This window comes from Cyprinus carpio, chromosome B3 (assembly GCF_018340385.1).
Source record: "Cyprinus carpio isolate SPL01 chromosome B3, ASM1834038v1, whole genome shotgun sequence".
Lineage (NCBI taxonomy): Eukaryota > Metazoa > Chordata > Actinopteri > Cypriniformes > Cyprinidae > Cyprinus > Cyprinus carpio.
Genome location: NC_056599.1, coordinates 9,815,104 through 9,876,051, shown reverse-complemented (window position 1 = coordinate 9,876,051; position 60,948 = coordinate 9,815,104). Strand labels below are relative to the sequence as shown.

General features: G+C 36.9%; 4 protein-coding genes and 1 pseudogene across 4 annotated transcripts; all 5 read left to right on the top strand.

The window, feature by feature from the left end:
* Window positions 1-630: 630 nt before the first annotated feature.
* Window positions 631-5,211, top strand: LOC109056246 (cytochrome P450 2K1-like). Its single transcript, XM_042719573.1, has 9 exons — window positions 631-868; window positions 957-1,119; window positions 1,631-1,780; window positions 1,864-2,024; window positions 2,152-2,331; window positions 2,513-2,654; window positions 2,762-2,946; window positions 3,039-3,180; window positions 4,036-5,211. Exons 1-9 carry the CDS (start codon window positions 659-661, stop codon window positions 4,221-4,223), a joined length of 1,521 nt encoding a protein of 506 aa, XP_042575507.1. The 5' UTR covers window positions 631-658; the 3' UTR covers window positions 4,224-5,211.
* Window positions 5,212-8,619: 3,408 nt separating this feature from the next.
* Window positions 8,620-12,274, top strand: LOC109061403 (cytochrome P450 2K1-like). The gene is made up of 8 exons (XM_042719576.1): window positions 8,620-8,796; window positions 9,291-9,440; window positions 9,524-9,684; window positions 10,056-10,235; window positions 10,444-10,585; window positions 10,693-10,877; window positions 10,973-11,114; window positions 11,500-12,274. Exons 1-8 carry the CDS (start codon window positions 8,781-8,783, stop codon window positions 11,727-11,729), a joined length of 1,206 nt encoding a protein of 401 aa, XP_042575510.1. The 5' UTR covers window positions 8,620-8,780; the 3' UTR covers window positions 11,730-12,274.
* Window positions 12,275-14,214: 1,940 nt separating this feature from the next.
* LOC109056289 (cytochrome P450 2K4-like) lies at window positions 14,215-16,273 on the top strand. The gene is made up of 2 exons (XM_042719577.1): window positions 14,215-14,430; window positions 14,604-16,273. Exons 1-2 carry the CDS (start codon window positions 14,215-14,217, stop codon window positions 14,775-14,777), a joined length of 390 nt encoding a protein of 129 aa, XP_042575511.1. The 3' UTR covers window positions 14,778-16,273.
* A 2,678-nt stretch (window positions 16,274-18,951) lies between these two features.
* LOC109061425 (cytochrome P450 2K1-like) lies at window positions 18,952-23,360 on the top strand. Its single transcript, XM_019078535.2, has 9 exons — window positions 18,952-19,273; window positions 19,740-19,902; window positions 20,152-20,301; window positions 20,390-20,550; window positions 21,152-21,331; window positions 21,504-21,645; window positions 21,785-21,969; window positions 22,602-22,743; window positions 22,877-23,360. Exons 1-9 carry the CDS (start codon window positions 19,076-19,078, stop codon window positions 23,077-23,079), a joined length of 1,524 nt encoding a protein of 507 aa, XP_018934080.1. The 5' UTR covers window positions 18,952-19,075; the 3' UTR covers window positions 23,080-23,360.
* A 28,371-nt stretch (window positions 23,361-51,731) lies between these two features.
* LOC109074132 lies at window positions 51,732-53,499 on the top strand (annotated as a pseudogene).
* Window positions 53,500-60,948: the final 7,449 nt, after the last annotated feature.

Genomic DNA, 60,948 nt, shown 5'->3' with positions numbered 1-60,948 from the left:
CTAATCAGGTCTGTGAAAGCAGGTCTGAAGTCACTCCAGGTTGAAGTGTGACAGAGGTGAGAGATGCACTCATGAACTTTGTGTCTCATGGGCAAGGTGAATAGATATTTCACAGATAATGAAGAGTTAAATGGAATCACTACATGTTAACTGACATTAAGTTATACAAGGCTAAACATAACATTTTAATGTAAATATATATATCCAAATATTTAAAACAGTGTTTCATTAAACATACAGTGTCATATTGTTTAATGTTATTTGTGACTGTTATTTTCCTACTGTTTGGCTTCAAATGGGTCTGGAGAATCGCCTATATGGACCACTGTGATACTTTTATGGGGCATCCTTATTCTTTTCCTATGTGCAAAAAATTATAATTAGTCTAATTAAGTGTAATAATATTGTTCTTAAGATTGTGCTAAATTTGACTTATTAATTCTGTTGCTTTATTGCTTAAATAATGTTCCTGTCTCAGATTAATGGGCTGAAGAAGATTAATGATTCACCAAGGGGAGTCACATACATGCTGATGTAATCACGCCAACCCTTTCCTCTGATCGACTTTTTTAAAATTTGTTTAGGACCACATAAAGTCCCTCCCTTACACAGCTGCTATAAATGTGAGAGTGCATCAGTTGAGAAGCTCAGAGAGAAAATGGCTGTTTTCGAGTCGCTGCTGCAGTTTTTTCCAGCACAGGTACATTACTGGGAGCTTTTGCTGTTGCTTCTGGTTTTGTATTATTTGCTTTCTACTGGATCCAAATCTCAGAAAGAAGGGAAAGAGCCACCGGGACCCAAACCACTGCCGCTGCTGGGGAACCTGCTGACCCTTGACCTCACGAGACCCTTTGACACCTTTTTTGAGGTGAGAACTTGACTTAAACACATTCAATACTAACAGTAGCCTAACATTTTGAGATTAGTTTGTAAATGTCTTTCTTTGTGTTCTCCAGCTGTCTAAAACCTACGGGAACATATTCCAAGTGTTTCTGGGTCCCAAAAAAACTGTGCTCTTAGTTGGATACAAAACCGTCAAAGAAGCTCTTGTGAACCATGCAGAAGAGTTCGGAGACAGAGATATTGGACCTAGTTTCAGGATAATGAATGATGAGCATGGTAAGATTCTTCTTTTTTCTGTCTGAAATGAATGTGCAAACTGTAAATGCTAGAAATTTCACAAAACAAACATATTGCACAAGCTTCCAGTATCCATGGCCTTTCCAGGCCAATGAAATATACTCTAATATGTATGACTACTGAAAAAAATAGGTTTTCAATGAGTTCTTTATGAGGACGAATACACAATTTGGTGGGAAACAGCCACTTTAACAAAAACCTAAAATGCATTTGATTATGGGACTGTTTGCTTAAAAATGCATTCTGTCTTTAATCAGTGAGTATTTATTGGTTTCCCAGCAGTAACTGGTGTGATTATTTTTTACATATTTAAAGTAGCATGTAAATTGATTTGCAAATAGATTATTAATTTATTAACCTGCCATACAATGCTTTTAATCAATCTGACACTGTATACGTCCCAAAGGTCCAAGGTTAATCTTCTCATTGCAAAATCATTCTCTGCTAGATTTGATGCAGATTTATTTTTAGATGTTTTTGTTTTTATCAGGCATCGTGTTTTCCAATGGAGAGAACTGGAAAGAGATGCGACGCTTCGCTCTCAGCAACCTGCGGGACTTTGGGATGGGCAAGAGAGGAAGTGAAGAGAAAATCATAGAGGAAATTCAGTATCTGAAAGGAGAGTTTGATAAGTTTGAAGGTACAAGCTGAGACACACACATGCAATCATGCTCTTAGTTTATAAGATCCACTGAGAGATGGTTTGTTGTTTCTTCCTCACAGGGAAACCCTTCGACACGACACAGCCTGTGAACTACGCTGTGTCAAACATCATCTCATCTATCGTGTACGGCAGCAGATTTGAATACACAGACCCTCAATTCACTCAAATGGTCGACAGAGCAAATGAAAATGTTCGGGTTGGTGGATCAATTCCTATGATGGTGAGTTTAATAAATATGTTAACCAATTTTGTCCACAGATACTACAAAATCTATTATTTATGTTCAAAACACCCATTTTGAAAGTGCATTTCTGGACAACTTTAGTCTGTCTTGTGTCCATTTCTAGCTTTACAACATATTTCCATGGTTGGGTCCGTTCCTGAAAAACAAAAGGATTATTGTAGACAATATTGTCCAAAGTAGACAACAGATGACGAAGTTGATCAATGCGCTTCAGGAGACTCTGAATCCACACGAACGCAGAGGATTTGTTGACTCCTTTCTCATCCAGAAACAGAAAGATGAGGTATGTTATTTTTCAATGATCCCCTTTACTGTAATAATCAAAATATTCAGGGGACAGTTGAAAATGAGCAGTTTGCACAATATCTGAATAGGTCAACCTTATTTTCAGAGTTTTTGAGTTTATTCAATCAAGCACTTGTCATTTTATAATACATATAAATTTTGTGTATTTCATTTGACAGAAATCCAGCAAGAAGGACTCATATTTTCATGAGGAGAATCTTATGATGTCGGTGACAAATCTCTTTGTTGCTGGTACTGACACCACAGGAACAACTCTGCGCTGGGGTCTGATGCTAATGGCCAAATATCCTCATATACAGGGTAAAAACACATTAATGTCAAGAGTTTTCCCTCAGTGCTGAATTTATTTTTCCACACTTTATTTATTTTAGTCCAAAGGAACAAATATGTTTTGTATTTGTGTGCAGATCGAGTTCAGGAGGAGATTGACAGAGTGATCGGTGGACGTCAGCCAGTGGTGGAAGACAGAAAGAAATTACCGTACACAGATGCTGTGATTCATGAAACTCAAAGACTGGCCAACATAGTACCCTTGAGTCTACCGCATGTAACCAGCTGTGATGTTACCTTCAATGGATACTTCATCAAGAAGGTCGGTCAGAAGAATTAATATGTATAAGCCCTAGTGAAGATACCATGTGCATCTTGATCATTAAGGTTTTTGGTCTTTTCTCCATTTTTTAGGGCACCACTGTAGTTCCTCTGCTGACGTCTGTTTTGAAGGATCCAAGCGAATGGGAAAAACCAAACAGCTTTTACCCAGAACACTTCCTTGATGAGAAGGGCCAGTTCGTCAAAAGAGATGCTTTCATACCCTTTTCTGCAGGTACAGAGACACTTCAGCTGAAGGCCGAAACCATGTCTTGAACATTCAGGGGACCAAAGCAGTTTTAGATAGTAATGATCTTTTCCATTTCAGGGAATTAAATGATTAAAGAATTTAAAGGGAATTAAGAGTAATAATAAAGACAAAGTAAGAAAAACTGTAAAAGAACTAGAAATTGTTATGAATAATGCATTTGCACTATTTGCAAATACTGTAGTATTTTTATTTTAATATTCACACACATTCACTCCTAAGGCTGGAATATAACTTGGAAAACAATTATGTCACCTTTATGAACAGCCTTCCATAGTTCTTCATTTGACATCGATACACCAAAAATTGTATTGAGAATAAAGTTAACCTACCTTCGGCCATTTGAACTTGACTAGTGACAGGACTTAGTTTCCAATTTTCGGCAACTGCCTTCAACTTCTCTCCAGATTTTTTTGAAAACCTGTGCAAAAGTCTTGCAGAGTAGCATATGCCTGATCAAAGGCTTAACCGTAGCTAAAAATATCCAGAATGGCTCCCTGTTTGTTTTCTCATCACATACAATTATGAATTACACGAATCAGTGCTGTATTGAACAAAAATAGTAGTTTGCATCACTGGATATACTGTCTGTCGTCTAACATATCGTGAAACAGTTGTAAAATATGAAGAAATATTAAATGTTTATAGGTCGCGATAGAGTATGCACTCGTCCTTAGTAAAGCCCACAATTTTTATTTTGATTGGCCACCACAATCATTTTGACATCAAAGAGTGTTGTTAGAACCTGCCTCTCTCTCTCTCTCTCTCTCTCTCTCTCTCACTCTCTCTCTCTCTCACACACTCTCTCTCTCTCATATACAGGACGCAGGGTTTGTCTTGGAGAGAGTTTGGCCAGGATGGAGCTCTTCCTGTTCTTCACCTCCCTTCTTCAGAGCTACCGCTTCTCAACTCCACCTGGAGTATCTGGAGATGATCTGGATCTCAAAGGAGTAGTAGGAGTCACATTAAATCCATCGCCACACAAGCTGTGTGCGATGAGACGCTCCTGAATGAAGAAAATATGAACAGAAATCACAGAAACAAAACTCACCTTGTTGAAATATGATTTTGTGTGATTTTTTCACTTGTTTTACAGTACCTCCCTTATGGATATTAACCATGGTTTTATTATAGTAAAAGTGTAGCAGCATTGTTTTTTGGCGTATGGATTACCACTTGAATAACCACAACTTTACTACAAATACCATGGTTAAACTATGGTTAGCGTAGCTAAACCATTGTTAATTTGTAGTTACCATGGTTTAACTATAGTAACCATGGTTTTTTGGTTTTATTTGTAGTAAAACCATGGTTAATTTTCGTAAGGGCTATTCTTCTGAGTGAATATATATGTAAATAATAATGAACAACGTGTGTAAAGCCACAATTATAAAACTTAAAAGATAAGCGCTTTAAAAGAAATTAAACATTTTAAGGCTAAATTAATCAGTGAAGAATGTTGTTACTGACTGTTCAGATTCAAATAGAAGAGTGAGCGCTCTTTCACACAGCATGCACAGAAAGCAGACGGCGGCATCAAATTTTTCCATAATTTTGACTTTTTAAAGCATTTTTTATTATGTAGTGGAAATTTGATTCCTTACATTTAACATCAATACAAACAATGTGTTAAGATAAATGTTAAAATATACCTTTAGCCATTCAGACATGATTAATGACAGAAGAACAGTTAACGAAGTGCCAGTTTTTTGATGAAATTTTTTTTTTCTTTCTTCAAATATAGCTTTAGAAAAGACTGTAAGCAGCATAAGCAGAGATTGTTTTATTATTGGAAGATGCGAGGGTCTGTAGTACTTAAATTAAATTCAAGTTTATTTGTATAGAGTTTTTCATGATACAAACCGTTGCAAAGCAGCTTTACAGAAAATTCAGTTTCTACAATATATTTAGTAATAACTTATCATCAAACTGATGTACATATGGTAGAAATGTACAGTAAAATTCAGTTAATACCGCAATTAAACATGATGAACACTATTTACAGCAATGATTATATGTTGCAATCAAACTTTTAGCAAAATTTGGTAGTTTATGTTGTTTCAGGGTTGGCATTATCTGAGGTCATCTCTTCTCAGGTGTTCGGTCATCTCAGGTCTTTGTATATATTTGTCTATGAATTTTTTTGGTTAATTTGGTAGTTTCCACAGGATGTCAATACCTGTGCCTTTAATCTAGATTTAAACAGAGAGAGTGTGTGTCTGAACCCCAAACGTTATCAGGAAGGCTATTGCAGAGTTTGAGAGCCAAATCTGAAAAAGCTTTTACCTCCTTTAGTGGACTTTGCTATCCTATGTACTGCCAACTTGAGCGTGATGGGTTGTAGTGTGGTAGAAGGCTAGTTAGATACAGTAACAAAGTTTGGGGAAGGAGGTGGGAACCGGCGAACATTTAAACACAAAACTTTATAAACAAATGAACGAACACCCAAAATGAAAGTAAACGCGGCAGCCCCTCACAGACAACTGCCTCATAAAACATTATGAAACAACAAAATAAAATCCAGGCCTGGTCATCTCTCATCCTACACTGTCCTTACTCCTCCTTTTATCCTTCCGGAGCTCCTCCATGGGACTCGAGGCAGGTGTCATTCATTATCATTTACTTTACTGGCAACCCTCCATTCCCAGGGCTCTTGGCTCAGTGCAGAGACTCTAAAATTGGGGTAATATGATCATATTTTCTTGACTTGGTAAGGACTCTAGCCACTTTGTTTTGGACTACCTTTGGTTTGTTTATTGAGTTTGGGGGACAAACACCTAGCAGTGCACTGCAATAGTCCAGTCTAGAGGTCATGAATGCATGAACCTAGCTTTTCTGCATCAGAAACAGGTAACATGATTTGTAGCTTGGCAATGTTTCTAAGATGGAAGAATGCTGTTTTTGTAATATGGGAAATATGATTTTCAAAAGACAAGTTGTTGTCTAATATAACACCCAGACTTTTGACTATAGAGGAAGTAACAGTACATCTGTCTAGTTGCAAATTGTGATCCAAGAGATTCTGTGTACTGCTTTTTGGTCCAATAAGTAATATCTCTGTGTTATCCGAATTCAATAGGAGAAAATTATTGGTCATCCAATCTTTTACATTTTTAAATACACTCTGTTAGCTTAGATAATTTAGAAGTTTCATCTGTTCTTGTTGATATATATAGTTATATATATATATAGGTATTTATATATAACGTATTTTCTTATAATATTACCAAGGGGTAACATGTATATTGAAAATAGCAGAGGACCTATGACAGATCCTTGTGGCACTCCATACTTTACTGGTGACGATTAAGATGACTCCCCATTTAAGTAAAAATGTGGTAGGGATCGGACAGGTAGGATCTAAACCATCTTAAAGCCTTCCCTTGAATACCTGTATAGTTTTGTAATCGATCTATGAGTATGTCATGATCTATAGTGTCGAACGCAGCACTAAGATCAAGTAAATACCACTGGAAAAAGTATAACGCTAATTTGGATCACGTGATCAACCAATCATACAATGGCCTCTGGTCTCATAGTATAGCTAGATGCCATATTAGCAGATGTTTCTATGGGCCGCTATAGGTAAGCCGGCGTCCACCATATTAGAATGTCAAAGCCGGTCTGTGAACACTCAAGTTGCAGGTGCATCTGTACTACAACTGCATGTATGAATATCTATATTTTAAGTAGACTTCAGAAGATGCTTTTGCTAAACTACCACAACAACAAGACGAAGCCGTTAGCTAAGGCATTTAAAAGGTACTTCAGGTTAAAAAAACTGTAATTTTGAGTTAATACATATTAAAAACACAAACCAACACATTCTTACCTGTAAAAGTTTATCAAGTTTCTTTTTGATTTAAATTTAGGCGTTTTTTACAACCAGATGCTGAGCAATGTTGTTGCATCTTAACTCTTAAAACACATATAGGCTGTTCCAAGATGGCGGATGCGTCGACTTGTCTGGAGCGGTCGATGTGGCATCTACCTATACTGTACATATCTATGTCTGGTCTCCTTCCCTGCATACCACCAAAGCTGCAGCATTATCATTAGACATCCTCACATAATGGAGGAAAACTCACACTTGTTTTACCTTACAAATAAAATATGTTTTGAGGCAACACTGTTTTTTGGTGGTGGTGATGAATGGCACCTTATTGTGACATGTCTATTTTGACTTATTAAGTGACATAAATTTATACAAAATACTGTAAAGTTTGATTGCACGCATAAACTTCAAAAGATTTTGGGAGTGTTTTCTGCTTAGACGTTGAGTTATCCTAATTGTGAACAATTATATGATTGTTAGTTATTTTTGCTTTTAACACCATCAGAGACCCTGATAACAGATCTGTGACCCCTTGAGAGCTGATTTGATTGACATGGCCAGTTAATGTACATGACACAAGGATTTACAACCTAAAGCCTCTGACAAAATATTGCCTAATCAGGTCTGTGAAAGCAGGTCTGAAGTCACTCCAGGTTGAAGTGTGACAGAGGTGAGAGATGCACTCATGAACTTTGTGTCTCATGGGCAAGATGAATAGATATTTCACAGATAATGAAGAGTTAAATGGAATCACTACATGTTAACTGACATTAAGTTATACAAGGCTAAACATAATTTTAATGTAAATATATATATCCAACTATATAAAACAGTGTGTCATATTTCATTCATACAATGTCATATTATTTAATGTTATTTGTGACTTATTTTCCTACTGTTTGGCTTCAAATGGGTCTAGAGTATTGCAGACATACAGTAGCCTGTATGGACCACTGTGATACTTTTATGGGGCATCCTTATTCTTTTATCATGTGCAAAATATAATAATTAGCCTAATTAAGTGTAATAATATTGCTCTTAAGATTGTGCTAAATTTGACTTATTAATTCTGTTGCTTTATTGCTTGAATAATGTTCCTGTCTCAGATTAATGGGCTGAAGAAGATTAATGATTCACCAAGGGGAGTCACATACATGCTGATGTAATCACGCCAACCCTTTCCTCTGATCGACTTTTTTTTTAAATTTGTTTAGGACCACATAAAGTCCCTCCCTTACACAGCTGCTATAAATGTGTGAGTCCATCAGTTGAGAAGCTCAGAGAGAAAATGGCTGTTTTCGAGTCGCTGCTGCAGTTTTCCAGCACAGGTACATTACTGGGGAGCTTTGCTGTTGCTTCTGGTTTTGTATTTGCTTTCTACTGGATCCTAAACTCAGAAAGAAGGGAAAAGAGCCACCGGGACCCAAACACACTGCCGCTGCTGGGGAAACCTGCTGACCCTTGACCTCACGAGACCCTTTGACGCCTTTTTTTGAGGCGAGAACTTGACTTAAACACATTCAATACTAACAGTAGCCTAACATTTTGAGATTAGTTTGTAAATGCCTTTCTCTGTGTTCTCCAGCTGTCTAAAACCTACGGGAACATATTCCAAGTGTTTCTGGGTCCCAAAAAAACTGTGCTCTTAGTTGGATACAAAACCGTCAAAGAAGCTCTTGTGAACCATGCAGAAGAGTTCGGAGACAGAGATATTGGACCTGGATTCAGGATAATGAATGACGAGCATGGTTGGATTCTTCTTTTTTCTGCCTAAAATGAATGTGCAAACTGTAAAATTAAACATGTAAAATTTCGCAAAACAAACATGTTGCATAAGCTTCCAGTATTCATGGCCTTTCCAGGCAAATGAAATATACTAATGTAATGTAATGTAAAATAGATTTTCATTGAGCTTATTATATGGACGAATACAAAATTAGGTGGGAAACAGCCACTTTAACAAAAACCTAAACTTTTGTTTGCTTAAAACTGCATTCTGTCTTTAATCAATGAGTATTTATTGGTTCCCAGCAGTAACTGGTGTGATTATTTTTTACATATTTAAAGTAGCATATAAATTGATTTGCGAAAAGCTTATTAATTTATTAACCTGCCATACAATGCTTTTAATCAATCTGACACTGTATACGTCCCAAAGGTCCAAGGTTAATCTTCTCATTGCATAATCATTCTCTGCTAGTGTTGCTGCAGACTTATTTTTAGATGCTTTTGTGTTGATCAGGGATCCTATTTTCTAATGGAGAGAACTGGAAAGAGATGCGACGCTTCGCTCTCAGCAACCTGCGGGACTTTGGGATGGGCAAAAGAGGAAGTGAAGAGAAAATCATAGAGGAAATTCAGTATCTGAAAGGAGAGTTTGATAAGTTTGAAGGTACAAGCTGAGACACACACATGCAATCATGCTCTTAGTTTATAAGATCCACTGAGAGATGGTTTGTTGTTTCTTCTTCACAGGAAAACCCTTCGACACGACACAGCCTGTGAACTACGCTGTGTCAAACATCATCTCATCTATCGTGTACGGCAGCAGATTTGAATACACAGACCCTCAATTCACTGAAATGGTCGACAGAGCAAACGAAAATGTCCGGGTTGGTGGATCAATTTCTTTGTGGGTGAGTATAACAAATGGGGAAGTCGTGGCCTAGTGGTTAGAGGGTTTGACTCCTAACCCTAAGGTTGTGGGTTTGAGTCTTGGGCCAGCAATACCACGAATGAGGTGCCCTTGAGTAAGGCACCGAACCCCCAACTGCTCCCCGGGCGCCGCAGCATAAATGGCTGCCCACTGCTCTGGGTGTGTGTGTGTGTGTGTGTGTGTGTGTGTGTTTGTGTGTGTGTGTGTGTGTGTGTGTGTGTGTGTGTGTGTGTGTGTGTGTGTGTGTGTGTGTGTGTGTGTGTGTGTGTGTGTGTGTGTGTGTGTGTGTGTGTGCACTTTTTTGAAAGTGCATTTCTGGACAACATCAGTCTCTCTTGTGTCCATTTCTAGCTTTACAACATATTTCCATGGTTGGGTCCGTTCCTGAAAAACAAAAGGATTATTGTAGACAATATTGTCCAAAGTAGACAACAGATGACGAAGTTGATCAATGCACTTCAGGAGACTCTGAATCCACACGAACGCAGAGGATTTGTCGACTCCTTTCTCATCCAGAAACAGAAAGATGAGGTATGTAATTTTTCAATGATCCCCTTTACTGTAATAATCAAAATATTCAGGGGACAGTTGAAAATGAGCAGTTTGCACAATATCTGAATAGGTCAACCTTAATTTTGGTTTTTTTGAGTTTATTCAATCAAGCACTTGTCATTTTGAAAGATATTTTAATCTTTTTATGTTGGTAAAGCGTATAGATTTTGTGTATTTCATTTGACAGAAATCCAGCAAGAAGGACTCATATTTTCATGAGGAGAATCTTATGATGTCGGTGACAAATCTCTTTGTTGCTGGTACTGACACCACAGGAACGACTCTGCGCTGGGGTCTGATGCTTATGGCCAAATATCTTCATATACAGGGTAAAAACACAGTAATGTCAAGAGTTTTTCCAAAGTGCTGAATTTATTTTTCCACACTTTATTTATTTTAGTCCAAAGGAACAAATATGTTTTGTATTTGTGTGCAGATCGAGTTCAGGAGGAGATTGACAGAGTGATCGGTGGACGTCAGCCAGTGGTGGAAGACAGAAAGAAATTACCGTACACAGATGCTGTGATCCATGAAACTCAAAGACTGGCCAACATAGTACCCTTGAGTCTACCGCATGTAACCAGCTGTGATGTTACCTTCAATGGATACTTCATCAAGAAAGTCAGTCAGATTAATGAATACATAATGGCCTGGAAAAGTTACAATGTGCATCTTATTCAAGACATGAAGGTTTTGATCTGTTCTCCATTTTTTAGGGCACCACTGTAGTTCCTCTGCTGACGTCTGTTTTGAAGGATCCAAGCGAATGGGAAAAACCAAACAGCTTTTACCCAGAACACTTCCTTGATGAGAAGGGGCAGTTCGTCAAAAGAGATGCTTTCATACCCTTTTCTGCAGGTACAGAGAAACTTTAGCATAAGATAAAAAAAGCTAAAGTAAAAAGTGCCTGTGCCCATCATACATTACCAACAAGCTGTGTCCAAATACTTAACCAGCAGTCCAAAATCTGCAGACTGGCTCTGACTTTCAGCAACTAGCGTTGACTTTTGGCAAATCTGGCCTTTCCAGCTCAATTAGACGTCAATTAGACGTCTCCGTGAACTATGTTCGCTATCAGGGTAGTTTGCATCAGTCTTTCTACAGTTCTACTTACATCTCAGCACGTCACACTGGAGAGCGCCAGCTCCCATTAGCTCTGTTCCAAAACCTAGCATGCTGCCTAAATAGAGACAGCATTTTAAACCCAACAGACCATTCAACTGCCTCTCTCTCTCTCTCTCAGGACGCAGGGTTTGTCTTGGAGAGAGTTTGGCCAGGATGGAGCTCTTCCTGTTCTTCACCTCCCTTCTTCAGAGCTACCGCTTCTCAACTCCACCTGGAGTGTCTGGAGATGATCTGGATCTCAAAGGAGTAGTAGGAATAACTTTGAATCCATCCCCACATAAGCTGTGTGCGATAAGATATGAACAGTCATTAAAAGGTTACAGAAACCAAACATGTATTTTTGAGTAAATGTATATACTGTATACTAAGCAAAGTTGAAAACAACCATTTCTGACTTCTGTAAAACTCCTCAGATAAATAAAAAGTTGTAATAGCCTAGGAACAAAACATTTTGAGGCTATTTGCCAGATTATAATTTACAGAATGTTGTTACTGATTGTTCGGGGAAATAAAAAGTTGTTAAAATTTGGATATTAAATTAAGCACAATACTGACCTCTCACGAGGCAAAATCGCGCTCTTTCACAGAGCATGCACAGACAGTGGTCATTTTATTATGACTAATTTAGTCTTTTTCTGACATAATAATGACTTTTATACAGTCAGAAAGCAGCTTTTTAGAATAAACAAAACACAGGTTTACGAAAGAATAACAACTTTATTTACTTTATTGAAATATTTACTGGACTTCTTTGTTGACAATTACAATATGTTTGCATTATTTGACATCTGTCCATTAATTTATTTGCTGTTGTTGTGGTGTAAACTGTAGTTTGCTGCTTTATCCTCACATTATAGCATTAAAAAAAAAAAAAAAAAAAAAAAAAAAAAAAACACATGTGTTTCACTTCACAAATAAAATATGCTTTTAGGCAAACATTGTTTTTGTTGATCCACTTTATAATGACAGTCCAAATGTTTTGGGGTCCTATGTTGTGGTCTTGTGTATCTAGCTTATCGAATGTAGTGAAACTGAACTCAAATAAATTTAGCATTAATATTACTGTAGAGTTTCACAAACAACCTTTAACATCATCTTCAAAAGAAATTGGAAGTGTTTTCTGCTTAGACACTGAGTTATCTTAACTGTGCACAACTATGGTTGCATTTTATTTTTGCTTTAACCCCCTCAGAGACCCTCATAACAGATCTGTGACCCATTGTGAGCTGATTTGATTGACAGGACCAGTTAGTGTCCATGACACATGGTTTTACATCCTAAAGCCTCTGACGAAATGTTATATTGCCTGATCAGGTCTGTGAAAGAAGGTCTGAGGTCACTCCAGGTTGAAGTGTGACAGAGGTGAGACATGCACTCATGAACTTTGTGCTAACAGGATTTGTGTTTTTTTGAATAAGTTATTGTAAAGCTTATAGTATATAAAAGATAACTACCAATAGTGTTTTGACATATCAGTATTAAAAATAGAGAGTTTTCATTTCAATTAATTAGAAGAAAATAAAAATCTCATAGTCTGGTCTCACATATGACTTTCTGACCTTGAAGGATGTAATAACATCTCACTTTAAAACTCACTAAATATAGCGGGTTAAAGTTCACCCTAGTTTATCTGATGGGCAAAATGAATAGTTCACAACACAACACACAACACAACACAACACAACACAACACAACACAACACAACAATAGTTCAGTATATAAGTTAGCAATTTAGAGTTTGAGTTTTAAAGTCACTTATGTTATATAATTTAAAACAATGTTTTATTAAATATTATACAAGTTGTATTATTTAACATTATTTGAAACTGTTATTTAAGATATTTCTTGGCTTCAAATGTCCTGGAGTATTGCAGTTTACAGTTTATACAGTTTATGAATCACTTTTATGATACTTTTATTGTCATATAAGACAAAGCATGTTCCGGACCACAAATCACTCAACATGCTTTATAATGCATTAATATGACCATATTTAAATTATTTCTCAGAGGTTTGGGGCAATATTAATAAATGCAGATTATCATAATTGTTGCAAAAAAAGAGCAATACAGATAACCCACAAATCTGGTTATAGAGATCCCAAAAATTCATTATTTTTTTAAATCAAAGATATAAAAATGTATTAATTCATTTTCAAACAGCAAAATAATGTTTAAAGCAAGAAATAATTTAGTCCCTGGTAATATTCAAAAATGGTCTCTAAGAAGAGAGAAAAAAAATCTTATTTTTTTTGCCCAACCATCACGGAATGGAATGCACAGGATTGTGGGATACATCTACAGTATGCTGCCTTCAAAAATTAACCAGATGAAGGTATCTCAGGAGGCAGGAAGTGAAGCTAACTTTGGATTCTGACGTGCCTCGATGCCTTCCTACCTTGGAATGCATCCTCCGAAGGCAGCATTTTCAGTCTTTGGATGCAGCCTGTGTCAAGTTAAACATCCTTACAACTCGGAAGTGCTTTAATAAAATTATACACTTAACATTAAAAAAAATAATAATAATAAAAAAAATCCTTCAATCATGGCCCTGTTAAAGAGCCTCTATATTTGTTTTTTTGTTTTTGTTTTTTGTTTTTGTTTTTAAATAAAAGAAGAGATGAATGAGAATTATTTTTGTGGTGAACTTTATGCCACAAAATGCAGTAGTTGAACTCATACTGAACCTGGATTATTTTCTTTTATCAGAAAGTCTCAATATTTGTTTTTTGGTTATGAGACAAGAGTCATGACATTTTCTGTGTCTGTGTTTGACTTGTTAATCATACTTTGGATGTTTATCATATCTTGTTCTGGTGGACTGAGTTTAAAAAATGTGCAATTTAAAGAGTGATGTGTTTGCAGATCGGGTTCAGGAGGAGACTGACCAGGTGATCGGTGGACGGCAACCTGTAACAGAGGACAGGAAGAACTTACCGTATACAGACGCTGTGATTCATAAAACCCAGAGATTTGCAAACATAGCACCCATGAGTATCCCTCATATGACCAGCTGTGATGTTACCTTCAATGGATACTTCATCAAAAAGGTTTGTATACTGTAAAATAATTATAAAAAACAGAAACAGTTTAGTACAAATGCAATTTTCCTCCTACATTACCTTGTTCCACCAAAGTATAATAAAATAATACATAAAAATGCACATACATTTAAAACATTTTTTGTGAGAAACATTAAGACATGATGTTTTTCCTTGAGCAGGGCACGTTTGTATTTCCTCTTCTAATGTCTGTACTGTGGGATGAGGATGAATGGGAAACACCCCACACTTTTAACCCCAAATACTTCCTGGATGAGCTTGATCAATTTGTGAAGAGAGACGCCTTCCTGCTCTTCTCTGCAGGTGATGTAGGGCTTGATTGTCCTCTTTATTAAGGAAATATCCTTTTTAAATGGTCTCAAATAAAGTTAATTAATCAAGGCTTCTGGCTTTGATACTTTCAAATGAGTAAAAAGCTATAATATTTCCAAAATTATTAGGATATTCAGGCATAACATAACATTTAAGGCCTATTGAAAACACAAGAGTTATAGAGGGTTATGAATTCTTCTCTCTCTCTTCTCTCAGTAAAGTTAGTATAGTTTGATAGTGCTTGAACAAATACAGGAATGTGGTTGGGAACCCCTGTTTTAAATATTAACTAGTGCTAAACTGCTCACTGCATCATATAATCAACATGAACCATCAATGTATGAATCAAACTCACTGCAAACAGTTTTTTTTCTGTATAATTTTTTATATCTATGTATGTAGTAAGTAACCACAAGTCGACTGCCCCAGTATTAGAAGATCTGGAGACCTGATTCAAACATCAAACAAACTGAGTCAAAGATCCTGTGGGTGCTTTCGAATCACTGCTTTGTGAAGCTTCAAAACTTTTGTGAATAAATTGTTTCGAAACAGTGATTCCGAGCGTGTATCAAACTGCCAAAGTCACGTGATTTCAGTAAAGGCTTCATTGTGTCATAACTGTTTTGAATCTTTGAATCTCTGTAAACCACTGGAAACCCGTGAATCAATCGAGTTCATTGAGATCGCCCCCAGCGGTGAACCATTAAACCAGTGATTTTTAGATCATTTTAACAAGACATTTGTGTAATTAAAAGGATGAGAAGTAGTTATAGTCTCTTACTGGCTTCTGTATACAAGCTCTCCACAAAACAAACCCTTAAAATTAATATTGAATTATTTTAAAAACAACATATTATACAGACACTTCATATTTAATTGTATTTTATTACATTTAATGTATTATACTATCAATAAAACATTTGCAATGGGTTTGTAAAAGCTGTTTTTATGCATGTTTTAGCCTCAGTTTTGTTGAATTTACACACTTTGACCAGCAGGTGTGTGGTGTTTCTAGATCCGTGGAAACTATACATTTTTTATCTTTTTATCTTATTTTTTAATGTAAGAGCTGGCATGAACTTGAGTGTTCGAGGCAGTTTCAGCAATCTCCATTTAGCCCTATTTAGCTGTGCAAAACAGTTTATTGTGCTGCTGGATGCTGTAAACTGGTATTTGTATTTTAAATCATTTTACATTTATTAACGTACTAAAAAACACATTTGTAGCACAAACTGATCACCAGAATTTATGTGTCAAACATCAGATGTGAAGCACTGCAGTTAATGAACTGAAGTCTTCAAAAGACACAAGTATTTCTTTCCAAGAAAACTGAATTTAAAAACAGTATATATATAGAATATATTGAAATACACTGGGTTCAAAAGGGTTATCAATGAGTATGTTTAGGATTAGGAGTTGGCAACAATAATTGCACAAGTTAGTTCATACGTTTATTTCTGTTTAACTTTATTTCTCACTTCATAAATCCATCCAAAATTCATACAAAACAACACATGTAACTGAGGTTAAAGAAGGCTTGAAAAACATTTAAAAATATTAGACAAGTAAAAAATAAAAATGCTTCAGGTCCAAAAAAAAAAAAAAGAGAAAAAACAAAAACAACAAAAACAAAAATTGTTGGGTGGCCCTACCATCAATTAACTTTGAAAAACACAACCTGCTCAAACCTTTAACAGAAACATGAATATAAAAACAAAAAACATTTAAAAAGTTTATCTATAATGCTTCTATTTTCAAAACGATTCTATTTCAGAATTTTTATTTTTAGCAAAAATCTAGCTAATTCATGATCATTTTTGTGATTGATTAGGGCTTGTATACATAAAAAGGTTGGAAACCACTGATTTAGGGCATACAGAGCATATACAGTGGTTCTCTATTACAAGGTAAATCATTTTCTTAATTAGCAAAGCCTTTAAGCACTGTCTCAATCAACCAAAATGATGCTGTCCCTGGGAGGATGGGACAAAATAAAAACAACCTAATTCAGAAAATAGAAACATGATATTAACACTTTTTTACTGATTAAGTAGTGCATCATATTTATGTTTCCATCGAAAGTTTGTATAATTCAGTAGCTATAAGAATTTTAGGACCTTATTAGGAAAACTAGCAAAAGCTTATGTCAGTTTCCTCAGTTCATGCCTTTCATAGTCAAATTCCTGTTTGATGCATGCCCCGCCCACCTACATGATGTCACACCAATGAGGGCATCACATTTTAATTATGTGGTCTTACAGCTAGGACTCAGGAAAAAAAGTTTTTATTTTCACTCATTAGGTGAGAAAATAAATTCTGTATAGTTATACTGTTCCATTTGACCTTATGTCCCAATCACCTTAAAACACCCTAAGTGTAGCTACAATTAAACATGAATTGATACTGAATCGAGATCGAAAATAACAAAATGAGCTTACGACAGAATTAAATCCACCTCCTTCTCCTGACTGATAACACTACTCTTGCCTGCTGGTTTTAATAGACAGCTCTAATGAAAAAAATAATAACATAAATCAATTCATTAAATAATTAATTTAGTATATTGTGTTTTAAGGGCTTGATTATACTAAAATAAAACACATAACACAAGCACTAGTATTTAATAATATTTAAAGGCACAATATGTACGTTTTTTTCATTAAAATATCCAAAAACCACTAGAACACTGTTATATATTTTGCTGACTTGTGTACTACCATAATCACAAATGTTTTGAAAAATGTTAAATCCAGAGAAATAAGCAATTTTAACTAGTGACACGGACCGTGTCTGTAGTGTCATTGTGTCACCTGCCAAATCCAGTTTTTATGTGGTGAAAAAAAAAATAAAAAAAAATTGTAGAAAACATGGAAAACACCAAAGACACTTTAATACGTTGTGCGTTTTTAATAGACCCGTGACGACCACACAGAGTAGCATTCTAACAGAACTTTCAAATGTATATAGTATGATAAAACAGCGCTGCTTTACCCCACATACGCACGACCGGAAGGAGCAGAAGCGGTCGACTGTGGCATAATAAAAGCTCTGCTGATTTCGAGCCATGTGTCACACTCGTTCAGCGGCCTCGTTTCGCTTCGACAGCTTTCAGCTTCACCCTGCTTCATTCTACTACGTTAATAAATCATTTGCTCATCCATGAACATGATTTCTGCCTGAGTCCCGTCAGATTGCGTCTGCTGTGGGGATGAAGACCACAACTCTCATGATTCCACACAGTCACGGCGTCATCAAACTATGCCTTTGTTTCTTTGTTTGTTTGGAATACACGCCCTCTAGCGGCTAAAACTTACATACTGTGCCTGTAAGTGTTTATTATTTATTAAAAAAATAATAACAGGTATTTCTAAAAAAAACATTTCCATTTGTTTTGCAAGTTTGTTCTGAGTTTTTGATGCTTTTACAACATTTTCACCAGCAGGGGTCGCCAGCAGGTGCTGTTTCAAGTGCTCGAAACATCGACTCATTTTCGAAGCAATTAGTTCAATTGATTCAGTGCTTTGAAAAGCTTTGTTTCTCCCATCACTAGGCCGGCGTGTAAAAATCTGCTTAGAATTGACATATACAGTAATCTGCTGCTCAGTCAAAAGATTCTGAGATTAATTATTGCGTTTGACATCGAGCTAAATAGCGGCTGGCCCCGCCCACCGCACGAGCTGGATTCGAGAAGGCTTTAGAAAATAACTTTTTGCTAAAGTGGCTTTTACAGCTGCAGTTTCTCGTTCCCTTCTCTCAGGGAACATTAGTAACCTGAGACGTTAAACCATGCATTAGTAAAATATTTGTATAACCACTGTGTTTTCGTTTGCTTTTTTTAGTTAACATTAGTAACCTGAGACGTTAAACCATTAGTTAACCGACTAAGTGCTAAAAATGATTTCCGCAAATTGGCATCATAAGATCATGACTCATTCTGAGTATGAGTGATGGGAACGTCCAAAAATGTATTTTGATTGAGTAACTTCTAGATCTGTGCTGACTCCAGCAAACTGTTTCGAGGGTGGGGAGAAAAAGCCATTCTTCTTATTAGAAGAAGTCAGTGTACCAATGCTTTTGAAACAAAGTAAAAGTCCTAAAAACAATTCCTTTAAGTAGATACTTGGAAGATGTCAGTTCAGCTGTTTTGGTTTAGAGGAGTCCCAAGGTCTGTTATGAATGTGAGCACGCTCTGCGTGCAGTGAACTGTGTTCAGCTCCTCCCCTCTATGTGTTTTCAGCATGTTGAGACACCATGACCTAAAAATGACTTAAACACAGATTTCGTGTGAAGGCTCACGGTTGTTTTGGAAAGCTCTCTGACTATGGCTTTAGTGGAAACTCTTCTCATGCATATGTTCACCACAGAAGTTTTACTCGCTGCTGTGCTGTTGTTTTTGGTTGTTTATCTCTTCTCTAATAGCTCCAACTCTCCAGAAGATCCTCCAGGACCCAAACCACTGCCTCTCCTGGGGAACCTGCACCTACTGGACCTCAGACAACTTCACATGAGCCTCTTGGAAGTGAGTTTCTGTTTCTTGGCTTATTTTTGCTTCACAAATATTTAATTTTTAAAAAAATCCTATTGTCAGTGGATTCTGACAGGATTGTTCTTACAGATTCCAACATGTGGCTCAGTGGTAGAGCATTGCGTTAGCAGCACAAAAGATTGTGGGTTCGATTCCCAGGGAACACGTTAGGTAAAAAATGTTAGCCTGAATGCACTGTAAGTCGCTTTGGATAAAAGTGTCTGCTAAATGCATAAATGTAAATGTAAAACAAAAGCTAGATGTTGAAAATTCAGGATTGCATTTGAAGTTAGTAATAAAAGAGTAGTAAAATATTTACAATGACATATTTGAGTCATATCAATGACCTTAAATCTAAGGAACTTTCTTTCAGCGATTTTTTTTTTGTCTGTTTTCATTCCAATTGCTACTAGTGACAGATCAATGCATGAGTAGGTTGTTGTGTAAATTTGTTTCACAGTTGTCCAAGAAATACGGGTCGGTGTTCACAGTGCATTTTGGACCCAAGAAGTTTGTGGTTCTGGCAGGATACAAGACAGTTAAACAAGCACTTGTGAACCAGGCGGAAGAATTCGGGGAAAGAGACATTACCCCCATATTCCAGGATTTCAATCAAGGACACGGTAAAACATCAGCATGACACAGCATATTGTGCACTAATACATCACTGCTGAAGCTTAATCATTGACTGCTAAAAAGTAAGAAAAACTTTTTTTTGACAGGTTTTTCCATTGACAGGGAACTTTTCCACAATGTTTTTCTCAGTTATGTTTTATTCTTGTTAATATATAACGGATCAAAAATGTAGAAGAATAATCAGTACCCATCATCCTCCCTGGTGATTTATAAATACAAACCATGTTTCTCCACAGGAATCGTCTTTGCTAATGGCGACAGCTGGAAGGCTATGAGAAGATTCGCTCTTTCAGCTCTTCGGGACTTTGGAATGGGCAAGAAAATGAGTGAAGAGAAAATAGTGGATGAGACATGTTATCTGCGGGAAGTGTTTGATAAGTTTCAAGGTAGAACACCTGCTTTTTTTTTGAATGGCACAATTTTCTAAATATCAGATTACTCTACATTTCTTCTCTGCTTGCATATGTATTGCAGGAAATCCATTTGATACGACCCAACCGGTGAATTACGCTGTCTCCAACATCATCTCAGCTATTGTTTATGGGAAACGGTTTGATTATGAGGACCCAAAGTTTCAGGATATGGTGGACAAGGCAAACAAGAACGTCCAGATGCTTGGTTCTGTTGTGATACAGGTAGTCACCAGTGATTTGTGTTTTGGTGCCATTCATTGCAGTGATGTTTTAGTATCATTGATCCTCACTTAGTTTGAAGATCCTTTTTTCACTATAAAGAAACGTTTGTGCAATGAAACTTTTCCATGGATGTTAAAGGTTTTCATGGAGCCATCAATACCAATAAAGAATCTTTGTTTTTAAAAGTTGTTTATATCATTTTTATTTCAGTTTTAGCTTTAGTTGTTTCATTATTTCTAGTTCAATTAAATGCAAATTAGAAAGTTATATTTTTAGTGAACAATAATAACCCTGGTTTTTGCCTGTCATGTGACATCAGTTGCTGTTGTTCTGTAAGGTGACAGCAGGATTTTATCTGGTAACCTGAAGCAGCTCCATACTTTTGGAGTTGAAATAACTAGAAAATAAAGGGAACCCCTTTTTTTTCTTAATATAAAAGGCAATCATACGGGTCCAATCAGATATGAAAATTTGAGAAAATGACCAAAAATGTTGTAGGTACAGATCAGTCCCATGCTCAAGCACTGTTTAAAATAGTTTTGGCTCTGGTCTGAAACTCTGACAGTTGTATTTCAAAGCTGTTGTGTGTCTCCAACTGCAGATCTACAACATGTGTCCAGCTCTTGGTCCCTGGATGAAGACGTGGAGGCTGCTGATGAAAAATGTGGAAAGCCTCAGAAGAGAGATAAAGGAGCTGGTGAACGTCTTACAGGAGACTTTGAACCCGCTTGAGAGCAGAGGATTCATCGACTCGTTCCTCATCTACAAACAAAGCACACAAGTAAAGTATTACATGAATTTATGCTTCATTTTTGGCCAGCAGCAGCTTAAACCTTTACCACTGGTGTTTGGTTTTCAGTATTGAATCAACTATTCCTTTATACGCAAGTGTTTCATGGTACTGGATCATTTAGCCTTATCCTGAGGATGAAGTGTGTGTTTGTTTCATGCAGGAATCAGGAGAAAGAGAGTCACACTTCCATGAGCAGAATTTGCTCATTACAGTGTCAAACCTGTTTACTGCTGGTACAGACACGACCGGCTCGACGCTGCGCTGGGGTCTGATGCTCATGGCCAAATACCCTCATATACAAGGTCAGACGTACAAGCTTAGGGAGAAAAATGTGCTTTTTTTTCATTAACACTTTCACATTTGTCTTAAAAAGAATCATAATGAGAGATCTCACTGATATTAACACTTTGTGTGCTTTATATGTTCTCTCACTGGTCATAGATCGAGTTCAGGAGGAGATCGACCAGATACTTGCTGGCCGTGAACCTGCATCAGAGGACAGAAAAAACGTACCATATACAGATGCCGTGATTCATGAAATCCAGAGACTGGCTAATATAGTACCCATGAATCTCCCTCATATGACCAGCTGTGACGTTTCCTTCAATGGATACTTCATCAAGAAGGCTGGTCCTGCTTATGTGATATTACGCTATTTGTTTTTGCGTTACAACACATTGTTTATTTAAACTCATTTGTCTGGGGTTTTAAAAGTAATTTCTAGATCAATCTGCTCAGGTTTTTTTTTTTTTTTTTTTTTTTTTTTTGCCCTGTATAATTTTTAACCCAAGCAGGCACAGCTGCAGTTAGGTTACATTTCAATACAACATTTTAAAGACATTGAACCACACCTAAAATGAAACTATAATATGGATGTATAGAATTTGAATATACCTTATCATTTTAAAAAACAAAGATTTAATATAACTAACATATTAATATAATAATTTAATATAACTAATATCTTATATATAAAAGCAAAATATAAAAAAGTGTAACATTTGTATTTTATTTAAGGTCATTTTGAGGTATTGTCTTTTTTATTAGACTTTTTAAAATTTCTATATAGTTTTATTTTTTCAGTTTTCATTTAAATTATACTAGTACTTCAGCTTAACTAAATTAAGATTAGAAATGTTGCATTGGCAACTGACTGAAATAAAATAATTAAAAAACATATATATATTAAATATATTGTTTTTTTTATATTTTATTGTAAAATAATGAAAATGTTTTTGAAAATGCTTCTGAAATCTAGGGGACGTGTGTTTTGCCGCTGCTGACGTCTGTGTTGAGGGATGAGAATGAGTGGGAGACACCAGACACCTTCAACCCTGAACACTTTCTAGACGAGAAGGGTCAGCTGAGGAAACGAGACGCCTTCATGCCCTTCTCTGCAGGTGTTGTGTTCTAACTTTGACATAAGACTGAACCTGATGCGAATGGCTTGATTGTTTTTTTTAGTATTTTTGATGACATCATTTTGATTTGTCCTGATACTGAATTATTGAAAAGCAGTCATTGATCTTTCAGGACGCAGGGTTTGTCCTGGAGAGAGTTTGGCCAGGATGGAGCTCTTCCTGTTCTTCACGTCCCTCCTTCAGTGTTTCCGCTTCACTCCTCCTCCAGGAGTGTCTGAAGATGATCTGGATCTCACTCCAGTCGTGGGTTTGACTTTGAACCCTTCACCCCACAAACTGTGTGCAATCAGTAGAACCGAAAGTCAACCAAACTGATGCATCACTCACTGAAGTTCAGTTCTTTAATATTATCACGTGTCTTCTGAAAGGGTGATGCTGTTTAATGTTATGTTCAGTGCATAACTGAATAACTGAAACTGAAGTTTTAACAGTGATGTGCAGTGGTGTTCTGAAATGAGGCAAGCCCTGACTGTTTAATTTTTTTTTAATTTTTGTTTTATGAATGCAATGTTCCAGTTACACTTAATGTTGACACATTTTCCAAAAATAATTAGTAGGTATTGTTTTGTATTTTTACATAAACATGTTCTACTGGCCATTATAGTGGGAGACGATTGCCAAAGCGAGGGAGACCACCCCCATATTACGTGCTGTTTTTAAATTATTTTAAATTATAATCTGTGATAAGAGAGTGGTTGAACTTCAATTCAATTCAAGTTTATTTGTATAGCGCTTTTTACGATACAAATCATTGCAACTTTAATTAAGTTTCTACAATATTTAGTAGTAGCTTATAAGTGGTGACTGTCATCTTCATGTGCATATAGCAGAAATGTTCAGAAAAAATCAATAAAAAGACTAAACAAAACACACTTTAACAGCAATTATGGTAGAATTTATAGCAAAATAGTTCTGTAGTGTGTCTCTGGGTTAGCATCATTCTGAGGTCCTCTGAGGGGCTGGCATCATCTCTTCTCAGGTGTTCTGGATCCAGACTGGAGCTTGTGTAAATCCTAGTTACCACGGGATGTAAATCCCGTGGCTAAACAGAGAAACAAATAGAGACATAATTAGCGTAGCTGCTGTTCCAGCCAAGTAAAATTAATTCGTTTAACCCAAGCTAAAGAATAATAATGCACATTTGATCAGATATAACTGCAATCCAAAATTATGAGATGCATTATTTGAATACTCCAAAAGTGTGAAGCGAATATGATTTAACTGATGATTTAAATGTCTGCCTTTGACCAGAACATACTTCTAAGTCTTGTCTGCATTTTTATAGAAATAATTAATTTAAATGGTGCTGCATAAGAGGAATGACTCAAAATGAAGAAGAAACAAACTAAAATAAAATAAAATAAATAAATAAAAATAACTGACTATCAAAAATACTGCATTCTCTGACTTTAGCCAGATCTTCTTGAAGTATCCATTAAAGTGAGTGTCACAGGTGGTCCATATTAGTGCAAGTTTACTTAGGAAAACAACTGAAAAACAGAACAGGCAGAAACAAAAACAATGGCCCTTTATTAACATGATTCACATGGGGAAAAAGATACTGATACTGACTGGAAAACTGATAATGAAAACTAGTTCAAATGCTTCTTATTGAATGAATCTAATTGTAGACCTATCTCTAGTTCTAATTTTACAGCCAACAGAAATACAGACACGATTGGTTCCCACAATCTCATAAATAAAGGTACAAAAGTCGTCACTGGGGCGGTACCTTTTCAAAAGGTCACTTTTGTACCTTTAAGGTACCAATATGTATCCTTTCGGTACAAAAGTGTACTTTCTGAAACCCCAGTGACGGCTTTTGTACCTTTATTTATGAGTGTGCAGGTAAAATCTGTCAGTGATGTCATAAATATAGAATGGTTTGTCTATGTACTATCATACTACTCTTACTATTTTAATATCGTTTTATCGTTATATAGGCTAACAGAAATAGTCAGAGTAACATGAGTTATTAGTTATAATGGGCTCTATTTCATTTTGTAGCTTCGAGACGCTTGCGTCCAGACACGCACTTTTGAAAAAAAAAAAAAAACATTTGATCGATGAAAGAATAAATGTTTAGGCCTATTTGGTGAATTTTTTGACAAGCACTTGAAGATGCTATTGACTGGATACATATTTTTCTGGCCCATACACATTTTATAGACAGTGTGCTTTCTTTGACTTTTTTGAATGACTTTAATTCTAGAACGCAGTTTTAAATAACCTTCATAAATAACCGTTGATAGGTCATTTGTGTGCTTTGCTATTATAAAGTGAACATACCTAGGCTTTCTCCTGTCTTATGAGGAAAGAATAGATAAATCCTCTGGGATCTTGAGGGTTCAAGGTCTTTTCAGGCCTTTTATATATTCTTCTCTTTTTCGAAAATTAGCCTTGAGGCTGTTGATCCGCTTCTGATTTATCACAAATGGACAAAGCCAAGGAAACGTTGTAGAGCTACAAACAATAAGAACTGCAAATAATCATAATGTACCACTGAACTGTATTACAGTTTGGCTCAAAACACTCAAGTCTTGTTCCCAAGAATAACAAACAAATTATGAACTTTTTGAATATCTAAAAATATATGGTAAACAACTCTTAGTGCAAGTCAAGTCACCTTTATTTATATAGCGCTTTAAACAAAACAGATTGTGTCAAAGCAACTGAACAACATTAATTAGGAAAACAGTGTATCAATAATGCAAAATGACAGTTAAAGGCAGTTCATCATTGAAATCAGTGATGTCATCATCCAGTTCAGTTCAGTTTAAATAGTATCTATGCAATCAAGTCGAAGATATCCCTGTAAATGAAGTGTCCACAACTAAGCAAGCCAGAGGTGACAGCGGCAAGGAACCAAAACTCCATCAGTGACAGAATGAAGAAAAAACCTTGGGAGAAACCAGGCTCAGTTGGGGGGCCAGTTCTCCTCTGGCCAGACAAAACAAGCAGTTCAATTCCAGGCTGCAGCAAAGTCAGATTGTGCAGAGGACTCAACTGGTTCCTGTGGTTTTGTCCCGGTGGTCTTGTCCCGGTAGTCGTCTGAGACAAGGTCTTTATAGGGGATCTATATCTGGGGCTCATCTAGTTGTCCTGGTCTCCGCTGTATTTGATGGCTGTATAGGTCCTTTCTAGATGCTGATCCACCATCTGGTCTGGATACGTACTGGATCCGGGTGACTGCAGTGACCCTCTGATCTAGATACAGACTGGATCTGGTGGCTATGGTGACCTCAGAATAAGAGAGTAATAGACCAATATTAGCATAGATGCCATTCTTCTAACGATGTAACAAGTACATTGGGTGATATGGGAAGTTTTCCCGGTTCCGGTTTACCTGATTAATGCAGCCTAAAAATCCTTTAACGGATTTGGATATTAGAAGCATATTAGTGTGTTATGTGTAAGCCAGGTTAAAGAGATGGTTATTTAATCTAGATTTAAACTGAGGTGGTGATCCACCATCTGATCTGGTTTTGTGTTGGTTATTCCAGAGTTTAGGCGCTAAATAGGAAAAGGATCTGCTGCCCGCAGTTGATTTTGATATTCTAGGTATTATCAAATTGCCAGAGTTTTAAGAATGCAGCGGATGTGGAGGACTATAATGTAACAAGAGCTTGTTCAAATACTGAGCTGCTAAACCATTTAGGGCTTTATAAGTAATAAGCAAGATTTGAAAATCTATACAATGTTTAATAGGAAGCCAGTGCAGTGTTGACAGAACCGGGCTAATATGGTCATAGTTCCTGGTTCTAGTAAGAACTCTAGCTGCTGCATTTTTAACCAGCTGGAGTTTGTTTATTAAGCATGCAGAACAACCACCCAATAAAGCATTACAATAATCTAACCTTGAGGTCATGAACGCATGAATTAACATATTTGCATTTGACATTGAGAGTATAGGTCATAATTTAGATATATTTTTGAGATGGAAAAATGCAGTTTTACAAACGCTAGAAACATGGCTTTCTAAGGAAAGATTGCTATCAAATAGCACACATAGGTTCCTAATTGATGAGGAAGAATTGACAGAGCAGCCATCAAGTCTTAGACAGTGTTCTAGGTTATTACATGCAGAGTCTTTATGTCCTATAATTAACACCTCTGTTTTTTCAGAATTTAGCAGTAAGAAGTTACTCATCCAGTTTTTTAAATCGACTATGCATTCCGCTAGTTTTTCAAATTCGTATGTTTTGCTGGGCCTCGAAGAAATATAGAGCTGTGAAAGCAGTGAAAGAGCAGTGAAAGCTAACACTGTGTTTCCTGATGATATCTCCCAAGGGTAACATGTAACGTGTGAAGAGTAATGGCCCTAGTACTGAGCCTTGAGGTACTCCATACTGCACTTGTGATCGATATGATACCTCTTCATTCACTGCTACGAATTGATGGCAGTCATATAAGTACGATTTAAACCATGCTAATCCACTTCCATTAATGCCAACAAAGTTTTCTAGTCTGTGCAAAAGAATGTTGTGGTCAATAGTGTCGAACGCAGCACTAAGATCCAATAGCACTAATAGAGTGATACAACCACGATCAGATGATAAGAGCAGGTCATTTGTAACTCTAACTAGAGCAGTCTCAGTACTGTGATACGGACTAAACCTGACTGGAAATTCTCACAGTTACCATTTTTCTCTAAGAAGGAATATAATTGTGAGGATACTACCTTTTCTAGTATCTTGGACAGAAAAGGGAGATTCGAGATCGGTCTGTAGTTAACTAGTTCTTTGCGGTTAAGTTGTGTTTTTTTGATGAGAGGCTTAATAACAGCCAGTTTGAAGCTTTTGGGGACATATCCTAATGACAATGCTGAATTAATAATAGTCAGAAAAGGATCTATGACTTCTGGAAGTACCTCTTTTAGGAGCTTAGATGGAATAGGGTCTAACATACATGTTGCTGGTTTAGGTGATTTAACAAGTATTAGAGAATGAGTGGAATTGTTCCTCAGGCGATCTATAGCATGATATCTGATGTAATACTATAGCTGACAGCTGCATGGTTACAGTTTTATCTCTAATAGTATCGATCTTAGAAGTAATTCATAAAGTCATTACTGCTGTGCTGTTGGGAAATGTCAACACGCAATGCTTTATTTTTCGTTAATTTAGCCACTGTATTGAATAAATACCTGGGGTTATGTTTGTTTTCTTCTAAAAGAGACGAAAAGTAATCAGATCTAGCAGTTTTTAATGCTTTTCTTTAGGGTAGGTTACGTTCCCGTAAAGCAATATGAAATACCTTTAGTTTTGTTTTCCTCCAGCTGTGCTCCATTTTCCGGGCTGCTCTCTTTAGGGTGCGAGTGTGCTCATTATACCACTGTTTTCCTTAATCTTCCTTAAGCGTAAAGGAGCAACTGTATTTAAAAAGCTAGAAAAGAGAGAGTCCATAGTTTCTGTTACATCATCAAGTTGTTCTGAGTTTTTGGTTATGCTAAGGAATTGGGATAAATCAGGAAGATTACTTTCAAAGCAGTCTTTTGTGGTAGAAGTGATGGTTCTACCATACTTGTAACAAGAAGTAGAATTTACAGTCTTATGAAGTTTGCACAAGACTAAATAATGATCTGAGATATCATCGCTTGGCTGCATAATTTCAACACCATCAACATCAATTCCATGTGACAGTATTAAATCTAGAGTATGATTTCGACAATGAGTAGGTCCTGACACGAGTTGTCTAACCCCAATAGAGTTCAGAGTGTCTATGAATGCTGATCCCAATTTATCTTTTTTGTTATCAACATGGATATTAAGATCACCAACAATTAAAACTTTGTCTGCAGCCAGCACTAACTCGGATATAAAATCAGCACATTCTTTAATAAATTCTGTATGGTGCCCTAGTGGCCTGTATACAGTAGCCAGTACAAACATCACAGGGGATTTATCATTTACACTAGTTTCATTGGACAATTTTATATGAAGTACCATTGCTTCAAACGAGTTATACTTGAAGCCTGCCCTCTGAGAAATACCGAAAACATTGTTATAAATGGAAGCAACACCTCCCCCTTCACCTTTTGGATGTGGCTCATGTTTATAACGGTAATCTTGGGGTGTAGACTCATTTAAAATAATGTAATCATCAGGTTTTAGCTAGGTTTCTGTCAAACAGAGCACATCTAGATTATAATCAGTGATCATATCTTTTACAAAAAGTGCTTTCTTAGAAACGGACCTGATATTCAATAAACCAAGCTTTATCATTTGTTTATCCGTATTACATCTGTTTTTTATTTGTTGAACATCAATTAAATTTTTACTCTTAAATTGGTTTGGACGCTTTTTGTTTTTTCTATTTCGGGAAACAGACACAATCTCTATAGTGTGATATCTAGGTGAAAGTGTCTCTATGTGCTGAGAATTAACTGACTTCTGTGAAGTGAGGCGGCTAGCAGACGGTCGGTTTAGCCAGTCTGTCTGCTTCCTGACCTGGGCCCCAGTTAGTCAAGTACAAACTCTAAGACTACGTGCCATATTTCTAGACAGAAAAGCGGCACCACCCCAGGAGGGATGAAGACCATCTCTTTTCAACAGGTCAGGTCTGCCCCAAAAGTTTGTCCAATTGTCTATGAAACCTATGTTATTCTGCGGGCACCACTTAGACATCCAGCCATTGAGTGATGACAATCTGCTATGTATCTCATCACCATGCTAAGCAGGGAGGAGACCAGAGCATATTACAGTGTCTTACATCGTGTTTGTAAGTTCACACAACTCTTTAATGTTATTTTTAGTGATCTCCGACTGGCGAAGTCGAACATCATTAGCGCTGGCGTGAATAACAATATTATTGTATTTACATTTATCAGTAGCCAGCACTTTTAAATTTGCCAAGATGTCAGGTGCTCTGGCTCCCAGTAAACATTGGACTATAGTGGCTGGTGTCTCTATTTTCACGTTCCATACAGTAGAATCACCAAAAACTAGAGCACTATGATCAGGTTTCTCAGTGGGTGCTTCACTGAGTGGGGAGAACCTGTTATGTTTTGATCTGAACAGAAGAGCGGTGTTTTGACCCGCGACTATGCCGCCTCAATGTCACCCAGTTACCCTGCTGCAGAGGCGCTGTTACTGGAACCGAACAATGTACAGGACTCCCCTGGTTGAAGTCATGAAATATGGGTGGGAAGTCTCTTGTCTCCAAACCTGTCTGAAAGAGTCACTAGTGCCTTCTTGATAGCCTTGTATCCTGACAAAGCTATTTTGGGGCTCAAGTGGACTGTGAAAACAGGCCCATATCGTTTTGAAAGCTGTAAGACAGAAATGTTTTCATATAATTATTTTGTATAATTATATTGTGATTATCTTTGTATAATGCAATGATTGTGCTACTTTTATGGTAATGTACTTGGTACAGTGATAATTTAAAAGCCAATTATTTAATTTTTATGTTTAGAAAATGTCTCGGTTACGTATGGTAACCTTCGTTCCCTGAAGGAGGGAATAGAGATGTCACATCAGTGACCGACGAATTGGGATATCGCTTCGATAGACCAATCTACTGTACTTCGAATGTAAACTAAACAAGCCAATGCACATTGGCATGCAATTATTTCATCCAGCTGCCGCTGATCACAGCCTGAGTATAATAAGGCAGCAGGTGCAATGCATACCATCTTTTCACTGAGGAGCCGAGCCGATGACCCGGCGGCTCAGCGGTGCTACAGCAACCATGGGGACGTGCCATGACGTCTCTGTTCCCTCCTTCAGGGAACGAGGGTTACCATATTTAACTGAGACGTTCCCTTTCATCGGTGACCGACGAATTGGGTTCTCTACCAAAGCGCTATGGGTGCTGCCCCTTCCAATGTCCTGCACTGTTAGACCTTACCGGGTTTTTTTACAGTAAAATTCGGTGACCGACGAATTGGGTTCTCTACCAAAGCGCTATGGGTGCTGCTTTGTTAAGTATTTTTAATATTATTAATTTTAATAACTGAAACCTGATGTTATAACTGAATGTTGCCACGTTTATATATTGTGGTGTGTGTTGTCCTCTTGATGGTTTGATTAACCCTTTCATTGCTGTATCCCTTAAATCCAACTGCTAACTCAGGTTTGCCAATCCTGTTCCTGGCTATCGACTGTCCTGCAAAGTTTCAGCATCCAACTCTAAATCATCACCCTCCTTTAATTTTCCAAGCAATCCTGAAGACTAATTAGTTGCTCAGGTGTGTTGATTAGGTTTGGAGCTAAACTTGCAGACGGCTATCGCCATACAGGTCCGAACCCTGTGCTAGAGGTTACTGTGTGTACGTGCCTCACTTGGGCCACAGTTTCCTGATGCCACGGGTGGCGTTGGGCGCTGCGGCTCGGTCCCGCCTCGCTGCTGCAGCTATAATTATTATATTATACCTTGTAAGAAAAATACCTTTGATTAACGATGTGGTTCACTGTCTGTTAAACTTTCAAAAACAAACAATGTTTGAATAAAGCTTTGTTTCATGTGTTGTTGACTTGTATTCATTTGTTGTGATGGTAATTGTATTTATTCTTTTACTCATTTATCAATGTCTCCTGTTGTTGTCAATAACAAAAATAGCTTAATTGTTGCCTTAACACAGGCATTCCATTCATTACTTGACTGAATATTTAGATGTATTCATCTTGGCTGCATTTTTTCGAGTGTGAAGTCATGCATAGCCATAGCATATGAAAAAAAAAAACTAATTAATCCTTCAGTTTATTTTGAACAGAGGTGGACAGTAACGAATTACCTTTACTCGCGTTATTGTAACTGAGTAGCTTTTTTTGCTTTTTATTTTTGGCTGTAATTTTACCTTACTTAATATATTTTGTTTTAAGTATTGTACTTTCGTCGGTACAGTTTTAAAACACATGTCATTACTGAGTTAAAAAAAAAAAAAAAAATTCCGCTCCTGGAAACTGCAGCTAACATAAGGGCAGGAGAGCAAAGTGGCCCTAAAATCACAAGAAGAATGCAGACGGAGACAACAACATGTGTTAGTGTGCAGACACCGCTGAAAATGAAACCCTGTCAGATTCTGAAGTTGAACTCAAGGAAATGAGTGAACCCCCTGGCCATATTATGCTCTATCGATGCCGTGTAAACTGTGCTTACCATAGGGTAACCAACCTTAGCTCATAAATCGCGACAAGACATCAACCTTCGCAAGCATGTAGAGGTCAAGCTAATAGTTGCATCGTTGCTTCAAGTGGTTAAAAATGAAGCTTTGACATTTTAGCAAGAGGTTTGGCACAAATTAGCCACAAAGACAGTGTGGCGAGTGTGCGATATAGTATCGTCTGCGATAATATCATAATTGTTTTTTGATGTGCGCGCGCATTATAGTGCGTTCTTTTCACTGTGTGATTCAGTCTTATCAAATGCATTTGAATGATCACAAAATTGAAGAATAGTGGTCAGAAAATGTAGATTTATATCAATGTTATATAGTAATCAAAATCGACCACAAAGACATTCGTCTTTTCTCCAAAATCATCAATGATTTTTAGATATATAACTATATATATATATATATGTCATACCGAGTTAAGAGACTTGCTTCTATCAGACAACCCACAAACCATCACAAAATTAGCACAAAAGGTCTAACCTTTGGCCTGCGCATAGACCGAAAGTAAACATGGTCTTAACCTGAGGGAAAATTACATATTTCAAATAGCTAAAAAGCAAATTTGTATTTTGCAGTGCGTCACGCATTCTGTTCATCATTGGGGGCGGTGACTTACATTTTGTGGGGCAGAAACCTTGTCTAAATCGGTATCACGACTTTTTCTCTTTTTTAATATAATTTAGGGCTACAATTAAACGACAATAATTTCGGACGCATATTTGCTGTAGGCTTAAACATGCCTTAATTTAGTGTGACTTTGTTATTTAAGAAAATGTGATCTTGATTTTGACATTTAGTAACTGGCTCTTAACCTCCTTTTAGTCCTAGTTAATTCTGACCAGATCAGTTAATTAGTCCCACATATCATGTTTTCATTTGAAAACTCTGTGGTAATGCCATATTATTGTGTTCAATGAAGACAAGAAAAAGCCCTCCACAGAATGACTGAAAGATTGAAGTCCTGTGAAAAGCAAAAGCTAAACTCACTTTGCAGAGGCTCATGTGAAGTTGTCTGAGGTCCAGTAGGTGCAGGTTCCCCAGGAGAGGCACTGGTTTGGGTCCTGGAGGATCTTCAGGAGAGCTGGAGCTGATGGAGAAGAGATAAACAACCAAAAACAACACCACAGCAGCAAGTAAAGCAGCGAGTGTTGGAGGTCTTAGGCTCCATGTATTTTTACAATGACATCTAAGTAAAACTGTTTTAATAAATCATTCAATGACGATGTGTTTAAGAAACTGAAGCTGACAAAAATGTTCTACTTGAAAGTGTTTCTTTACCTGATGTCATGTTCACCTTAAATAGCTTCTATATCACTTTATATAGATTTTAATAGTATTTTTATATGCACCAGCCCTGAAATACGTAATGACGTCACAACACAATTTATACCTGAGTAACAACACAGAAAATACTAATAGTCATTGGATTGAAAAAAGTGAAGAGCTAGAGAGCTTTGTGTTTTGTGATTGCATGTTACACAAGTTACACAAATTGTGTTCTTTAAAAGTAAAATGAAAGTAAATGATATATAAAATTAATTTAGTAAAAAAAGAAATGTCCGAACTGTTAGAACACTTGTGAACGGGCTTCACAGCAGCAGGAGCCTGAGACATCATCTTTTTCTTGCTTGCTTTATGGCGTATCGCAGACTTATAAGTGCATTGCCACCACCTATCTCTTAAACGGCCCATTAACACTCTATCTACAATCTCAATCAGGATTGCCAATGGTCCATTTGACAGATAGATGGCGGTAATGCACTTATAAGTCTGCGATCCACCATAAAGTAGCAAGAAGAAGATGATGTCTTCTTTTTTGAGATTTTGGGGATTTTGATTTTGGGGGAGATTTTGGGGATTTTGTCACCAAATTTAGCTACTTTCTCATTGTAGCTGCGACTGTTTTTTTTTTTTTTTTTTTTTTTTTTTTTTTTTTGCGACAAGGAACTATTTTAGCTATATTTAAATAAAACTAGTGATTTTTTGGAGATTTTTTAATTTTTACTTTGGCACACTCTGCTGTAGGCCCGTGACCTCTCACGTTTGCTCTCAATCATGCCAATGAGTCTGCGCAGTGAACACACCAGTATGCCATGCCTGCCATGACACACACCACAATTTCATTGATAACACGAGGGCACCAACTACTCAATGCATGAACATCTTATTTTAACCATGGACATAAAAGTTATACCACAATCATGCACAGTCATGTCAACCAGATACTGAGAGAAACAGTGCATCATCGTATCATGTGTGCAGGGATGCAGTTTTTTGCACTTTTTACACCTTTGTGTCTTTACACATTAATGTATCATCACGAGCCACAGGGTTTAATTTGGATTTTTCTGTGCATGTAATTTTTCTCCTGTCCTCAAACCAATACGCCTGTATAGGAAATACGACCCATCAGAGTGTATACTATAATTGTGCCCCTTTCGGCAATAGGATGTTTTCATATTAATGTTTTGTACTCTTTCATTTGCGGTATAATTGGGGTTTGTGTAGCTCAGTTGGTAGAGGATTGCGTTATATGATGATATGTAATCATGTGATCATGGGTTCGATCCCAGAGAAAGCACATGCTCATAAAATGTATATGCACAATGAATCATGATTTTACATGATTTCTGTGAGGGGTAGGTTTAGGGGTGGGGTTAGGGGTGGTCAATCGAAAGAATTAGCCACCTAGTAAAATATGTATAAATTACCGTGAGATCGGTGTAAAAAGTCCACACATTACATTTAATTAAATACGCATTTTGTTTGGTAATGACAGTTATACGTCATTTCATGATGACAGACGCAACACAACATTGTCATTATTTTTATGCCTGCTAGAGAGCACTTACCTTTAAAATGTAAGTATAGGTCATAATAAGGTGCTTGCACAAACAACCTACTGTATATGGTCGTTTTTTTTTTTTTTTGGAGGACAGGCTCGCAGATAAACATCAAATTTTCATTTTTGGGTGAACTATAGCGTTAAGGTTCATTTTCATAGGTTATTCACTTTTGTAACTCATGAATAAATGATTCACAGGTGTTCACACTTCATTAAGGTTCACTTTCACAGGTTATTAATGTTTATAACTCATTATTAAATTATTTACATTAAGGTTCAGAGGTAACTACTATTAGAATGAAAACTTTTATTATTGATATCACATCAAGCTATGGTTGTGCTTTTATGATTTCTTCCACCCCAAAATAAAGTTTGATAATTTAATCTTGATAAACAAAATATATCAGTTTCTAATCATTGCTGTGGATAGGCATCATGAACTTTTGCCACATATTACGGTAAGGTACGGAGTAGATTCTGGTAAGAAACATTGTACAAAAAGTGACATGAGTCATGAGATATAAATGAGAGAACCATAAATACAACATCCTTCAGTCTCACTATAAAAGTCCATTTTTGCTGCATCATGAAATAAATCAGGAATCCAGTTTTGAGTGAAATAAGTATTAATTAATATATTTATTAAGCATTTACATGTGAGTTAAAAATGGCTCACTATTTGGCAGGTATTGCATTAAAATCACCCTTTTATTTATGCATTTATTACTGCTTATCAATGATTTATAATGCATTTGTAAATTTGGTATTAATGATTTATGAACACCTTTATAAACACTTTATAAAGGAAACCTTAATGTAAAGTGTTACCAGAATTTCATATATATTTTATTTGTTGAATTCAGAATATGCATTGCATCTTTAACTTTAACAGAGTCTAAACTGCTTGAATTACAACTACTACAACAATATAAAATATGTAAATGTTGTTTTTACACTTCTAGCCAGGAACTTACAGTTTGTCCAGTGTGAGACCATAGACTTTTACAAGTTAATGATGAACTTACCAGTTTAGTTAAGCTAAAAGCATCAAGATCACACTTCAGCAGATCACACTTCAGCTCAGAACACACACACACACACACACACACACACACACACACACACACACACACACACACACACACACATTATTAATAAAATAAAAAGGCAACTTCAACAAAATGACAATTGTAATATATTAAAGTTCAGCAAAAGAAGTACAGGAAGTAGACCTTCACAAGTGTTGCACTAGATGAGCCAAACAGTTTCGCTGAGCTGAATGCAACAAGATCACACTTAGATTTGTTAGATTTCAGAACACACACACACACACACACACACACACACACACACACACACACACACACACACACACACACATTCTTCATTTCTCATCGTTATCCCTGATCTCCTGAAAAATAAAAAAGGAAACTGACAAAGGCAACAGTATTTTCAGGAAAGTTTGGGAGTAAAGTACAATAGTCAAGGTCACTGGGCAAATTTATGAACATATTCATACTGAAGTTATATCAATTCAGTGTTTGTGAAATGCTGTTGTGCTTCTTGTCTTTCAGCATCTGCTCTTCACTAGATCTACAAGATCATCTGAGGGATTTCTCTGAATCATGATGCTGCTGATCATTGAAGCTCTTCTTCTCATTTTAGCTTCTCTAGGACAGGTAAGCTTGTGTTCTAGTATGAATATTACAGACATGAATACTGATGATTAAAGTTGGGACGTTTGACACTGAGGCTCCGAAGCCTGTTTTACTCTGTTGAAGCAGACTGGTTTGAAAGACTGTGTTAAGGCTTGTATCGAATCCCCGTGATCACGTGACTGATGAAGTTTTAGGCTTGATACGTCACAATGAAACAACTGAAGCGAGGCGACTGATTTGAATCTTTGGCACGGCTTCATTCATTATGAGACGTGAAATGCTTGGTGTTCCCTCCCTGCTTCATAGTAACATAGTAACACTTTCATGTGTGGACAAAGATTCTCAGAATGAAGATACATCTGATATTGCGGAGTATTGCTTTTGTGTTGAAAATATTATCAACAAGCTATATGAATCATTTGAAAGTGGCTGCTATAATTGCAGCTGACCACTAGATGTAACTGTTAGGGTCCGATTGACGAGTGACACTGACAACTCCAGCTCACAACTACAGCTAGACATTACATTGATGTTTCTTTGCTATCTGGAAGCTACCAGCCAAGCAGGTTTTGTTACCATATTTATTTTGTCATATTGTTATTGTTATCATATTTGTTTTGCTTCACCCATTTATGTAGAATACAATTATTCTAAATAAATAAATAAATAAATAAATAAATAAATAAATAATGTCATTAAAAAAAAAATGCCATCGACCTGAGTAAATTTTACCATTATAGAATTGGGGTAGTAATTTAGGAGGTGAAATACTGTGAATTTACAAATGGCATGAGATTTTAAAGCAGCTGAAGGTCTATGAAACGTTAGTCAATAAAGTATTTTTTTTAAACAACGGCACTTAAGGTTTTGAACTAAAATATTATTTCAACCATATAGCATGTGAATAAATAAAATGCATACTTTTTAATGAAAGAACACTTAAAGAGTGTAGTCTGGTGTTTGGATTTGTAGTTCAATATAATGAGGTCCACACTCTAAAAAATCCGGAGTTATTTTTTTTAACCCAAATGCTGGGTTGAGCCTTTTGGGTAATTTTTTTGGGGTTATTTTTTCAGTGTTTGGGTAGTTTTTGTGTTACCCAGCTCCTGGGTCAAATGTAACAACTAGAGGTCTTCACAGTGCACCCGAGACCCGTCGACCCGGGTCTGTTTATTGTGTGTAATACCCGTGCTATCGGAGTCATCGGACTCGGAGAACACCCGGCCGTGATCAGACACTGCTTGTGTTTTTTGTAACTTGCAACTTGTAAAATTAGGAAAAGCATGAGAAAAAAAAGCGATCTCTCTCTCTCTCTCTGCCGTCAGAAACAGAGCATGCAGACTCAGAGTTAATGCAAGTCAGACATCCCCCCCCCCCCCAGAAATGATGATAATTTCACCACAGAACATGACTTTACTTAAAGATATCAAAGCATAAAATATTATTTCTATAAGCTATAGGTCTATGCAATTATTCGTTAATTATGTTTAAATATGTAGATTACTTTTACTATTTATATAAGCTGCTTATACTATTTATGTAAACTACTTTTATTTATTTTCCATTGAAACTTTAAACAGGTCTAAGGAGTTTTGTTTGTTTTCTTGTAGCCTTGGCAACTAGCCTGAATAATATGCACATGAAATGAAACATGTCAACTCACCTCAACATGCCTTTTGCAATCATTTAACCCGCCATGTGCAATGTTGAAGTCGCTGTTACAAATAGTGCAGCGAGCAAGACTGTCATTATGTTTGACACTACAATACACTACTACTTTCGTGTAGTCTGGTGCCGTAAAATGTGTCTTATACTTGGTTGTGTAAGGTTTTTTTTTTTTTTTGGAAAATTTTTTTTATTTTTAAATTTTTTTTTTTTTTTTTTTGTGGCACTCTCCCTCTGCCATGGTGCTCCTGTTTCTAGATAGACATAACTGACTAATTTGGTTCGGGAGAAGAGATAAAAGCCCGCCCACACTGACAATTGATTGGTTGATTTGCCGAAACAGGCCAATCAGGATGCTCTATGTCTTACATGCGCTTCGCACACACGCACACTAGCACACACACACGCAAGGTCTCTCGCTCCCTCTCCCTCTCTGCCGTGCGCGCGCTACACGGTTTTTGAAACACAGTCTCTGTCTCGCATGCGCTTTTGCTCGATCGCTCTAGGTTCCGGGAGATTTTAACTAATTTGCGGGCATCAGGGAGCCGCTATCATTATGCGGGAGACTCCCGGGACTTCCGGGAGACTTGGGATGTCTGGCAAGTGCACGCACGGTAATAATGCTTGCAGACTTGAAACACTCATATTTAATATATTTCAAATCAGCAACAAAATATGAGGTGAACTGTCACATGAATGTTTTCTATGACGCTCAAATTGCGTTAAAAAGCATATTTTAGGTTTATCCAGCTAGCACGCATGTGCAGTCTCAAGCGCGTCATGTTTCTATGGCAACCAGTGAGGGACACCGCCAAACCGCGCTTTACATTTTCTTCCATTTTTATAATAATATAAATGAACCATTTAATCTTAAAGTTTTATTGGTCAGATTCAGACTCGACGCAGAGCAGAGAGCACATAGATGATAGCAAATAAATAACGTCAGCGGCCATGGCACTGAACGAGCAGTCGTTATTATAGTTCAAAAGGGCAAACAGTCGAAGTTAGTATACGAGTGAACTGGAGTCAGAATGTACATGTGCACTGCTGCATTTGTCATCGGTCACCGTGACATCAAGTGGACTTTTGAAGCTGAAATAATGAGTGGATTAAGCTTGGACTTGGAATAACGAGAGGAATAACATGGATAACTTTCTTGTCGGAGGATTGTAATGCATCACAGGCAGTCAGGTACAAGGAAGAGAGATTACGGCTCCTTAAATTATGTAAGACAAAAAGTTGTATTTTTCGCAACAGGTTTATTGACTTGTAATAGCAATTTAAGGTGAAATATGTGACAATCGGGTCCAGTCGGGTCTGTGTCTTCCTGGCGGTTCGGGTCCAGCTTTCAAATAATAGACGGGTCCAGGTCGGGTCCGGGTAGGCATTTCTTGGATCTACATGGGTCCGGGTCCAGCTTTTGAAATAATAGACGGGTCCGGGTCGGTTTGGTGTAGTACATTACCGGTCTCTTTCGGGTTCGGGCATGAATTTTTGGACCCGTGAAGACCTCTAGTAACAACCCAGTGTTTGGGTTGTTTTGCAGCTCCTGGGTCAAATGTAACAACCCAATGTTTGGGTATTTAGTTTGTATTACTCAGATCCTGGGTCAGACTTAACCCAGCGGTTGAGTTATTTATCGCGGGGATTTGCTTCTCTTCTGGAGAGAGCAGTTCTTATAGCGCCATATTGACGCATTCGTCAGTAAAATACAGGTTTGTATACATTTTATTTTATCTATAAAATCATTACTGTGCTGAATATCGTTAAATTTTATGCAGAGCAAAATAGCCTACAGGCGCGCGGTATGAATCACCTTTAACGAGTGTCGCGGTCTTTTCGAGTGATGGAAAAGCCTGATGCTTTGCATAAAATAAAAAATGTTATTCATAAAGATACAGAATACAAATATTCCCTCAGAACTGTTTACTGTTTGTTTTTGGGCAGGTTATAAAGGCGATCGCAGTATATTTCGGCTATGAGTGAAACGCAGGGCGGCGGTCTCAGGCCTGAGCAGTTCCCCGCTGAACACGACTCCAGCTCGGGCACGAGAACCAGCGTGGCGCAGCGCAGATACGGTGGAAACAGAACAACAGAGACTGGTTACTAACACGTAAATTACTTCTGTTTAACGTTTAATTTTTATTTTTATTAAATGAGTTTAAATATGGGCAATATGTATAGCCTATTAAAAACGATATAAATAATGCTGTAAATGATAATTAAAGGAAAATAAAGTTAACATGCAAACCAGTGGTTGTGTGGACTATTTAAGAAAAGTTTAGAGGATTTAAGTTAATCTGTAAACATTATTTAATGTATAAAGTAAAAAATAAGCTAGTAATATAGTAAAAATTAATAAACTTTATCTGGGTTAAATCAACCCCTTATGCTGGGTTAAATGACCTAGTTTGCTGGGTAAAATTAACCCAAGATGGGTTCTGTCCTATATTTACCCAGCCCTTGGGTTAATAACAACCCAAATTGGTTAGTGTTAAGAATAGCCTACAGTAGGTTTTTATTTTTTTACTCTATATTTAACAGCATTAACTTACAATGAAATACGTCTTGCTTCAGGTAGACTGAATGTTTTCCTGCCTTGCTAAATGTTGGTCTCATGATCAATTAGTTGTATTTGCCTCAAACTGATTTTGTAAAATCAAACCGCAGACGGTGAACCTGGGTCAGTTAGCACGAGACGCTGGCTGTGAAGCAGGAGCAGCTGATGGAGGATTCCGCTTGGTCTTAAAGCCTTCCTCAAACTCCTACGTTTACAAATAACAATGATTTTCGTAAAAATAATGATTAATTATCTATTGATAATTTGTTATTATTATGGTCTTGTGAAAATAATAATATGGGCTGCGAGAAAATAATGAATAAAAACAGTCCAGACAGCATATTTCAACTCAGTAGCATGACAACACACCGTTCCTGGCAGCTAAAAAACAGACCCAATTCAGTTCAGCTGGAGGGTGTTGGGGTTTTGGGGGTAGTTCTGTATAGCTTGTGGGGGTTGAAAAATAAAGATGTGAATCTCTTGCTCTTTATATGGACAGTGTCTTATGAGGGTTTCAAACTTGGTTTAGGCAAAGTAGGACAAATGCTTTGTCATTTTGGTTTTAGGACAACTTTGAAAAAAGGTTTATCCACTTAAAATGTTGACTACTGTATAGCACAATATAGTTTATTAGTTATTATAACTTAATTTCAAAAGAAGTTGCCTTAACTAAAAAAATACTATATTTTTTTAAAGTGTGAAATATAAATTCTCACAGAATGTAGCCTATTCATTACCAATATATTGAACCATGTCTTTATGTTTCTTTACACATGCTTTACAGACGTGACAAAATTTTTTTTTGAAGACATTATATTTTGTTTGGTGTTTTTTGCTTTTGTTGTATTTACAATGCACAAACCAGAAGCAACAATATCTGCAAAGAAGGGTTGGCCATTCTCAAAATATACATAAAATATATATATTTATTTAAATTTTAGTTTTTGTGTTTCAGAGGAAAAATCAGTGTTAAGGCATCTCTCCATTACAGACCGTTCTGAAAGCAGAATTTATACAAACGCGTATAAAATGCTTTAAAAACTTTGACAGAGATGTCTAGAGGGTATTTAATAGGCCTGCCCCCCACGTAAGATTTTTTAGTTACTAGTCGTTCATTTGTCATTGTTCAACTAATCATAGGTTTATATTAAATTTACATAATCCATAATGAACCTTAATATATTCAAGCAGATGCATTAAGTTTGCCACAAAGCACAGGCAGAAGTAGCCTAATAATTGTGAAAAAGGAGACATTTTAATTATTTATTAATAAACAAATGTTTTCTTGTCGGCTGCGAGATGAAATTCACAGTGCTGGCTCTCTCCATATGGACGCGCCTTTAAAGAGAAATGCAACCTTCACAGATTACATAATGCTTTCGTTTTAATTGATTCACTTAAAAGTATACATTTCAAGCTTTCTGTAGATATATTTCTCATTTATGTGAGACACCCCAATTTTCAGTTATTTCATTATCAGGAAAAAAATCAAGTGATCGAGAGGGCACCTCCCTGTCATGCATGCGCATTAATAATTTTCACACTAATATTTGAATATGAATAATAATTCACATTTTGCATATGCAATACAAAAATCTTGCGCTCTGATATTTTACACACCTGCATTCAAATGCAGCTACATTTTTTTCTTTTATTTTTTTTACTTATATTATATGAAAGGAAGTAAAGAAGGCTCCCTTTAAAATCACTGAAGTTGTCAATTAATGAAGCTCTTTTTTACATTGTGTGCACTTTGTTGATTATAATGAGAGAACCTGAGTTTAAATGTGAGGACGTTTTATTAATCCAGCCATTCTTTAGAGTTTCAATGATTTAGCTAAATCTTGCAGGTTTAATTTATTCGTTTCTTGTTTTAATTAGGCCTAAATAATGGAAGCGAAATTATACAGTGCCTCACGTTTTACTAAAATAAAGAAAATAATTTATAAAACACGCAACAATTTCTTAATCAGTGTACAGACAAATATATTTTCCCAAGAAGTTATCTGTCAAAATAAAGGACAGGTAATGAATAACAAAGTAGTGTGTGACAAAAATGCATGCAGTTTTATTTAAGGAATTTTAAAATATAGGCCTAATATTTGAGAATATTGACATTTTGCATATAAATCCATGTAGCCTAGCTCACTAAAATAGGCTACCACTTTTAATGCTCCGATGCAAAGTGAACCACAATTTCTTTAGAATAATATAACACATAATTCATGTTATATAAATAATACTGCACACCTATTAAATGTGTCAAATCTTAAATATGGTGTAATACTGTGTAGTTTAGAGAAAATATAAGCACAGGCGCTTGACATTTATCCTGCTTGAATTCGTTCTTAGAAATACATATAACTTTATAAGTACTAAACTTTCATCTGTGAATATTAAATATTTTAACTACAGTGTTTTTTTTTCATTTTCCCAGACTGCAGCCATCAAATGTAACACATTGGTGAGGCAAAGCTGACGACTATTTGCGAAAATGTGCTTTGATGCGCTTGTTTGATAACTTGTGGTTAAAGCACCACTCAGCGGTCAAAAACTGCAAATGCACTTTGCAGACGCGGTGGCGGCACTCGCGGCGGCAGAAAGCACATTTTGGTTGGCCACCTACTGTACACAGTTTCACACCAGAGATCAGGCTGTTCTGTTCTGCTTTTGATAGCAGTAACATTAAATGTCTCATATGGAGGAATCAGCACTTCTTCCTCCTTAGGAAACCAAGAGTATTTTTTAACATAAGCACCTTCACAAGTGTAGATTTCAAAACAAGATTTAGATCCAAATTTTTGTACGTACCTCTTTGTTCAGAGTAGGCTTCTTAAATTCAACACTAGTATGACAATAAGTATCATAGCATTTCTTTTTTGTTTTCTACAGAATCTGTATCGCTTCTGTTAACAGAAAGTGAAGTGAATACCATTTGTATGTTTTTTTTATATTCTTTCTTGTCTTTATGATCAGCTTCATTAAACTTCTTATATACATCATATCCTGAGTCAGTGTACACATAAATAGCGATTAAATGATTCTTTGTAAAGTTGTCTTATCCAATTCAATAGGAGAAAATCTTTTACATTTTTAACACACTCTGTTAGCTTAGATAATTTAGAAGGTGTATTCACTCGTCGGCTAGTTCACTTGCTTTGGTCAGGACCAAATACAAAGTAGATTTTTTTTTGTTTGGTGCGATTCGCTTTCACACTGCCCTTTTTTCAAGTGAACCAAAAATTGTAAACAAAACTACATGTATGCTAAGGTCATCCATTCATTGGACAGAAATTCTCAAGCAGGGAAAAGCAGGAATTTCGAAAACAGGCTAATCATGGCGATTTTTCCTAATGCATTTGTTATTACTTTACTGATTTTCTGTTATCAGCTACAAACGCAATATGAAGACACTTATGAACATCAGATGAGACAATGTCATCTATACAATGTTGTAACAAAGATATTGATGAAGTGCTGCAAGACCGTTCCGGTGGAGAGATTATGCTCTTATGTATGCCTACCATGGCACTGTGCAGAAGACGGATTAGGATATTAAGAAAGCGAAAGTGAAACTTAAAAAAACAGCGCGCATAGGAAAGCAACTGCAGGCTTTTGCAAGTGTCAGTTAACTGTGTGATCAACCGTAAACACTACATTTTTATGCGTCTTCTCCAGTAGCTGTGATAAATATAATCTGCCCAAATGTCAATGAGGCAGAGTGTCTCTTTAGAGCTCCAGTTCGAACCACGACTCAATATTCAATGTCTAGCAAATGTAGCGAACACAACATTTTCCCATAAGGCAACTCCAACTACGGGAGCCTGTTAACTCAAACGGCGCAGTGTTTTCTGCAATTGGGTCGAATCGAGGTTAGATCATATTCACACCTTGAATAAACCGTACCAGAGTTCGTTTGGAACCGAACTGAGACCACCTCTTCATCTGGGTCTCGGTGGAGTCTAGTGGCTTCACAAAAACAGGCCCCTCCCACGATAGTTTGATTGACAGTAGCGTTTCAGCACAGACTGGACTGGTGTCTTACTTTAGCCCCGATCTGAGTGAGCTGTCATCAGTCGCCAATGTTTCATCTCCGGAGCAAATGTAGACAATAATTTTGAAGTGATTGAGGTGTTCTGTTGTTGGATGAAATAATGAACATAGCAGTTTGTTATTTATTCCTGACATGTGATCTGATGAGCTGAAGACACAGTAGATTTTTTTTTTTTTTTAAGGGGATTGTGCCCCCGATCTACATTAAATCTATTTTTTTTGTGGGTATTTTTTGTTATAGATTCACCAACTGAAGAAGTGAGTGTAAGGTTTTTTTGTTAATGAATCTTTTCAAATTGCCTTTCCTAATAATTTGCTAATTAGCAAGGTTGACTAGGAATGCAGCTAAAGTAAACAGTCCCTCAGAGAGTGGCTCCGAAGAGAGGGGCGGGGTCAGCAGAGCTCATTAACATTTAAAGGAAAATGCTACAAAACGCTCCTCTTCTTACTGCTAACTGTGTACCAAAGAGAAAGAAAGAAAAAAAAAAACATTTGCACAACTTTTTTTTGTTTGTTTGGTTACAGCACCACCCACTGGTCAAAGTGTACATGACTTCTGAAATTTAAAGGGATAGCTTGCCCAAAAATGAATATTCTGTCATCATTTACTCACCCTCAAGTTGTATGAAACTTGTATGAATTTCTATCTTCCATTGAAAACAAAAGAAGATATTTCAAAGCATGTGGGCACCTTGTAGTAGTCATGGCGCCCCCCGAGGCAGACGTGTTTGCACGCTCCCCACTCCATTTTTTTTCTTCTTTTTTGTTTGCTTCTTGTTTTCTCTTTAGTGCACAAATGTAATGCACTGCTAACATAAAACAGACATTACCAATTCAGCCAACCATTTTGAGTTGACCTGTTTTATACCTCCGGAACTACAACTCATTACTTGCTCGCTCAGCCACCACCACCCCCAGGAAGGCCTCGAAGCACTGAGCTCGACTGAGGAATACAACTCGAGGAAAGTGCTCCGGAGATGGCGACTCAAGCGAGGCAAGAGGGAAGGGCTTCATGCTAGGCTAAAGGCCTGCGCTAACTGGCCACCTCTACCTAGCATCTTGTTAGCTAACGTGCAGTCTCTTGAAAACAAACTGGACGAGCTGAGAGCAAGGATCACATCACAACGGGAAGTAAGAGAATGCTGCGCTCTGATTTTTACAGAGACCTGGCTCTCAGAGAAAGTACCAGAATCCTCTATTCAGCTACAGATTCACTCCTTACACCAAGGAGACTGGACCGCAGCCTCCGGTAAGGCCAAAAGGGGTGGTGTGTTTTGAGAGAGTGGTGCTGACCCACACTCAGAGCAGTATGGTGGACACTTAGGATCCCCTGAAGTATGCATACCAGACCAACAGGTCCACCTCAGATGCCATTGCTGCTGCTCTTCATATTTTCCCTCTCTCACCTGGAAGATAAGAACACCTACATCAGGATGCTCTTTATCGACTATAGTTCCGTCTTCAACACAGTCATCCCACATAAACTTACCGACAAACTGTTTGCATTAGGACTACACCCCACACTCTGCGACTGGCTCCTAGACTTCCTGACTGGCAGACCTCAGTCTGTCAGGATTGGAAATAGGACCTCAGACACCATCACAACAAACATTGGCACCCCACAGGGGTGTGTTCTCAGTCCCATCCTCTACACATTGTTCACACATGACTGTGTTGTCTCCCACAAGGACAACATCATTGTGAAGTCTGCTGATGACACCGCAGTGATAGGCAGGGATGAAGCGCCCTACAGGAGGGAGGTGGCCAGTCTTGTGACATGGTGTGAGGACAATAACCTCACCCTCAACACAAGACAAAGGAGAAGATGTGTGTGTGTGCACTTTGGATGGGTAAAATGCAGAGCACAAATTCTGAGTATGGGTCACCATACTTGGCTGTATGTCACGTCACTTTTATGTCTACTTCTGCAACATAGCTTTACATTATTATGTTTGTTTTTATGTATTTGTTTTTTGCATAGTTTGCACTTGTTTTGGCATTCAAAGTGGACAGCAAAGAAAGAATTTCATTGTACAAGGAAACTTGTTTTCCTTACTGTGCACATGACAATAGACTCTTTAAATCCTTGAAACAGTTGCTGGTAGCCTAATGAAAATAATTCTCATTTTTGGATGAACTATCCCTTTAACTTAACCATAGCCTAAAGATATGATCTAAATAAGTATGTATTTAGTAAGTAAATAAGTATTTTGTCAAATCAGCAATTTTCAAAAGTTTTGATTTTTAAACCACAAACACTTCTCATTTCTCCAGTAAAAAGAGGTGGATTCATGATCTTAATGCCTACAAATTTTGAACAACAATCATTTCATTTATATTTTGTTTGTTTAATTTAGAATATGTTTATTGAAGTGCTCAAATGACTACTACTAACAAGGCATGTAAAGGTTATTTTTACACATCTAGCCAGAAACTCACAGTTTGTCCAGTGTGAAACCACACATGAACATTAATAAGTGTTGCATTATAATGAGCTCATCAGTTTAGTTGAGCTAAAAGCATCAAGCTCACTCTTCAGCAGAACACACTTCAGCTCAGAACACACACACATACACACACACACACACACACACACACACACACACACACACACACACACACACACACACACACACACACACACACACACACACACACACACACACACAATTAGCATTATTAAAATAAAAAGCAACTTCAACAAAATAACAGTTTTAATATGTTTAATGAAAGAAGTGTAGAAAGTAAGAAGTGCTGAGATATGAAGCATAGAGTAAAAAAGAGAGCCTAAAAGAGAAACCAAATGCTCGTTTCAAATCCAGATGCAAAGATTCTCAGAATATATATATATATATATATATATATATATATATATATATATATATATATATATGAAAATAAAGATTTTACTAAATGTCAGCCTGCTTATTTTTCTCAAGATAAAGATAAAGTCCACATCAAACAAACAATACATAGGTTGACAGCTGTTGTACCAACCACACAGCTTTGTGAATGTTCATCAGAGCCGATCCTCCCTATATGCAAAATACGCATACTGCGTAGGGCCGCCGAAACATCAAGGGGCTCCCTTGCTCTCAAAGATGATTTAATTTTAGTTTAGTTATAGCGATTATGTAAACATGAATTTTTCTTTCTTTTAAAGGGGTCCTATTATGCTCTTTTACAAAGTCTTGTTTTTGTTTTGGGGGTGTACTACAACAGACTAGGTTGTTCGAAAAGCACATTACTTTTCACATATTTTACATATTTTCACACTCCCCAGTGTGGCATGCACGGCTCCCATAGTTCCTGTATCATCTGAAGGCCCGCCTTCAGAAATATGAAATGTACTGTGATTGGTTAGCTGGGCCAGTGTTGTGATTGGCAGCACTCAGAACAGAAAAGTTCCTTGATTATTATGCCAGACTGAGGGTATAGTTCCTAGCCAAATCGGCCTAGAAAATTGCAACATTTAATTTTCCGTCGGTTTTAGTACAAGATGTAACTACAGAAGAGTCAAGTTTTAAACTATTGAAACTCTTTGGTCATTTTTGAGCGAGATGCTAACGCTCTAATAAGATTCAATGATTACAACAGTAATACCCACGCTCTCAAGAAAGAAACTCGTAGTCTTGAGTGCAAATGGAGAAAAACGAACTTGGAAGTTTTTAGAATTGCGTGGAAAAACAGTATGTCCAGCTATAGACAGGCTCTAAAAACTGCCAGGGCCGAGCATATCCACAAACTCATAGAAAATAACCAAAAACAATCCAAGTTTTTATTTAGCACAGTGGCTAGATTAAAAATAACCAGACGCCACCCGATCTAAATATTCCCTCACAGTTAAATAGTAATGACTTTATGATTTTCTTCACTGATAAAATAGATAACATCAGAAATACAATAACAAATGTAGATTCTACAGCGTCTAATACTTTAGTTTTATCCATCGCACCCAAAAGATAAACTGCAGTGCTTTACAACTATAGGACAGGAAGAGCTAAATAAACTTATCACTGCATCTAAACCAACAACATGTTTATTAGATCCTGTACCCACTAAATTACTGAAAGAGTTTGTTACCTGTAGCAGAAAAACCGCTTCTCAATATTATTAACCCGTCGTCGTTTATCTTTAGGTCCACGTCCCAAACCCATTCAAGCTGGCGGGTTATTAAGCCTCTTATTCAGAACCACAACTAGATCCTAGTGAACTGGCAAATTACAGACCCATTTCAAATCTTCCATTTTATGTCTAAAATTTTAGAAAAAGTTGTGTCTGCTCAATTGTGCTCCTACCTGCAAAAAAATGATCTCTATGAAGAATTTCAGTCGGTTTTCAGGCCCCATCATAGCACAGAAACTGCACTTGTTAAAAATTCAAATGACTTTTTTGCTTCTTGCTTCAGATCCAAAGGCTGCATCTCATTGCTAGTTTTACTTGATCTTAGTGCTGCGTTCGACACCATAGATCACAACATACTCATAGATAGATTACAAAACTATACAGGTATCCAAGGGCAGGCTTTAAGATGGTTTAGATCCCTACCTGTCAGATCGCTACCACTTTGTTTATTTAAATGGGGGAGTCATCTCATTTATCACCAGTAAAATATGGAGTGCCACAAGGATCTGTCCTAGGTCCTCTGCTATTTTTAATATACATGTTACCCCTTGGTAATATCATTAGAAAATACGGGATTAGTTTTTCCACTGTTATGCTGATGATACTCAACTATATATCTCAACAAGACCAGGTGAAACTTCAAAATATATCTAAGCTAACAGAGTGTGTTAAAAATGTAAAAGATTGGATGACCAATAATTTTCTCCTATTAAATTCAGATAAGACAGAGGAATTACTTTACGGACCAGAAAACATTACACAGAATCTCGTAGATTACAATTTGCAATTAGACGGATGTACTGTTACCTTCCTCTACTGTCAAAAATCTGGGTGTTATATTAGACAGTAATTTGTCTTTTGAAAATCATATTTTCCATGTTACAAAAACAGCATTCTTCCATCTTAGAAACATTGCCAAGCTACGAAACATGTTACCTGTTCCTGATGCAGAAAAGCTAGTCCATGCATTCATGACCTCTAGACTGGACTATTGTAATGCCACTGCTAGGTGGTTGTCCTGCATTCTCAATAAACAAGCTACAGGTAGTCCAAAATGCAGCAGATAGAGTCCTTACCAGGTCAAGAAAATCTGATCATATTACCCCAATACTATAGTCTCTGCACTGGCTACCTATTAAGTTCCGTATCAGTTACAAAATATTATTACTTACTTATAAGGCCCTTAATGGCTTAGCTCCTGTGTACATAACTAGTCTTCTACCACGCTACAACCCATCACCGCTCCCTAAGGTCACAAAACGCTGGAATTTTGATAGTACCTAGGATAGCAAAGTCCACTAAAGGAGGTAGAGCTTTTTCACATTTGGCTCCCCATAACTCTGGAATAGCCTTCCTGATAATGTTCGGGGTTCAGACACACTTCCTCTGTTTAAATCTAGATTAAAAAAACACACCTCTTTGGCCAAGCATTCAAATAAATGCATCTCATAATTTTGGACTGCAGTTTAGATCTGATCAAATGTGCATTATAATTCTTTAGCTTGGGTTAAACTAATTTAATTTTACTTGGCTGGAACAGCAGCTACGCTAATTATGTCTCTATTTGTTTTTCTGCTTTGGCACGGGATTTACATCCCGAGGTCACTAGGGATTTTACACAAGCTCCAGTCTGGATCCAGAACCCTGAGAAGAGATGATGCCAACCCTTCAGAGGACCTCAGATGATGCTAACGCAGAGACAACATACAGAACTACCACATTTTGCTATAAGTTTGATTTCATAATTGCTGTTAATAGTATTAATCGTCTGTTTGTTTACGTCTTTAATTGATTTTTCTGAACATTTCTGCCATATGCACATGAACTGACAGTCACCACTGATAAGCTACTACTAAATATTGTAGAAACGTAATTTTCTGGAAAGTTGCTTTGCAATGATTTGTATCGTAAAAAGCGCTATACAAATAAACTTGAATTGAATTGAATCTATGCTAAGCTAAGCTAAAAGTGCTACCACCAGACCCGGAGATCGGCTGAATGGATTCGAAAATGGTAAAACTCAACTGTTTACCTCTAGGGGAGTTGGAAAATGAGCCTATTTTCAAAAATAGTGATATGTTCCTTTAAATCCTGTGTGACCTATTCTCAGACGAGTTATAATATTCCCTTCATCTCTCCATGTAATTGACTGGGACGTGAGCCAAAAAAACAATACAAAAAAAAACAACAACTTAAATTACACTTCAAATATTTTTTTTCCACAAAGATTTTTTTTTTTAAATTATTTTAGGTAGTTCTTATAACACTTATGCATGTTCAGTTGCTTTTCTATGATTATATATAGAAGACGCCTCGTCCATCTTTTTTTTTTCCTTCTTAACAGTCTATGGTTCAGATGTGTTTGATTAGGATTGGAGCTCTTCTGGACAGCGAGTTTAAGACAGTGTTGCCAGTTATTTTCAATGGAACGTATCTAAAGCCTGCTCAAAAGTTGTTACATGTCACTATGATGTCATGCACCAACTATTGGCACTTTACATCTGATCTCTCCTAATCCAGCTCTCATAGATTTAAATATAATATATAGGCGACTGTCCAATAAAGCTGTTCTCATTTACATATTTTCTGACAGACAACGGAATGAGCATGATATATAAGACCTAATGTTAACCAGCAGTCTAAAGTAGTTTGATTTGTCACTGATTACTTTTTGAAAAAAAAAAAAAAAAAAAAAGTCGGCATCACTAGTTGATAACCTTTGTTTTAAATGTTTAGTTTTTTTGAGAAAAGGACAGAAAAGATGAGACAGGAATTGTCAGGTGAGAATCATTTTATTTATTTATCTTCTATCTTTCACTGAGTCAGAAATGTTCAAAGTGAAACTTGAGTGTTTACATGTTTTTTTTAGCCTTTGTCTAGTGTGAAACCACATGGACATTCACAAGTGCTGCAATATAGATAGATCACACTTACTCACTAGCTGTTATATTTCAGAAAACACACACACATTTTTAGCTATATAAAAGCAGCTTCAACCTTCTCATCTGTTGATTTTGAGTCGTGGTCGTCTGGCTGAGAACAAATGACTTTTCTGTACTTCACTTTCACATTGTTACTCCTGAGCTCCTGAAAAATAACAGAAAAAAACCCTCAGAATCTGACAAAGACAACATTGCTTTCAGGTAAGTTTGGAGATAAAGTAAGGTTATATTGCAAACCTATGCACATATTTCTACTTATGTGATGAATGTTATGTAGAACACAAAAATTCCTATTGGATTCATATATTTATCATTTGTGAAACCCTGTTGTGTTTCTTGTCTTTCAGTATCTGCTCTTCACTAGATCTACAAGATCATCTGAGGGATTTTATTGAATCAAGATGCTGCTGATTATTGAAGCTCTTCTTCTCATCTCAGCTGCTCTAGGACAGGTAAGCTTGCGTTCTAGTATGAATATTACAGACATGAATACTGATGATTGATCATTATGATCCCTGTTGCTGCAGGATCACAGAGCTGCTGTTGAAGGACAGATATTTCCACTGGATATGGCAAATAATTCAGTTGATGACCTTTATTATGGCTGTAAAGAGAAAATGGCAAAGCAGGTGAAGACAGAATATCTGAAGAAGGAACTCAATAACTCAGTTGATTTTAAAAAGGTTTGGGAAATTGGTAAAAAAAAAAAAAAATAAATCTAAAAAAACAAAAAAAAAAAAAAAAAAAAATTAAAAAAAAAAAAAAAAAAAAATATACAAAAAGTGGTGAAGAAGGAACTCAATAACTCAGTTGATTTTAAAAAGGTTTGGGAAATTGGTAAAAAAAAAGTCTCCCGCAATTTTTTTGACATTTTAAAAAGATTTAAATATATATGTTAAGTTCAATAATGACACTCGTTATGGCAAACAAAACTACACAGTCATAAAATACAAATGGTATTCACTTCACTTTCTGTTAACAAAAGCACTGCATATTCTGAAGAAAACACAAAATAGATGCTTTGATACTTTTCGTGGTACGAATGTTACATTTGAGAATGATGTTCTGAACAAAGAGGTTCGTTTTGGCTCATTTACATCCTCCTCTCTTGATCATAGAATAGCAGAAGAATTTGAAAGTTCATCTTGTTTTGAAATCCACACTTGTGAAGGTGCTGATATTACAAAATATTCTAGGTTTCCTCGTGAGAAAGAGGTTCTGATTCCTCCGTATGAGAAGTTCAATGTTACTGATATCAGGACAGGAACAGATCAGAAACATTGCGGGTGTAAGACTGTGTTTGTGTTGAACAGCACTGGAATAAGAAGTGACCTGAACTGTGCTCTATTCAACCAACCAAAACCTTAGCAAAATACTGAAGTGTGTGCCGAACAAAGGGCCTTGAATTTACGTTATATAGTCATGTACATTAGTTCAGGAAAAATAAAAAATAAAAATCTCTTGTGTGACACTGTTTACTTTGAAAGATTTTGGAAAAGTAGGTTCTGCATCCAACAATGGAAAAACAAGGCACTTTTTTTAAATGTTGTACTGATTTCATTTGACTGATAGTATTACAAATAGACTGCTTAAGGTCCGTGTAATGCTTCACAATTCAATTTTCAGACCATATGGAGCAAATGAAAAAGTTAAAAATGAAACCAAACATTTTTTTTTTTCCAATTACTTCATAAATAAATGATTGCCATTTTTTCAATTTTACTTTTGCTAAATTGTGACTTCAGAAATGATCATTCGAGTAAATAAAATGTAAACAATTTTCTATTTTTTCCATGTGTTTTTCTTTTTATCTTACCATTTGTGCTGTGGGCTGTACCATTAGCGCAGGGGTGTGGCTGAGGACTGTTTCACAAATGCTTAACATGGCTTAATGTATCACACTAAAACAGTGACACTGCAGGACACACTTTACAGACAAGCTAGCCCAGAATATGAAGGCAGTTTGCACTAAACTGCACATTAAGTGTAAGAATATAAACGAGCAATGTTTCACGTAAAGCGATTTCTTCCCATAGAAAACTGTCTGCCATACACACACATAACCACTGGAGATGTAGTTCGGTAAAGTTGGCAAGATATTCACAGATTTGACTTTTCCGGATTACTTGGTCCATGTAACACTTCACAATTAAATTTTCAGACCATATGGAGCAAATGCAAAAAAAAATAAACAATGAAACCAAACATTAAATGAGCAATTGCCATTTTCTTTCATTTTTTCAATTTTACTTTTGTTAAATTGTGACTTCAGAAATGATCATTTGAATAAATAAAATCAAAACCATTTTCTATTTTTCCATTTTTTATCTTACAGTTTGCGCTGTGGGCTGTACCATTAGTGCGGGGGTGTGGCCTCAGACTGTTTCACAAACGCTTAACGTGGCTTAATGTATCCTACTACAACAGTTACACTGGAGGACACTATTTATTAATAATAAACATATAGGCTACTATTTACAGACAAGCAGAATAAGCCAGAATATGAAAGCAAATAGCGCTAAATTGCACGTTAAGTGTTTTGTGCCCCACCGAATACATAAAGAAAATACGTGACTCAATGGACGAAGACAATGGTATAAATTTAAAAGCCTAAACTCTGTATATTTATTAATATAATGTATTAATAAAGTATAGGTTAGATACAGGAAAGCAGATGAGAATATGAACTCTACACGCTAAACCAATATCCTTCATAGGCTTAATGGAAGAAGACGGTGTAAAAGTATGGCCAAATTCGGTATACACCTTATTAATGTTGCCTACTGGGAAGCAGATGTGACCGGAATATGAACATGAAGTCTCAAGTTAAGCATTTTCCTCCCTATGAAAACCATTAGGCCTATTTGAAAATGCTTAATGCATTAAGACAGTGATTAAAAAAGCAAAGCATGCACCTTATTAATAAAGCATAGCCTACTATTTACACACAAGCAGAAGAGCTCAGAATATGAAGGCAAAGCGCAAGTTTCACTTGAAGCGATTTCCTCCCAAAGAAAACTATCTACTACACACACACACACACACACACACACACACACACACACACAACCACCAGGGGACATTCTAAAATGCTTAATGTGGCTTAATGCATTAACAATTTTTAAAGGACCAAATTTAGTAAACACATTAATAAATCATATAATGTACAGACAAGCAGGTGAGTCAAGAATTAGAACGCAATGTGTTTAATTGCGCGTTAAGCGTTTTCCTCCCAAGGAAAACGTTTAACGTGGCTTAATGCATTAAAAAACAGTTCTTAAATGACCAAACTCATAAACATTATTAACATAGGCTAAAGCTTTATTCATAAACACCAGGCACGAAAATCTGTAAACATATATCTCAGGGTAATGTTAGAACTGTAAAAGCTATTGGAAACATTATAGCCTACAGTAATTTGCTATGCTCCCCTCAGCTGTCACTTTCCACGAGCACGGCTGTTGCTGACTAGCTTCCAAAGACTTGTGGGACTTTGTGGTGGGCATAGATTATTTTTTTAATCTAGATTAATCTCACTGTAATCTTGGAATTAATCTAGATTAATCTAGATTAAAATGGCTCATTTGAATTCTGCCCAAGGCATTCAAATTATGTTCAATAAGATGTACTTGTTACACTGTAAAAACTGTTACTTAAATTCAACTCAAAAAAATTAAGGCAACATTTTCCAACTACTTTTTGTAAGTTTAGTGAACTTCTTGGTATTTTGAGTTGGTAAAAATCAGTATTATGTATTTTACGGTATGCTAAAAAAAATCAAGTAGAGTCTACAAGATTAAGCAAACATTTGAGTTTAACCATTGTGACAAAGAGCAGCATATTAACCAAATCGTACTTAGTTTAAAATAAGTAACATTTAAAATAAAAAATTAAACTTTTTGATTTTTAATTAATTTACTCTCATTAATTTTAGAAAAATTATTTCTTCAATCACTTGAAATAATTAGTTAGCATTGCCATAACTTTAATAAATAAGGAAAGAGAGGTATTCGTTTCCAATTCCAATGTTTATTACAAACAATTGGGTGAACTAATTTTTCTGTAATCAATTTAATGTTAATGTAACACAATAATGGTAATGTAAACATTTTAACATTAAAAATTACAGAAACTTCTCTGACCTCATCTTTAAGTGCAAGCATGGAACAAAACACTTCAAAGTGCAAATCTGTGTACTCTCAACACTGACATTAAAATACAGTGCCTCTTGACCTGAGCAATTTTACATAAAAGGACTTGACTTTAGTGCACACTTTAGTTCATATGTATTAAAAACATAAACTAATACAAGAACACGTTTAAGTACAATCTGTGCCATATTCTACTAAACATTTGACAATGAAATAAAATAAAGGGCCTCTGACTCTCAGCATTTGACCATAACAGAACTGAATCAAGGGCTCAAGTGCCCAGCAGCTGGAGGCTTATCCAGGAGCTGAAAAAGTCTGTTGTTGGTGCTTGACTACCACATTTTTTTCAGTTAAACTGCCACACCGAGCAAGAGTGGTGAAGCAAAGAAAACATCAAAAAAAAAGAGTGGTGAAGCAAAGAAAACATCCTTACAAGGACATTAAAATAAAACACAGGGGATAGCCGGATCACGGCATCTGACACGAAAATAACGGACTTCAGCGTCAATCCGTAAGTGTAACACAGTACATCTTAGTATGTATTAAAACATTTTACCATAAAATGGTTTATATAACAGAACTTCTGAACTGCAGCAAATTAACAATTAAACATTCAGAACAATCTTCTGAAAAACACAATGAGATTGCCATTTATGAGTGCGAGGCTGGCATTTGCCCAATAAATCAGAAGTTTAGTTTGTTTTTTTTTTTAGTGTCATGACTGGGAGGAAGGTTTTGGGCGCAGTGTGTCCCAAGAAGTCCCACAAAAAGTCTTTGGAACAACCTCAAATGTTTTGCAGAGTTGTGGTGGATACTGGGTTCAGAACATATGTCATCCCCAGAAGCAGGCAACATGCCCTGGCCAGATTTCCAAGATCAGTAAGCACTGGGATTCCCTCAATTGATGATGCCCACTGCATCTGGTTCACGGCAGACATATATCTGCATTATGTTCATTTTCAAGTCCTCGTGGACACTGCTCCTCTGTTTTGACCCCCTGATGAGACATAAACAGAACAATAAGTGGCAAACAGAGAACGATCTTCAAAAGCCTTTCTTAATAAAATCACACATGAAAATTTCAACAAAAGGTTTTAAGTTGGGTCGAGTGCCAGCTCCTGCACAGAAAGCCTAGCCTGTTGAAACTGGCTTCTATAGTACAACTTCAGTACTAGTTCTCACTTGACACAACAAACCTGCTAGATACGTACATCCATACACCAAGTCAACCTCCAAGGCCCTAAAATCACAATTCAATTCAAGTTTTTTTGTATAGCGCTTTTTACGATTACAAATCAGTTGTTGAAAAGCTGACAGATTTTAATGATTGTTAAGTTTATTTTATATTTAGATTAAGTTTTTGAAATCTTTAAAGGGGAGAGGGGTTCAGCTGGTAACACATAGGTGTGGTTAAGTAAATTAAAAGTATCTGAAAATGCCCACTTCCACAGTTATATCATCAAATTGATTCCCCACTAAGCAAAGTTATGGTCCAAAAGATATATATTTTCAACGTCTCTGTCACTAGAGGCGTACGTCGGTCGGTGCCCTTAAAAGTGCCGAGTTTGGTACCCAACCCTAGTAAACAGTCACATTTAACTTCTTACCCACATCATGAATGACTGCCTAAAGCCTTGTTTATACTTTCGCCTCATGCATCTTCGGATTGTAGATGTTTTTGCCGTGCAATCAGACCCCCCCCCCAAAAAAACCTGGTTCTTCTCAATTCACGTAACGTTAAATGACCCAATTAACCAAGAAAACGGCGATTGTCGCCGAAAAGCGACAAGTTTGCAGGTCTGACTTTACAAACCGAGCAGTTAACATAACTCTTTAATTGTACAATGTCAAGACTTCGGTAAGTGCCCTCATGCGGCGCCTGCAAAAAACTGACAAACTTAACTTTAGCTGTCTGAAACCAGGCGAAGCTTTACATTTTATAGTTCAATAAATGAGGCTCATTCGGCTAAAACCTAACTTTTCTGGAATGTAAATGCGTTTACTTGTACATCGGTTGCACGTTGTATAAGACCCTCAAAAACTCCAGCAGAAATCCGAAACTGGTCCGGTACATGGTGACAACGGACAACGACCTCGTGTTCTGCTGCAGCGGCATGTGGCGGGTCGTGAACGTTTTTACTTTGGTATCAACACTTAAATCATAGAGTTTTGTAGAAGCAATTTATTGTGAAGTAGTCAGTAAACTAATTTTTTGATAGGTAATAAATAAGTTACAAAAACATTCACTCCACTTGTGTTTAAACTTATGTAACAACTTAAATTAAATCAAAAAGAAAAGGGAATCAATTTATTGGAATAAATATACTTTTTAAAATAAATTCCTACAGACAACACCCTTGAAGGACTTTTTACAGCAAAAATAGACTCGGTACGTAAACGATCGCTGCACTGCTGCAGACTCACCGCGCCAAGAACGCACTGACGGACCACAACCACGTGGTCCGTTGGAATCCGTTACCATCATAGACAGTAAAAGAAATGGACACAGCGACCCCATTGGAACTCAATTGAGACATGTGAAGCCCGTTTTTAGCGATTTTTTAGAAACTTCCGTTTTGCTGACGCGCAGACTCAAACGAAGCTTGATGACGTCAGCAAACCGTCTGACAGATGTAAACCTTCTAGTAGCTGTGCGTGCACACTGCCCTCTGTTAATCTCTGCCGAGGACTGAGAAGTTTGAGCGGGGAGTTTCTTTGGCGCTCGTGGAGCAGGAGTAAGTATTCTGATGAAGTATTTTGTATCGTATTTTAAAATTGTAACGCCAGTACTCCAGATCTACTTGACTCACCCCGATTGCCCTGCTAGCTTCTCACCCTGTCTGAACGTTATTCTCTCTAACTTGTGCGACAGAGCAGTCTAGTGGTTATGACGCAACGCATCGTTAGCCTATTTTTACAAAAACTGTTCTGTCTACGGGTCCATAATGTACCTACGAAGGTAATGGAATCCCTTATTAAACATTGTCGTGTATCTTTAGAATATAATAATGGACCAATGGGAGTCTTTTAAAAACAAAAAGAACGCCTCGTGATGTAAAGTTAGTCCTGTCAAGTGACGCAAAAATGGACATGGGAAGTCCATGGGATGACTAACCGCAATGAAGGTTGCTGCTACAACAAGATGTCGGTCACGCAGCCGACTTCAACTTCCGGTCGACTTCCTTGCCCCCTGGTTACCATGGGTGCGTAAAAAAAAAAAAAAATAATAATTCCAACGCATACGCACTGGGGGCAGATGGAGTAATGTGTGAAACCGCTCGTAAGTTTGTTTTGCAACTTGTGCACTGCGGAATATAGTTTACTGTTGGAGTTCGTTGCCCAGTCTCAATTACCACCTACAACGCAAAGCACATACCCTTAGCTAGAAAGGCACCAGAATGGATCCCGGGCCAAGCAATGTAACGCAGGGGCAAGAATCCTTCGTCAACCTCTAGTTTGTCGGTTGCAAGCACAGACTCTATCAGGGCTGCAATTGCGCTGAATTAAAAATTACCGCGCACTGTTTGTGGTAAAAATTAACATGAATTTGACACGGTAATGAAGTAATTTTGCACAATAAAATGTATACTAATTCAAGCCTATGTGGGAAGTGTTTTTCACAACGCCACACCTGTGTTTTTTGTGGCTAGGTTTAAAAACAAGAAAAAGGAGCCCCCTCAGATAAACGATGCAAAACAACATGATCTAGGCTCCTATGCACTTTTATGGAAGGCAGAGAAACCACAGTTCATTAAGAACCTGTGCGATTGCTTGTACATAAGATTTCAAATGCAAAAAGGCATGAGAGTCTGACTTCCGGTCAGCAGTGCTTTAAATTGTTAAATATTTTGCCGATAATCGGCCAACCAAGAAATTTGGCTAATTGTCTTCGTGTGTTTAAATGTTTTTGCCGCTTGCTTGACAGCTTATATGTACAAACCGAGAAGTCAAATGTATGAATACTTAGTTGTTTTCATTATTTATTGAAGGTTTAAAACTCACATGTCCTATGAAGTATGAAAAGATGGTTACCTGTTCTGTGATAACGAGAGCTAAAACATTTTTTGTTTTTTTACATGGTTGGGAAAATAGGAATAAATAAAACAAATAGTGTAGCGTCCGGACCACTGCTCCTACTGACCCTGGTCCGCGCGATTAGTAGCGGCCTGCAACCGCTTCCTTTTGTGAAAAGTCACAATGGAGTCCGGGGCGCTATCTGCACACACACAGGGACACTGACTGCATACGCACATGCAGACGGAGTATGTGTGAAACCGGCCGTGAGTCCTTTGTCAAGTTTTTTTTTGGTTCCGCTTGGTATTTTCTCGATTAGGGGCCTACCCACAGGTTCGAAGACTCGTTCTCAGCCCCATACAGGGTTGCAATTCGTCATAGGTATACATCCGCGCTAAAACTATTCACGGTGAAAAGTCATCAGAGCTTGCGGTACGAGTAGAACCAGCTCCCAACGCCAAACTTGAGAGAAGTAGATTAACGATGACGATATTTTGTTTTAATCGTCCCGATAGAGTGGGGGGCAGGGGGGAGTCTTGCACTTTAAACGCCGATAACGGCACCGCCACTAATACTTAGTATCTACTATGACCGGTATTAATCATCTACTAGAGAATATTATATATATATATATACCACTGGGGCCAGGTAACCCCCAGACATTTTTGTTGTGCAAGCTTTAGAGAAGTCATGCAGAGAGTCATCATTCCAGTCATAAAACAGAGTGTGTCACTGGAAGGGGTCGGGGGGGGGGGAGGTAATTCACTGATTTTGTCCGGGGCAGCCGGCCGATAAGATACCACAGACCGTCAGTCCAAACATGTTTCATACTGTTTCAAGTCCCATAGCATAGTGGCAAAAAGGCACCAAGTTGTTGGTCATGGACATTTATCAACAAAAAGGCCTGAAGGAGAAGTCCAATACGCTGTCTTTTTTGTGAGTGGGGTCCAATAAAGTTTCTATGTGACAGAAGTTTAATAGAGTGAATCAGTTGGTGATTCGGATTCCTTTTCCTAGATGAAGTAAAAAATGTTCTGGCGCCATGCTTCTTCC

What these genes read in the sequence shown, in the direction of transcription:
- LOC109056246 (XM_042719573.1), top strand. Translation starts at nt 659, where the DNA reads ATGGCTGTTTTCGAGTCGCTGCTGCAGTTTTTTCCAGCACAGGTACAT. An exon ending in GATAATGAATGATGAGCATG is followed by an intron (nt 1,120 to 1,630) that starts GTAAGATTCTTC and finishes TGTTTTTATCAG; the next exon opens with GCATCGTGTTTTCCAATGGA. An exon ending in TCCAGAAACAGAAAGATGAG is followed by an intron (nt 2,332 to 2,512) that starts GTATGTTATTTT and finishes TTCATTTGACAG; the next exon opens with AAATCCAGCAAGAAGGACTC.
- LOC109061403 (XM_042719576.1), top strand. An exon ending in TCCAGAAACAGAAAGATGAG is followed by an intron (nt 10,236 to 10,443) that starts GTATGTAATTTT and finishes TTCATTTGACAG; the next exon opens with AAATCCAGCAAGAAGGACTC. An exon ending in CAAATATCTTCATATACAGG is followed by an intron (nt 10,586 to 10,692) that starts GTAAAAACACAG and finishes ATTTGTGTGCAG; the next exon opens with ATCGAGTTCAGGAGGAGATT.
- LOC109056289 (XM_042719577.1), top strand. Translation starts at nt 14,215, where the DNA reads ATGTGCAATTTAAAGAGTGATGTGTTTGCAGATCGGGTTCAGGAGGAG. An exon ending in ATGGATACTTCATCAAAAAG is followed by an intron (nt 14,431 to 14,603) that starts GTTTGTATACTG and finishes TTCCTTGAGCAG; the next exon opens with GGCACGTTTGTATTTCCTCT.
- LOC109061425 (XM_019078535.2), top strand. Translation starts at nt 19,076, where the DNA reads ATGGCTTTAGTGGAAACTCTTCTCATGCATATGTTCACCACAGAAGTT. An exon ending in TTCACATGAGCCTCTTGGAA is followed by an intron (nt 19,274 to 19,739) that starts GTGAGTTTCTGT and finishes TTTGTTTCACAG; the next exon opens with TTGTCCAAGAAATACGGGTC. An exon ending in CAAATACCCTCATATACAAG is followed by an intron (nt 21,646 to 21,784) that starts GTCAGACGTACA and finishes CACTGGTCATAG; the next exon opens with ATCGAGTTCAGGAGGAGATC.